Source organism: Drosophila bipectinata, chromosome 4 (assembly GCF_030179905.1).
Source record: "Drosophila bipectinata strain 14024-0381.07 chromosome 4, DbipHiC1v2, whole genome shotgun sequence".
Taxonomy (NCBI): Eukaryota; Metazoa; Arthropoda; class Insecta; order Diptera; family Drosophilidae; genus Drosophila; species Drosophila bipectinata.
In genome coordinates, this window is record NC_091740.1 from 9021328 (window position 1) to 9093416 (window position 72089).

At 39.6% G+C, this 72089-nt stretch overlaps 3 protein-coding genes and 1 long non-coding RNA gene across 9 annotated transcripts; 2 read left to right on the forward strand and 2 right to left on the reverse strand.

Moving 5' to 3' along the window:
* Window positions 1-10504: 10504 nt before the first annotated feature.
* pho (pleiohomeotic) lies at window positions 10505-33555 on the reverse strand. Of its 4 annotated transcripts, none has more exons than XM_043213542.2 (6): window positions 33062-33552; window positions 25411-25561; window positions 24665-25350; window positions 24314-24614; window positions 21556-21675; window positions 10505-10804 (listed from the first exon to the last, which is right to left on the reverse strand). In XM_043213542.2, the coding sequence occupies exons 1-6, from the start codon at window positions 33183-33185 to the stop codon at window positions 10666-10668; spliced, it is 1521 nt and encodes a 506-aa protein (XP_043069477.1). In that variant the 5' UTR covers window positions 33186-33552; the 3' UTR covers window positions 10505-10665. The 4 variants fall into 4 exon arrangements, with proteins under 4 accessions (XP_043069477.1, XP_043069476.2, XP_043069479.1 ...); XM_043213541.2 differs by having other exon boundaries at window positions 25411-25573; window positions 33062-33168; XM_043213544.2 differs by lacking the exon at window positions 21556-21675 and having other exon boundaries at window positions 25411-25573; window positions 33062-33554.
* LOC108125260 (uncharacterized) lies at window positions 33539-35675 on the forward strand. Of its 3 annotated transcripts, none has more exons than XM_070282309.1 (5): window positions 33539-33651; window positions 34678-34833; window positions 34886-35075; window positions 35132-35330; window positions 35391-35675. In XM_070282309.1, the coding sequence occupies exons 3-5, from the start codon at window positions 35041-35043 to the stop codon at window positions 35628-35630; spliced, it is 474 nt and encodes a 157-aa protein (XP_070138410.1). In that variant the 5' UTR covers window positions 33539-33651; window positions 34678-34833; window positions 34886-35040; the 3' UTR covers window positions 35631-35675. The 3 variants fall into 3 exon arrangements, with proteins under 3 accessions (XP_070138410.1, XP_043069519.1, XP_070138409.1); XM_043213584.2 differs by having other exon boundaries at window positions 33540-33676; XM_070282308.1 differs by having other exon boundaries at window positions 33545-33684.
* Window positions 35676-36225: 550 nt separating this feature from the next.
* LOC138926857 (uncharacterized) lies at window positions 36226-38759 on the forward strand. The gene is made up of 3 exons (XR_011443533.1): window positions 36226-37026; window positions 37908-38403; window positions 38490-38759. It is a non-coding gene; the product is annotated as an uncharacterized lncRNA (long non-coding RNA).
* Window positions 38760-39285: 526 nt separating this feature from the next.
* LOC138926895 (uncharacterized) lies at window positions 39286-40242 on the reverse strand. Its single transcript, XM_070282502.1, has 4 exons — window positions 40015-40242; window positions 39769-39932; window positions 39448-39718; window positions 39286-39372 (listed from the first exon to the last, which is right to left on the reverse strand). The coding sequence occupies exons 1-4, from the start codon at window positions 40156-40158 to the stop codon at window positions 39286-39288; spliced, it is 666 nt and encodes a 221-aa protein (XP_070138603.1). The 5' UTR covers window positions 40159-40242.
* Window positions 40243-72089: the final 31847 nt, after the last annotated feature.

The window sequence follows — 72089 nt, forward strand, 5'->3', positions numbered from 1 at the left end:
TTTCGATACTGGCTTCTTAAACGGCATAGTGAACGGCCGCCTGTATAGTGGCCGTCATTTGCTCTATGCTGAAAGCCATGCTCGCGGATGTGAAAGGGCTAGCGTTTGGTGTGGAAAATCCGGCCGGCCCTTCGGTGTCGGACTCAGAGTCACTGGGCAATGTCCTCGTATTCCTATACTGGTGGAAGGAATTGCTCATGTAGATCTGTAGTTATAAAATCGCCCAAAAGAAATAAGGGGTTATATACAGTTGTGATATATGAAAAAATCGATTTTTTTTTTATTGCATGTTCTTAAAGTATATTCTATTGGGAATACTCTAACAAAAATGCATAATGATCGGAGCATTAGAACCGAAGCTGTAGCTATTTATAGCGCACTATCTGCATATAAAACTTGAACAAACTTGAAACTTTAAACGCGATTATCTCAGAATCTTTTTTTTGGGAAATTACCTTTGCGGTGGACACGATTACTAAAAAACTACTAATCCAATCAACACCAAATTTTGACCACTTATTAATTATGATATTAGCTAGTCCGTGAACGAGGGATTTTCAATTTTTTTGAAAACTCCTTTTTAAAGCACAAAAAACGAAAAACTTATACCTTGAAAAAGTACATTTTTTGTTAAAAACGTCGCCATTTTTTTTAAGTCAAAATTTTTAAAAATCCCTCGTTCACGGACTAGACAATACAATATACTAACTAAACTTTTTTGAATTTTGGATTTCGGATGAACCGTTTTCCAGAAGTCATGTCCACCGCAAGACACCATCGAAAAAAGACGATTTGGGAATTCGGCTATAACATTTTTGTTATGTAATATTTTTTTATGAAAAAATTTAATTAGGTACCCAGAAACATGTACTAAACAACGTCGGTAAAACATTTTTCATAAATATTTTTTATGGTGTCAAAAAAAAATCGATAAAATTCGATATTCTTGCGCGGTACAACTGTACATAACCCCTTAATTCATGCTCGAATTGCATGCCCACAGAGGCAATTGGGCTGGTAAGGGGGCCGCAGGCAATGAGCTGCCGCTTTAGCTATATCTGCCGCTATTGCCTTGCCAAGTAGAGACAAGGTGAGGGGTGCGCGGGATCTGAGCCTCCGCTATGACCAACAAAGAAAAATAAAAAAAAACAAAGTGCCAAACACTGTATTCGCGGCCGTATCGTATTCCCGAAAATGGAGTTGGGAGACAAAACGGAGAAGAAAAATAAATAACCAAGACTGCGCAGCTATTACCAAGAATTCTTGTATAACACAAGAGACATAAAAATGCTGAATTAAATGCACACAATTATACGAATTATTTTGGATTGGAAATTAATTTTTGAGCTAGCGATTCTATTTCCAAAAAAGAAATGCCAAAAATTTTGGGAAGTAATTATCCCGAAAATGCTTTATAAAAAATTATACAAACAAAAAATAGCCACTTAAAGTTTAACGTTTAAAAATTTAACGATTTAAAATTTAAATTTAAGATTTTATCTGCCAGTGTAAGGTACAAAGTTTCACTACCTTTGTCTTTTTGTTTATTTAAAAGAATCTTATGCAGACGTAGAGAGACGTTTAGTAAATGAATTGAGTTTAACGGCTATGACGGAGTATTGAATAAATGCATTCTTTATTGAATGAAGCGCAGATGCAAACTGAAACTTAAAGCAAACAAAAATGTATTTCATAGCGGCCACGCAAATATGCAGTGTTCGCCGGCTATGTATGGGCATCCGGCCAGACGCTGTGTCAGCAGTTTAGCCAGCTCTTAAATAATCGAACATTGCCGTTGCGCGGTTAACTTTATTTAACTACTCCCGCTTCAAGAAAGAAGCCGTCTTCGGTCGACCCTATTTGGGCAATCGTCTCTTTTAGCTGGGCCGCAGTTCTTCGGGCCTGAGTGACTTGCCGATAGGTCAAGCCGATGCAAATCAAAGCGCAGCATTATGCTCCCGCTATGAATACCATCTAATATAATTAATGGTGGTTGATCTTCTTCCCGAATTCTTTAATGTATTCCAGGTTACGTTCACTCAATCGGTGAAGGTAAGGAAAACTGAGAACGTTACGTTCCATAGTGACGTTCAAGGAAGGCGATCTGGCCACTCCTGGAGCCCTTACTCCTGGAAATTTTTACTGTCAAATGTCACCGTCACATTCAGCAATGACGTTGTCATCCAGTCTGAGTATGGTGTCGTGATGCGACAACGGGAAAACGGATTTTATCGGATTGTAAGATCTTAACGGACGATACGGACAAAACATCCCTGATCGCGGTCTCGGTGGGCTCTTCCATCCACACACCTTCCAGGTCTGCATGATCTAAGATGATAGGGCTAACAACATAACCCTTGGCAAGTGCTACTGCCAGCATTAAGCCCTTCAGCTTCATTGCGATCATCCTATTTCGAGTTAAAAGCATCTCGAATAGGTGCCCTGTATCAACTTGAGACTTGTTAGCTGATGGTTTGGGAAATTTTATTAATTTGCCTATTGTTTGCATTTATTAATTGAAATTCCTTAAATTTAATTTTTTCAAAATCTTCCGCGTCCGGCGTTCCTGCCGTTACTTTCAACGCGGTCCCTAGGAAGTCTAAGCTTCTGGCAACTCTAAGATGGATGCTTAACGAATCGAGCTGGTCGCGTAGATGGGCAACATCAACAACCAAGAGTTTCTGCATGTGGGACTGAGGGAACATGTCGGTCATCTCATTAGTTTCTTCTATGACACGCCTATATTTCTAGAGATTCGCTGAGTGTTTTACAAACGCGAATTCCTCTCATACTAGAAACCGGACATCAACGATGGGAATGTACACTGCCGTGCACTTGAATAGGGACAAGAATTTTTTTATGTTTCGTTTTATGTTTCTATTAATCTATGCTTATATTTGGCTTTAGAATAGTCCGTGACGCGTGCCGATTTTGCGCCCAAAAGGAAAATAGAGATATGATTGTAAACCTGTAATTTGGATGTACTGTAAATTTTGTTCAAATTGAGTAGCCCACCAAAATAACAATGGTAGAAAAACATTATGCCAAGTGGCTAAGAAAAAGAACAATAAAAAATTAAAAATTATCAGGCGAGCGATAATATAGTCATACTCGGCCTACCTAAGGTTGTCTTTGTGGACCACCCTCCCCTTAATGAGGACTGTCCGCTTCATCGGGTTTTTCTTCACATAACGGTGAGAGTTTGTTTCCTAGGCGTCTGTTAGACTTCACAAGGAATTTTTCGCCAACCACGAACACTTTATTTTGTCGGGAGGCGTTCTCCCTGTTCCAGAGCTTGTCCTGGGCGTGTTTTATCTTATTCTATATTTCGTATTGTTGCTTATTCAATTGTGTCTGAACCACGTCGGCCGGCCTCTTGTCAATGACCGAATGGATAGACTTGTTATATTTGGCCGTAGCCAGTAGGATCAGCTCTACGGGATCGCTAATGCCTTTATCGATTTTAAGGCATCTAGAAAGAACTACCAGAACAACCAGAGTACTGTGGAAGGGTTCCAGTTGTCCGTTTCAGACACTGTGGAAGGGCGGCGCATTTGAGATGCTAACGCCGAAGTGGTTTTCCAGCATGGCCACGATGGAGTGCAAGTTCAATGATGGTTCGTTGTCGCAACATATGACCTTGGCCATCACCTTCGGAACTCCATACCGAGCGACAATCCTTTCTCTGATTGCCTTTTGCAGTGCATCGGTCGAAAACCGGTCCATCGTTACCAAAAACATTGTATTCCCGTGTTTAGATCTTGGCAATGGACCCACGAAGTCCGCACACACCGTTGCCCATGGCTCTTCCGGGACCTGTGTCAGCATTTGTCCGGTGCGTCATGGTTCTCTTTGAGGACCTGCTGCCTCGACTCCGTGGGCACGCACAACTTCCATGACGTCACTTCCTCGCTTCAAGTCGCCCTCTTCGACGTAGTCCGGGAATTTTTGCGGGACTCTTGGACTTCCAGATCCACGGTCTTCTTAACTGCTCCAACACCGGCTGGCGAGATAGCGCGTCGGCGACCACGTTCAGCTTACCCTTCCTGTAGCTGATGACGTAGTCATACTGCTGCAACTCGAACACCCACCTCGCTATTCTTCCAAGCGGGCTCTCGAGGTTGTTGAGTCACTTCAGTGCCATATGGTCCGTGATTACGTCGAACTGAAATCCTCCCAGGTAGGGCCTCATTTGCCTGATCGCCCATGTTATGGCTAGGCACTCCTTCTCCGTTGCCGAGTAATTTTTTTCAGCTCCAATCTGCGTTCGACTGGCGTATGCGATCACTCGTTCGCCCTCCTCGGTGTCCTGGGTCAGGACCGCTCCGACGCCGTAGTCGCTTGCGTCCGTTTGCAGCACGAACCTTTTCTCAAAGTCTGGACACGCCAGTACTGGGTCTTCCGCCAGCCGTGCCTTTAGGGTCTCGAACGCCTCCTGGTGCTTGGGGGTCCATTCCCATTTCGTCCCCTTTCGTAGCAGATCGTTCAAGGGCTTCGCGATTCCTGCGAAATCTGGGACGAACCGCAGATACCATGACGCCATCCCTATGAACTGTCGTACTCCCTTGACGTTTGTCGGGAGTTGCAGCTCTGTAATGGCAGCGACCTTCCCCGGATCCATGCCGATCCCTTGGCTCGTTATTCTATGTCCCATGTATAGCAGTTCCTGCTGAAAAAATGACATTTTTCCGTGTTTATCCGCAGGTTTGCTGCTTTCAACCTTCTGAACACTTCTCTTAGGTTCTTCCGCCATGTGTTCTTCCTTGGTACGTCCGATCACGATGATATCGTCCTGCTACGCAAAGGCATGTGGAGCCATATCCGGCCCTATGACCTGGTCAAGGGCCCTTTGAAATGTTGCGGAGGCTGAGTGCAACCCGAACGGCATCACCTTCCATTGGTACAGACCCTTCCCTGGAACGGTGAAGGCGGTGTACTTCCTTCCTCCAGAGGGATCTGCCAATACTCGTCCTTCAAGTCGAGGCTGCTGAAGAATCTGGCTTCCCTTAGTTGCTCCAATATGAAATTTATTTGTGGCATTGGGTACACATCTTTTACTGATTTTGCGTTGATTTGCCGGAAGTCCACGCACATTCTCCACTGACCCGTCTTTTTCTTCACCATTACAATGGGTGAGCTGTATGCGCTATTCGAGGGCTCAATGCATCCCTTTTCCAACAGCTCCTCCACTTTTGCGTTTATTTCTTCCTGTATTTTCGTGTTTTTGGGGTAATATCGCTGTTTTATGGGAATGTCGTCCTTCATGGTGATCCTGTGCTGAGTTATGTTCGAGCATCTTCTTTCTGGGTCGACCTGGTGAATAGACGACCTGGTGGTCGTCCCGTTGCCCTTTCTGGGTCCATTGGTCCCTCTGGTACCTTGCCGCTTCACTATGCTGCGGTTCTTCTCTCTGCCACCTCTCGTTTACGGGCGGCTGACTGTGGCTCCACCTTTGTTCTGTGGCCACTTGCCTGTTAAAGGCCTCTTCCTCCTGCGCTAATTCCTCAAACTCCTCTGCTAGGCCCATCACCTCCTCTAAAGACGCGCAGGCGTATGGTCTTATGAACATCTTCATCCTTGGCATGCAGTTTTCGACGAGCCTCTCGATTACTTCTTTCGTGGTTTTCCCTAATGGTTTCATTAGTGACTGAAGGTCCACCATGTACTCTTTGAAGGGCTCTCCGTGACGCTGCTTCCGTTGGCGAACTTGTCCGCCATCTTTTCGTCCGCCAACTTTTCGAAGTATCCTTTCGGCAGGAAAAAATTCTCGAAGCTTGCCTTGAACCTCGCCCATGTTGGCCATTCTTCGTCGTTCATGATGAACCATCTTTGGGCCCTGCCCTGCAGTAGTTCTGGCATGGCTCTGGGGATCGTGTTTATGTCAAATCCGTATGTCTTTGCGGACCACGTTACCCGGCCCAGAAACTCTAATGGGTCCCCTGTGCCGTCGAACCGACCAGTCTCGCACCTGTCTGGCCACTTTGGCGTAATCCACCGGGGCCGAAACATACTTTCTTGATTGCGGCTCTATGCTCCTTCCCATTCTTGGATCTGGTACCGCCGGGCTATAAACTTCTCAGTCTCGCTGGCTGCTCTCTGCCTGGGAGTTGATCTTTGTCCAAGCCTTTCCTCTAGGCCGTGCGTTAACGCCAGTACTTCCTCTTCCTTGGATTCGTCGACCCACCTCGCCACTGAGGATCTCATCGCTTCCACAGTCCCGTCTGCTGGTAGACCGAGCTCTCTACACACTTCGCTCAGCGCTTCCTTTCTCCTTGTGTAGATCCAATTCTTTTTTCCCATCTTTCTGCTATGTTATTTTCTAGGCTAAATGCAATCACGAAGTTTGGGCGCCAGGTGTAACGAACTGTCTTTTCTGCTTCCGCTCGCCACAATTTGCCGCGGCTAGCTCACAGAGTTTCGCGGATCCGTTCCACCGAATTTATAGATTCGACGTGATTGCCCAAGCCCAGAAAGTAATACAAATAGCTTGAAGTTTCCACACTCTTTATTTTGAGACCTTTTTACACTACAAAAGGCTTTCTTTCTCTTTTACTCGTTGCTCCTTCGGTTCCTGCTGGCTCCGTCGTCGGCGCCCTATACGAGTTGTCCAGGATACGCCGCCGCTACTCCGCCGCCGCCGTTACTCCGTCGCTGATGGTACTCCTGTCGCCGCGCTGCCAGCGATTCCGCTACCCTCTGCCCTTTGGCCTTGAGAAAACACCCCCTTGGGTCGACTACGACTGATCTGACGGTTGGCTGCGGTCGGTCGCCTCCGCTACACCGGGACACCGTGCATACGCTCCGGCACCAGGTTTGGAAGTTTCCGTGTGACGTCTCCGCTACACCGGGACACCGTGCATACGCTCCGGTGCCAGGTTTGGAAGCCGCCGTGCGCCTGATCGTATTGTCGCGCTCCCGCTACACCGGGACACCGTGCATACGCGCCGGCGGACCCGAGTTTGTAGTGGCGGGGCTGGTGACCAGGGTGTTCTCACTTGGTCTGTGACTTGGACGCGAGTTCTTGAGTCGGCCGATCCGAGTTTCGCAGGACCACGCCTGTTGGTTGCGATTCCAGGAGTCGCTTCACTTCCTTGCAAGGCTACCTGCCGTGTTCGGGAATGGCTCAACTCGACTCTGACGCCTCGGGCTTGTAGAGGAAACCGTCAAGCAACGGATCCTTGTCTCCCTTGTTCTGTACGTCTTGTGGTTACCGGGCGTGTGATCCCCAGTAGGCCTCCTTGTTTCGCAGGACCACGCCTGTTGGTTATGATTTCAGGAGTCGGTAAGGCATACGTCAGACTTATCCTTTCCTCACTTTCTTGCAAGGCTACCTGCCGTGTTCGGGAATGAACCAACTCGACTACACCACCCTGGGTTTCCAGAGGAAGGTCCAGCAATGGATCCTTTTCATATTGTCTTATTCGCTCTCCTTGCGCTTGGCTGTCGGACTCTCCAAAGGCGGTCCTTCAACTCAAACAAAACCGTTTCTTTTTAGAGCGCTCTATCACTTGAATGGCGGACTCTCCACAGGCGGTCCTCCAACTCAACGCTACAAGCTTCCTAAAAAGACTCCTCTCGAGCCGCTCCAATGGGCCTCCTTTTATACTGACTGGAGCGCCCGTTAATCCTCCTGGATTCTGCTCCTGCCGTTAATCCTGCTTCCAGAATCACGCCACTTTCCCATTGGCGGGTCGCTGTCCGTGGCCCCTCGTCTCCCCCGGCCAAGGATCTCTGCTGCTGGTACGTGGAGCACCGGTGGGCTTCCAGGTACCGTTGCACTCTTCGTCGCACCCCCCCCCCCCCCTATGCTCCTTGCCGCTCACCCCGCAACACTTTCTAAGGCATGCCTGCGCATCGTGCTGATTACCCCACTGGACTACTTTCCCAACGTTGCCCCGGGACCCGTTACGTTCCACGTCGATTCCTTCTTCCCCCGGGTGGCGCCGTTTACCCTTTCACCTGCCACCGTTACGTTCCACGTAGATTGCGTCCTCCCACGGGTAGCCCTTCGCCGGAACCCACGGTAACTGGCTTTCACCTTTCCCCCCAACCCCCCGTACTGATCCTGGCGACATTCCGTCGGGCTGCCCGGGTTCATGACCGGTGGTTGACCCCCTTTTTCCGCCTCCTCGGCCCCCCCTTGCCTCCGGCTATCTGTCTTAGCGTGTGGGGAGACTAAATCTCCTCATCAGCTCATCAATTTTGGAATGCGAATCATTTCCAATGACGCAGCTATCACATTGCCACATTAAGTTCGGAATGTTAATAAGTAGTTTTATAGCCTTCGAGGGCAAATCAACAAAAGCGGTGTTATAGGGACGCCGGCAGATCGACGCGCGCCGAACTGCCTCACACCCACGAAGTTGGGTAGCATTAACTTCTGCACTGCACTCGGTGCAAACGAGAGGCGACATGAGCGAAAAAGTAGACGTCCGAACTCAAAGAAAGCTAGATGAAGACTGACCAAAAGCTAGTTTGTACCAAAAACATTTTCGATTGTTCAGTTATATTGCAGCTGTAAGATATAGTCGGCCGATCGTTTTTTTTTGTAGAAATCGTGAAATTTTGTAGGTTGGATTAACTGACCAAATATAGAACCTGGACTAAGCCAGCTTTCTATCTTCAAAAATACGAAAGTTGGGTCATTTGCGATCGTTCAGTTATATGGCAGCTATAGGATATAGTCGGCCGATCCTCATAAAATTTGGAATGTAGTATTATTTTGCCAAAAGTAGCTCTCATGTAAAATTTGAACTCTAAAAACACCAAAGTTATACCATTTTCTATCAATCAGTTCTATGGAAGCTATAGGATATAGTCGGCTGATCCGGGCCGTTCCGACTTATATACTGCGTGCAAAGGAAAGAAGGGTGTTTGCAAAGTTTCAAAACGATAGCTTTAAAACTGAGAGACTAGTTCGCGTAGAAACAGACAGACTGACATGCTTATATCAACTCAGGAGGTGATCCTGATCAAGAATATATACACTTTATAGGGTCGGAGATGTCTCCTTCACTGCGTTGCACACTTTTGGACAAAATTATAATACCCTCTGCAAGGGTATAAAAATGGCTTTTTACCAAGACAATGCACCCTGCCACAAGTCGATGAAAACAACGGCCAAATTGAACGAATTGGGCTTTCATCTGCATCCCCACCTCCATACTCGCCAGATTTAGCCGCTAGTGAATACTGGTTTGTTGATGATCTTAAAAAAATTCTCCAACGAAAAATATTTGGCTCAAATGAGGAGGCCATCGCAGAAACTGAAAAGCGTTGGAAAAATTGTAAAGGCGTTGGAACGATTGTATCACTCTAAAAGGTGATTAAGTACATATTTTGTTTTGTTGTACGTATGTTACGTATATTTTTTTGTATTGTTAGTCTCGGGACTTATTGATCCATGTGTTACCGAGTCTAAAAATTGTTCTACAAAGACAAAATAGTTTAGTAACATGGATGCTATAGAATATAGTCATCCAATCCATATGCAATATACATATCACTGCTTTGCTTTTTTTTAGAAAAAAAATTAGAAAAGCCTAGCTAGCTAGCTTCTAGAAGAGCTAACTTTAAAAATAAATATTACAACACTACAACATGATTTCAGTACCTGATATAAAAGTATCAAAGTTACGGCATTTTCGATCAATCAGTTGTATGACAACTATATTTTGTATAGTTTACAGTAGAAAATTAGAAAATAGAAATAAAAATCAATATAATTTAGATCAATAGAATTTTCGATCAATAGAAAATTACAGTAGAATCCGGCTATGACGACTCCGCTTATAGAGGCCGTCGGGTTATTGCGACGAAAACTCGATGGTTTGGTTGGTCCACATACAAACTTATATGAAAGGAACTTCACTTAGAACTTTTCCGCTTTTAGCACAATCCGCTTATACCGAAAAAATTTTTCACAACCCAACTGGATATTGTGAAGTTCCGAAAAAAAATATGTACAGCGAAGTACATCACACGACGCTGTAAGAAATGTATGTATTTATAGGTGATAGGCACCCTTGCCTGTGTGCGTAGCAGCGACACAAAAAAAAAAGCTATCGCGTTAGTAACGCTGCTGCGAGATAGTCGAAGTTGAATTAAATTTATACAATTTTTTTTTTTGATTAAAAAATTAATTTGTTTTATTTTAGAAACCTATTACGAACATGGCAACCATAAAATAAACAACAAAATTATTTTTTTTTTTTATCCTTTTGGTTAAAGCGCTGTCCGGATATAACGACGTAAAATCGTTTGAAAGTCGCTATAACCGGATTGTACTGTAATTTTTCCTCTTCTTTTCCTTGAATACTTGTCAATTGTCGTTAAACTTATTTAACAATTTTATTAGGTTCCAAAGGTGTAATTTTTACACCCTAATATGAGATGACTAATATGAGTCGCTATTAGGTGACGATTTTTAATTATATTTACCGTTTAGTTTTTCATTTATTTGGACTTCATAAAATAACTTAGTTATAAATATATACTTGTACGATTTTAAATTTACATCTTAATTCGTTTCAGATTTATTAATTACAATAAAGTTTTTACATTTTTATCAGATTTTTGATAAAACTAAAACATATATTTTTTAATCGATAGCTTATCTGCTGGGGATCCCCAATTGATGTCACCATATTGGGAATCCCAATAAATTTAGTCCGCATATACAACATAAGGGACATGATTATTCATAATATTGTTATGTAACTCCATTTTAATAAAATTTTCTTCACTTGAGTCCATAGAAGAAGTGACATCTTGACGTGAACTGGCATTTGAAGTCGAATTCCTTCTAAAATATTATATAAAATAAAGTATTATAAAATAGCAAATTAAATAGGAATATCTACCATCGGGCGGAGCCGATGTTGATATACCCTTGCCGTTAATAATGACATTTAAGTGAGATCCAGTGAGACGAAAAGCAAGTTTTGAGTCCTATACTTCCTACTGCAAAACCATAAAATTTACGACATCCCTGATCGTTCAGTTATATGACAGCTTTTGGATATACTTCACCGATCCGTTTAATTAGACAGCAAGAAGCACAGCGTTGCTTATTAGAAATGTAAATGTTTTATATGTTACTGTACGCCTTTATTTGGTTATTTCAACGATTTTTTGTATTAGTGTATCGTTTTACTTTGGAAATGAAATAAAAAAATTATTTTTTACGTGAGAGTTTTATGTTTATTTTTTAAATAATGTCAGAATCCCTACATGTACTGAGCTTATTTGGGTTGCAGGGGTTGGTTCATGAATTTATTTGATGAAATTTCTTTTATTACTAAGAGATTGCGTCAGTATATTCCTTCGCTGTCCATTTTCCTCCCCGATACACCAAAGGCTGCCAGCATGACTTTTTTGCAGCTCCAACACGCCGTAGATTCGCGATGGTGTACGTTCCCGACACGTATTTAGTAGCGTCCCTGCCCTCAAGGGAACCAGCTCGGTCCACTTGTAGAACCCATCCATCATGCGTCAGCCTCTGACCTGCTGCCTTTAAATGGCTGGACTTGTACCGCTGGTAAACTTCGCATGTAAATATTTTTTTTGATTGCTCCATTGCACTATGGGGTTTTTGACCACTTTATGTGGCATTTAATCATTTTTTGAAAGTTCTCTGATATAAAAAAAATTAATGGGAATGTATTAAGAAAACATCAAACTATTATGCCTCATACTCAAAATGTTAATTCTTAACAGCATATGTTAGCATAACAGCTGCAAAGTCAGCTGTTGCATCCGAAAGCACGTGCGCTAAGTTTGCAATTTTCACATAGTGATCTGTGAAATTAGATTATTTGTTTAAAACTCCATTTAAAAAATAAAAAAGGAATGGACACTGATTTCACAGGTTTGTACTACATGTTAAATGTATTAACTGTTTAAATTGTGTGTGTCTATACTAGAGGTCTGCATGAATACAGTCAAAGCAGCATTTGACACTCTCACTCAAAGTTCTGACTGACTGAGTGAGACATTGAGTAAAACGGATTTGGCAAATGTGGTAAAGGCATGAGTAAAAAATTCCCTCTATCCGAACGGCGACGCAATAACCAAATGAGTTTTTTAACCGAGTACTCGGTTAGTTGTGCGTCGCATTTGTGACGTCAAATTTATTTTTTGTTTTTGTTTTTGTGTTGCTTTTCAATACAAGAAATAGAAAAATATAAAGGCATGGATTAATTATAATATATACATATATATGTCATTTATTTAATTTTTTATAACAGAATGCAAAAAAAAAAATAATTTTTTTAATTGTATCTGCATTGTTAGCAATAATACATGGCTTTTCAGAAATTAAATTTCTAGCATCTGAAAAGGCTCTTTGCAGGTAGCTCCTTGCTACCTGCTTGCCGAGCTGCTTGCAGGTACACAAAAAAATGTGCAACTAGTTTTAGCTTCTACTCTACCTTCCATGAATGACGAGAATGCCAAAATTTTATCCGAGTACTCGAAGCATTTAGTCTGCATTCACTCATTCTATCCATTCCACATTGGTTTGAATTTCACTCATTTCACATACAACGAAAACAACCCTTACCAATCCGCAATTCACTTTGTTGAAATGGTTTGGCACGCTCAATTGCGACTTAAACTTATTGTACTCAAATAACCGAAAATTTTGAGTGCAATCATGCAGACCTCTAGTCTATACTAACATTTTGTCATTTTATAAAGGCACCTTAAGCTGAATTTTGGGAAACAAATTTCAACATTGGGAAGAGTTTTGAAATAAAAGGAATAGAAAGTTTTCAATGCGTCCAAGTGTATGTTGTAACGTTGTCAATACTGAGCAAAGGCTGTAAGTCTTATTGTGCACTTTTCTCCACTATTGGTGCAATTTGAATTTTTCCTAGATAACCTCACTTTCTCCAAAGCCGATTTGGTCGCTGCTTGGAACAGAAAAGGGGCCGGGCTGAGCATCAAATGGCTGTACAATGTTTTTTTTTAACGCCATGCAAATAACAATGTGGATAATGCCGTTTTGAAAAAAAGCCACCTGTTTTTAATGGAAGTAATGGAAAATACGGTGCTTTCAGTCGGCTATTTTGGAAAAGAAGCGTCTGAGTCCGGAAACAAGCTGTATAAATCAGACAGGCGTCACCATTCAAGAAAACACTACCGATTACATTCCATCGCTGATGTGTTCAACAGAGCTATGGATACATCAGATCCAATTATTTCGTCCTTAATTTATCGAGATGCATACTAAACTAAAGAGTCTTTTACTTCCAATTGAGGTAATTGAGATGCTTTCGTACAAATACGAAAATAATGTTTTTCTCGAAGATGACGAATTTAACGATTCCAGCTTGTTTTTATACCCTTGCAGAGTGTATTATAATTTTGTCCAAAAGTGTGCAACGCAGTGAAGGAGACATCTCCGACCCAACAAAGTATATATATTCATGATCAGGATCACCTCCTGAGTTGATATGAGCATGTCCGTCTGTCCGTCGGTCCGTCTCTCAGTTTTAAAGCTATCTTCTTGAAACTTTGCACACACCCTTCTTTTCTTTGCACGCAGTATATAAGTCGGAACGGCCCGGATCGGCTATATCCTATAGCTGCCATATAACTGATTGATCGGAAATGGTATAACTTTAGTGTTTTTAGAGTTAGAGAGTTCAAATTTGACTTGAGAGCTATTTTTGGCAAAACATTACGACATGCCAAATTTCATAAGGATCGGCCGACTATATCCTATAGCTGCCATATAACTGAACGATCGCAAATGACCCAACTTTCGTGTTTTTGAAGATAGAAAGCTAAAACTTAGAACAGATTATATTTTTGGTCAGATAATCCGACCTACTCAATTTCATAAGGATCGGCCAACTATAGCTGCCATATAACTGAACGATCGAAAATGTTTTTTGGTAGAAATACCAACTTTGGTATTTTTGTAGATAGAAGTTTTGGACTTTTTTTTAGATTTTATATTATAATAAATTGGGTAGTATTATTTTATTCTCATAAGGATCGACCAACTATATCCGATGTTTGCGATATATATACGGTTTTAACTGCAAGGGTATATCAACTTCGGCTCCGCCCGAAGTTAGCTTTCCTTTCTTGTTTTTAGATAATATTGATATATTATAGAAAATGAAACAAATGAATAATAAGATTAATACTACCGTATGAAGGAATTTTTCATTTTCAACTTTTATATGCATTTTATGGAAGAACACTGAAATCCGGTATTTTAAACTGATAGTTCCCAGGAAAAGCGTTATCCAATTTGGTTCAAAATTGCTATATCGTATTAAAATAGCAACAAATATCAGCTTATTAAATTTCATTAATTTATCTTTACTTTTACCAAATCGTTCCTATGGGGGCTATAGGATATGGTTTCCTGATCCGAACGATTTCCATACTATATGTGCCTAGGATCAAATAATAACGATTGGTAAAGTTTCATGTCGATATCTCCAAAACTGACAGAGTTATTAATTAATGACACAAAAACAGGTAAAAAACCCCACAGTGCATTGAGGTGAAAATCTATCCTAGTTACTACTGCCCAGCACCAATAGCATGCAAGATTCATCGGCGTGTCTAGTACTACAGACTTACGGGAATACTGCAAAGTATTAGTTCGCGGGAAAGGGTTGCCTAACTTAAGGAATTCTCCCTTAAGCGACGTTAATTTTCAAGTCTTCTTAAGTCGTCCTATGTATAAGAAACTGGCTCATCAACTTCACATCTTCTCTGAACAACATATAAAATTAAGTAACTGCGCCATAGGTGGCAATGCCAGCTCTGGTCAATACCTCCTACAGTTATAGAGGGTGCGCTCTTCGTGTGGTTTTAAAGCCAGTTTTAGGGCACTCTTAGCTGCCATGAACTCCTCCGTTCTGGTTGTCAGTTCCTTTGTGCCTCTTGCTCTTTGAAAACGTCTTCTTGCATGGTTTCCTAAAATGATGTCCTAGTTCCACCAGTATACTGTAGATCAGTGGTCGCCACCCCAATACATTGATATGATTTGAACGCATTAGTTTTAGTAACGAATAGCAGAAAGTAGGCTGTGAGCATGACGTTTCACACATTTATACTGTGTGTGTGGCAGAGAAATATCCTATGCCCTCGGGATAGGGCCGTGCCGACCACTGCTGTAGATCCTCGTCTGCTGTATTTTCTCCTTGGTATGGCGCGGTCGCAGGCATTTACTATTGTTCCTTCGCTGCTCCTCCCGGGAAAGAAGATGATGGGGCCTAGTCAAACGTCTGAAGAGCTACCGAGATTGCTGATTTTCAGGTCATTCACCTTTTTTGAATTGGAAATTCGTTTCTTACATTTGACCTTTTGTACCTTCACCTCCGATGCGCTGCTTGAGTGGTCACTTAGTCACAGAACAACGCTTGGGCGCAAGCGTAAGAATGGGCGCCAGCGTACGTATTGAGCTAGCTCAGGGTAATCGGGGTCAACAATATATTTTGTAGAGTGTGACTGAGTGAGGTTCCAGCTCGATTATTGTCTACCTTTTGTCAATGGATTCCACTTCTGAACCCGGGTGTGCAGACTCAGATATAGTCTTTAGACTTTCGAATCCTCAAATAAGACTTCCGTCCGTTGGTCGCTTGTAATCTTTTTTAACTCTCTTCTACCTATGATAGCATATTCTCCATTCAGTTATCTGGCCCGCGCGGTGAAAAAGAAAGGAATAAGCGCAATGGAAGGTCACACTAATGCTCCGAAACGCTAGCAAGATTGCACTGACTTGTTTTGGGAAAAGCGTTATAGCATCAACAATTTTCATAATTTCGTATTGAAATTGGTTTCGTTTTATCCAGGATGAATGAGACAATCTATCTATCTATCCATATATATAACAAGAAAGGAAAGCTAACTTCGGGCGGAGCCGAAGTTTATATACCCTTGCAGTTAAAACCGGATATTTATCGCAAACATCGGATATAGTTGGCCGATCCTAATGGGAATAGGAATATATAATCCAATTTTTTACAATACAAAATCTAAAAAAAGACCCAAACTTCTATCTTCAAAAATACGAAAGTTGATATTTCTACCAAGTACCATTTCCGATCGTTCAGTTATATGGCAGCTATAGGATATAGTCGGCCGATCCTAATGAAATTTGGTAGGTCGGATCAACTGACCAAATATATAATCTGTACCAAGTTCCAGCTTTCTATCTTCAAAAACACCCAAAAAAAGTTGGGTCAAAGTTGGGTAATTTCCGATCGTTCAGTTATATGGCAGCTATAGGATATAGTCGGCCGATCCCGGTCGTTCCGACTTATATACTGCGTGCAAAGGAAAGAAGGGTGTGTGCAAAGTTTCAAGACGATAGCTTTAAAACTGAGAGACTAGTTCGCGTAGAAACAGACAGACAGACGGACAGACGGACATGCTCATATCAACTCAGGAGGTGATCCTGATCAAAAATATATATACTTTATAGGGTCGGAGATGTCTCCTTCACTGCGTTGCACACTTTTGACCAAAATTATAATACCCTCTGCAAGGGTATAAAAATGCTCTGTTAGTATCTACTTCCTTTATAGACTTAAAAAGTTCCGAACCGTTTAAGCCCAAATTTTGAAACAACATGCGTCGAGGTTCCAGCTCGGTTATTGCCTACTTTTGATGTTGATAGCTTATCTGCGTTTGCGAATATATCAGTTTTTTTCGCGTTTCCCCGTGCCTCTACAGGCAGCCAGCTAAGAAGAAAATGTCAAATGTCACAATCAAGAAGTCGAATTTGGGTCGTCATTCTCGCAATACAGAAGCAAAAAGACTGACGAAGAGCGGGCCTCCATCCGAGAGACTGAGCGGCTGAGAGCAATGCGGATGCACAACGCGGAATTAGCAGAAACGCGAGCAGCTAGGCTTGAGCGAACACGATTGAGAGCTAGGCAGTCGCGTTCTGCAGCAATCGATTTGATTCGGTCTTAAAATAATGAACGCAACAGGGCAAGGGTAGCAGAAGCGCGTTTACAGCTTGCAACAGATCAAAACCTGCAATACAATCGTCTTGCATTCCGATATAATCCAACTGTTGATTATAGCTCGAATCGCACTGTCGTTATTGGCCGGATGCATCAGGTCTGCACACACTGTCAGGCTCTCAAATTCAACAACGTACCAAAAGGATTGTGTTGCGCTTCAGGGAAAGTGAAATTGCCTCAACTTGAAGCACCACCAGTACCTCTGCACTCTGTATTTGCTGGATCTACTGCTGAATCGAAGCATTTCCTGTCGAACATTAGGAAATACAACTCTTGATTCAAAATGACGTCATTTGGTGCGGAAATTATAACTGCGCAATTCATGCCAACTTTTAAAATCAAAGGACAAATCTATCACAAAGCCGGTTCCCTGCTTCTGTTCTCATACAGCGAACACAAATTTCTTCAAATGTACTTCATTGGTGATAATGGAGCTGAAGTCGATGCACGTTATGGAATCAATACCTCGGTGAAGAAGCCCATTATTTCGCAGCTACAGAAGCTTTTTCAAGAACGGAACCATTTGGCGCGTTTGTTCAAAACAACAATCGATACGATGCCTTCGGATACCCACAAAATTGTCATTCATGCAGACAAAACGCCTGCTGACGACGAAACGATCGATTGGTGAACGTCGCAGAAACTCACCGTTGTTACGATGCTTTGCAGTATCCACTCATCTTCTGGGATGGTGCCGATGGATATCTCATCAATGTGAGGATGGTAGATCCAGTCAATGGTGTAGAAACGAAAAAAAAGTCCAGCGCGATGAACTTTTACTCATACCGATTAATGGTTCGGAGGACCGATGACAATCATATATTGAAATGTCGTCAATTGTTTCATCAGAACATTGTCGATATGTATGCAAAAATTGAAACAGAACGTTTGCTGTTCCTCCGAATGAATCAGACGAAACTTTGGTCCGAGGAATATTGGCGGGATACTGTGATGATTGACAGTAATACAACCAACTTTGGAAAGCTCACGATTTTGCCATCCTCATAAATAGGTGGTCCACGCCACATGCAGGAATATGCTCAAGATGCCATGGCATTGCTCGTTGCTACGGCCGTCCAGACTTATTTATCACGAGATAGCTTGGGACGAGATAGTGCAGCTGTTATTTCCTGGACAATCGTCTACGGATAGGCATGACATCACAGCCCGTGTTTTCAGACAAAAGCTCAAGTCAGTGATGGATTTCATTGTGAAACATGGACTTTTAAGATCTGTGCGGTGCTGGATGTATTCAATAGAATGGCAGAAGAGAGGATTGCCGCATGCGCATATACTGATCTGGCTGTATGATAAAATTACTCCAGACGAAATCGACGATGTGATATGCGCTGAGATTCCACGGGCCGAGGTTGATACGGATTTGCATCCAGTTGTCATCAAGAACATGATCCATGGCCCATGTGGTACCCTCAACCCAAGTTCACTATGCATGGTAGACGGGAAGTGTTCCAAGCGATATCCTCGTATATCTGTAAGTACGTGAATCAAGGCAGCGATATGGCAGTTTTTGGTGTTCAGGCAGAAAATGGTGACAGCAATGCAGTACGAGTTGTCGATAAAATGTCTCAATACCAGGCTGGAAGATACATAAGCAGCAACGAGGCTGCATGGCGAATTTTTTCGTTCCCCATTCATGAACGCTATCCAGCTGTAATTCACTTGGCAGTCCATTTGAAGAATGGTCAACGTGTCTATTTCACCGAACGAAATGTACAAGAAAGAGTCCTGAATCCGCTTGCGACAACTCTGACTGCCTTCTTCACCTTATGCCAGGAAGATGCTTTTGCTAGAACCTTGATGTATTCAGAAGTGCCCTCTTATTACACGTGGAACGCCACTAAAAAAGTGAAACTAAAAAAGACGCAAACGAGCAAGCCCGTCGAAGGACAACCTGGCATCTTCAAAGAGAAGAGAACAATCGGTAGACTCTATACAGTGCATCCTAATCAAGATGAATGTTTCTTCCTTCGCATGCTGTTGGTGAATGTGGCCGCTCCCAGGTCTTTCCAGTGTTTGAAAAATCTCAACGACATCACACATGCCACCTTCCGCAGTGCGTGCCACGCCCTAAATTTGTTGGAGAACGACCAACAGTGGGATATCTGCATTCATGATGCGTGCAACATCCGCACCAATTTCGCTCATTGTTTGCAATCATATTGACTGCTTGCTTCCCTTCATCTCCAACAGAGTTATGGGAAAGATATCGTTCGCATATGGCTGAGGATATTTTGCACAGAGTAAGTCTAGAAAATTCTGACATGACCATGGAATTGACAGAAGGAATTTACAATGAAACTTTGATAAGGATTAAAGATAAGTGCTTAGCTATTGCAAATAAAGTGCTAAGTCAATTGGGAATGCCAGCACCTGCCCGAACTACGACTGCAGCATTTTATGTGGATTTGCGCCTTGAGCAAAATTAAAACAGTCATGATCTCCAGTCATATGTCCAATCCAACATTACGAAATTAAACCATGAACAAAGAATGGTTTATGATCATGTCATGCAAAAGATAAATAGTGGGGCTGGGGCATTTTCTTTTTGGATGCTCCAGGAGGAATGGGGAAAACATTCCTTATTATATTGATCCTGGTTACGGTTCGAGCTAACAAGGACATAGCTTTAGCTCTTGCTTCATCTGGAATCGCTGCGACATTGTTACCTGGTGGGAGGACTGCTCATTCAGCGCTGAAGTTGCCATTGAACGTGCAAATCATCGAGACTCCTACGTGCAATATTTCCAGAGCATCAGGCATGGGAAAAGTATTGCAAAGATGTAAACTCAATGTTTGGGATGAATGCACGATGGCACATAAAAAATCGCTGGAGGCTTTCGATCGATCATTGTGGGATTTGCGTGGAGCTATCCAACCATTTGGGAATGCGTTAATATTGCTCGCAACGGATTTTAGACAAACGTTGCCTGTGATTTCCCGATCGACACTAGCTGACGAGATAAATGCTTGCCTGAAATATTCCTTATTGTGGAAACATATACGTACATTACAATTGAAGACGAATATGCTTGTCCAGTTACAGAACGATGACGTATTCTCACGACAGCTACTGGACATTGGGAACGGAAAGCTGCCAGTCAATGAGACGTCAAGAAAAATAGCATTCCCCGAGAATTTCTGTAATTTAGTTACATCGAAGGAGGGACTTATCCAAAAAGTGTTCCCCGATATCCGAATAAATTATAGGAATCACGATTGGCTCAGTGTACGAGCGATTCTCTCTGCCACGAACAAAGATGTCTACCAGCTCAATCATGTAATCCAATCCAGCATAGAAACTGACGAATATACAAATAAGTCGATAGAAACCGTTGTGGAGGCAGAGAAAGCAGTTAATTACCCTACGGAGTTTCTAAACTCACTTGATCTTCCTGGAATGCCACCACACATATTGAAATTAAAAATAGGTGTGCCGATTATCATTCTCCGGAATATGAATCAGCCGAAACTCTGCAACGCAATCAAGAAATTGATGAACAACGTTGTAGAAGCAACGATCATAAGTGGTCCTTTTAAAGGTGAAGATGTCCTCATTCCTAGGATCCCTATGTTCCCGACTGATACACCGTTCCAGTTCAAGAGATTGCAGTTTCCCATTCGTTTGGCGTTCGCAATGACCATAAATAAAGCTCGAGGTCAATCTCTGGAGTTGTGTGGTTTGGATTTGGATGAAGATTGTTTTTCACACGGACAATTATATGTTGCGTGTTCCCGTGTCGGAAAACTGAATAATCTTTATATTTACGCGGAGAATGGAGAAAAAAAAGAATATTGTATACTCACAAGTATTACAGAATTAAAATAATTTGAAAATTAATATTTTTTGTTTGACTTATTTCTTATGTGTGCATCCACAATATGCCACAGCAAAACGTGGCAGGGTACAGCTAGTATTTATATGAATATCAAAAACGATACGTTTTCCTGTAAGTTGTACCAAAAAACAAATCCGAAAAACACGACAAAAATGTAAAAATGTCAGTTTCCTGTGTAAAAATTTTTTTTTTTTTTATTTTAAATCGAAGATTTATTTTTTTTGCAAAAGCTAACAACATTTAACTATTGAAAAACGTCCCAAATTTTTTAATCGGTATAAAATTACGCGTTTAGGAATTTTTAAGAGCTCAAAAGTCCCGAAAAACGTTTTTTTCTAAATAAATCAAGATTTTGAAAGTGTTGCAAACATTTCAAACAAATATTGTTTTGTGCTATATTCGACCTGATAAACCATCCCTACGATGAGACTTTGAAAGTTCCTCCAATTTTTTTTTGGCGCACTGTGTTATGGAAAAAATAATTTTACAATTGTTATTAACAAAACCCAGTCACTGGGTCTCATATAAAAATATGCGCGCCAAAAATTAGAATTCCAAAATGAGTCTGACTTTAAATTTCAACGAAAATTCTAACGAGAAAACAAAAGTAAATATACGCTTATCATTTTTTTTTTTTGCTCCATTAAATTGTAACACCATCTGCAAGGGTATATAATGTGTAAACTTATAAAACTTACTTTGCTTTTGCATGAGTTAAAATGTGTGATTTTAAATTTGTGGATTGAGCAAATTTTTTGTTGCAGGCATCAAAGGGACAAACAAAAGGCCTGTCTCCAGTGTGAATTCGTACATGTGTTCTGAAATAAATATAAGGTAAATGGTAACTATCTAAAAGCCGGGACTGCAAATTAATATAATTATTTGTTTAACGCTAACTTCGGGAGGAACCAGTGTTGATATAGCTTTGCTGTATTTGACCCACAAAATTCGCAACCTTCTATATTTAATTAGAGAGAACGGCTATAGTCGAGTTTCCCGACTATATTATACCCGGTACTCTTCTCTTCCGCCCTAAAATAATTAACTTGTGCTCAACGAAATAGAAACTGAAGATGGGAAGCAGAAAGTCCAATCAAAAAAGTTGTCCGATTTGGCTACATTTTAATTTTTAGTTATATATTAGCACTAACCATACAGCATATAGACAACCCATTTCATGCAACGAAAATGGACGAACAAATTTCTTGCGACAGGCCCCAGAGAGGATTTCTTACGCTCTCTTACGCTCATCGTTCGTTCATCTTACGCTCTTATTCTCATAGAATGCTTTCTGTTTTTCAGTCGCTGAAAAGAGCACGACGAAGAAGGTTGGTCTGCGCTTGGATTGTTCTTTGTATGTATGAGTGTCACACATTCACATATACGGGGGCATGTGTGCGTGCGATTTCGTTTCGAAGCCAGCGCAGAAAATTTTGATTTTTCTAACTTTTCAGGCTGTCTACCCTAACAAAATTCGGGTATTCGTCATTTGGTGAAATGACGAAAGAAATAATATTATTTGTTATATTATATTTTTTAACATTTCAGCATAAATTTTAAATTTATTTAGGAATAAGATTAGGTGTTAGAAGTAAAATGTTTTGTATATATGTACATATTTTTACGAATAATTAAAAACAATACTGAGAACGGAGTAGGGTATATTTCAGTCGACATCACTTAAAACGCCGATTGCTTTAAAGTTTTTGTGGTTCTACATGAAAACTGTGCTTGCATACCCTACAGATGGATGACTTTTAGGGGAGTGAGCAGACGCAAATCTTTACTTTGACTTCTTTCAGTCTGTTTTTATGAATTTTTTTAAATTAAATTTTTGTTGAAGTAAAGTTATTTTCTTATTTTGTCCACTTTAACGTAATCAATGTAACCAATATTTTCCAAAAATTTTCTTTCCCACAATTTGTTGTTATCATTAATTAAAACAAGAAAGGAAAGCTAACTTTGGGCGGAACCGAAGTTGATATACCCTTTCAGTTAAAGCCGGATATATATCGCAAACATCGAATATAGTTGGCCGATTCTTATGAGAATATGATAATATAAACCAATTTATTATAATACAAAGTCTAAAAAAAGCCCCAAACTTCTATCTTCAAAAATACAAAAGTTGGTATTTTTACCAAATATCATTTTCCATCGTTCAGTTATATGGCAGCTAATAGATATAGTCGGCTGATCCTAATGAAATTTGGTAGGTCGGATTAACTGACCAAAAATATAATCTCTACCAAGTTCCAGCTTTCTATCTTCAAAAACACGAACGTTGGGTCATTTCCGATCGTTCAGTTATATGGCAGCTATAGGATATAGTCGGGCGATCCTTACGAAATTTAGCATGTCGTATTATTTTCCTAAAAATAGCTTTTATGTAAAATAACTCTCTAACTCTAAAAACACGGAAGTTATACTATTTCCGATCAATCAGTTATATGGCAGCTATAGGATATAGTCGGCCGATCCGGGCCGTTCCGTTTTATATACTGCGTGCAAAGGAAAGAAGGGTGTGTGCAAAGTTTCAAGACGATAGCTTTAAAACTGAGAGACTAGTTCGCGTAGAAACGGACAGACAGACGGACATGCATGATATACTTTATAGGGTCGGAGATGTTTCCTTCACTGCGTTGCACACTTTTGGACAAAATTATAATACCCTCTGCAAGGGTATAAAAAAGGGTGTGAAAAAGGAAGAAGAAATTTTTGCCTCCTAGATTTTGCCGGTACTCTGACGAGGAAAATGATGGCTATCAAATTAAATGGCGTTGCCGGATCAAAAAAAAGTAAACAGCTGATCTCGGGGTGTAAAAATAATTCATTTGATTTATTTTGACACCCAAAACATAGAGCGAAAATTGAAAGAATAAAATTTTCGGCCTGCGAGGATAAAGTCAAGCTATTTAGTGCGGTCAGGGCGAAGCCCATAATTTGGGATTTGACCCACAAGGGGTTTGTGATTGATTTTGATTTTGACCCATTTTTCTTTTTCTTAATCAGCTCCTTAGCGGCGAAATACATAAAGAAAACACCAAAATCCAATAGGTTTGAATTCATTTTTGCCTTTTTTGTTTATTTTTTACAAACAATAGCTGTTCAGTATTACCCTTTTCCTTAATTTTTTTTGGTCACACTAGCTCGGTAGCCAAATAAAGAGCGATTTCGCTAGCACACGTGTGACAGTGGATTTTCGCCGTCAGAGTACTAGGCTTAAGGATTGGAAAATTATAACTTAAAGATAGAATAAAACTGAACGATGGGAAATGACCTAATGAGCAAAATACGCCTATTTTGTAAATATTTTTGAATATGAATGAATTAATTATGAATTTTTCTATAATTCCTTGCATTAAATTCTCAATGACAAATTGTGCAATGTTTACCTAATTTCAAAAGTCTGAATGACTTTTGACTTTTTTTTAAAACATAAAAGTGGTACTTTACCTCAAATTAAAATCAAGTGAAAACCTTTTGCCACATCCCTCAAAGGTACATTGAAATGGCTTTTCTCCGGTGTGAACTAACTGATGCCTTTTTAATTTGGAACTTTCTACGAAAGCTTTTCCACATTCAGCACACACATGCACCCGAGGGCCATGGGTGTGTAAATGTTTTCGTACTGCCGAAGAATCTCTAAAATTTTTGTGACAACCTTTATGTGGGCAAGCTATTTTTTTATCATTCGGGTTGGATGGTAGAACTTGTGTTAGATTATAATTTAGATCAGCTGACGTTACTGGTGAACCTACAATAAGAAATGGTATTAAACGTTTCCCCCATACAAATTATTGTTACCTATATTTTCACTATATGGGGACGCTAAACTATTTGTTATTATCCTTTCCTGTATATCAAGTCCAAATGCCAAGGTTCTGATTGACGTACGCGCATCACATCCATTATCACTTTTTAAAATTATATGACTTTCCGACGAAATCGCTTCTTTATCTTCGCAAATATTTGCTGAATTGGTATTTATATTCGACTTCATATTATTGGTTTGACTTCCGCCTTTCTGTAGTTCTTTTTGTTGTTCTATTATTGGAAGCTCGTCAAATTTTGTCTGTAATTCTAATTTATGGGATTCAGGTAAAAAAACCTCTTTCTGCAAAAAGGATTGTACGTGAATACTGTCTTTTCGTTTTTGTACCATAGTTGCATCCAAATAAACATTATTTTCTTTCAATACTTCAGAATCGCAAATGTTTAGATCAGCCCCGGAATATTCATCGTCGGATGTTCCAGAGGCCCACATTGTTACACTAAACTCTCCCTCCATTGTTTTTATTTGAACCTGTTTTTGTTCCCAGCGTCTTGATTTTCCAGATAGAATTGAAATTGATGATTCAGAGGCTAATAAAGTTGAATTATCTTCAGGATTCATAGGTAACGGATTTACCTCAGCTTTACAATTTTTTTGTTTTTCCGAAGAGTTGGGTTTATAACCTTTAATATCCATTTCATATGCAACATTTTTTTTTCTAAAAAAGACGTCGCAATATTAGCACATATTTAAGCAAAGATGGTTCCAATCTACTTACGATTTGGATTTAAAACTTTCCGATGATTTTAGTAGTTGATTGGAATTCAAATTATAATTCATGTTAATACCAAAATTATTCTCAGATTGAATTAATAAATCCAAACTATTATTTCTGCAAGAACTTTCGATGGGGCTGGCAGTATTATCATCTGAAAAACGAACTATCTCATGAAATTATAAAAAAAGAGTAATATTATTTAAATAACTTTTTAATTAAAAACAAACAAAAATAGGAATGCTAATATGAAACGGATCTAAAGTTTATACACCCTTGCAGTTAAGAGCCAGATTAAATTTGTAGTGCATTTTATATTAATGGAAGATTTACCGTGCTAAGCAACCGTGCTAAGGTAAATGAGGGTTGGCATCACTGTTTTAGAGTACGAACTGTAAATAACGTTTTGGTCGAAAATGATAATCTTTACACAATGCTACTGTTTGGTTACTAGGTTTTATTTATTTTTTTTTTTTTTTTTTTTTTTTTTTTTTTTTTTTTTGTAATAGCAGGTTAATGTTTATTTAAAACTGTCCATTAGGGACAACTATTAAATGTTATCACGTAAACTTCACTTATAGATAATTTTAAATATTAATATGGTAGAAATAAATTAGAGTAGTAAGGGGAGGTCCAGCGGGTGTGTCCTTTTTAGTCTTCTGGGCTGCTCGCTGTTGTCCAGCAGGGAGCTGGCCAACCGGTTCGGGTGATTATGAAGCCTCTGCATGTAACGTGCGCTGCTTCTTTGTATCTCGCCCTTGACCCAAGGGAAATTGAGAACCTCATGGATGGTGCGATTGTCATGATAGACGTGGGCCCCAGTGGCGATTCTAAGGGCTCTATTTTCGAAAGCTTGCATAGTTTGGACATTCGTCTTGCTCGCAGTGCCCCAGAGCTGTATGCCGTACGTCCAGATTGGGCGTATTATTGCCTTGTAAATGAGGAGTTTAGTGGAAGTTCTCAGCTTCGATCTCCTACCCATAATCGTAAATATTACAAAAATTATGAAATAATGATCCTTACTGGCTTCAAAATAAGAACAAACATGTTTGTTTCCCCATATTCGGATTTGGTCCTTATGAGAATATGATAATATAACCCAATTTATTATAATACAAAAACCAAACCCAAAAATGTCCCAAACTTCTATCTTCAAAAACACAAAAGTTGGGTCATTTCCGATCGTTTAGTTATATGGCAGCTATAGGATATAGTGAAAATTATGAAATTTGGCATGTCGTAATGTTTTGCCAAAAATAGCTTTCCTGTAAAATTTGAACTCTCTAACTCTAAAAACACCAAAGTTATACCATTTCCGATCAATCAGTTATATGGCAGCTATAGGATATAGTCGGCCGATCCGGGCCGTTCCGACTTATATACTGCGTGCAAAGGAAAGAAGGATGTGTGCAAAGTTTCAAGACGATAGCTTCAAAATTGAGAGACTAGTTCGCGTAGAAACAGACAGACGGACAGACGGACACGCTCATATCAACTCAGGAGGTGATCCTGATCAAGAATATATATACTTTATAGGGTTGGAGATGTTTCCTTCACTGCGTTGCACACTTTTGGACAAAATTATAATACCCTCTGCAAGGGTATAAAAATTGGCATCACCTACATAGATTGAAAGGTTAATTTGCTTATATCTTAAAATGATGTTATTTAAGGGGTTATATACCTTCTTTGTCGAAGAAAAAGAGCAAAGTTTGGGTTTTTTTTCTAGGTATGTAGCAATTATTTAATTACAGGGATGTTTTAATTTTTTGATAGTACACTTTATTAAAAATGTTTGTGCAAAATTTGGTGAAAAAATATTAAATAGTTTTTAAGGGGTGGCTGTTTCCCTTAGAGGCTTTTTTTTAGAGCCTTGCGGTGACAGTTCCCCAGATCAAACAGGTTAACTTAAACCATAAAAGTAAAAAAATTTCATTAGTTTAGTGTATTTCCTTGTGCTTGAACGATCGATTTAAAATTTTTTTTTTTTTATTCTTACGGGAACGTTTTATGCTAAAAATGAACTTTTTGGTCTCTAGAAATTTCACTAAAAAATTCATTTCGGCGAAAAAAAAGTTTGTGCGTGAAAAGTCGATCGTTCAAGCACAGAAGAATTTCATTACGAACATTTAAAAAAAATTTGAAGTAAATCGGTTCAGTAGTATTCCGCCAATCCATGTCACCGCAAAGTCATTTTTCAAGAATCAAGAGATATTCGCGTTTAAAGTTTCAAGTTCAGTTCAAGGCCGCAACGAGGCGCGCGGTTAGGAGCGCTGTAACTTTTTTTCTACTGCTCCAATCCTGCTAAAAAAAATTTAGATTTTTGGAAAATAAAAAAGGTATATAACCCCTTAAGGGGGGACATCTGAGTAACAGGCCAAAAAAAAATCGGATTTTCTAGAATTTTTTTTGGCCAAATCAAAACAGCTAATCGAAAATTTGTAAATGAGGTTTTATTATATTATATTTAAAGTACACAATAAAATTTTTTTTTAATAAATCAAAAACAAAATGGCGGCCCTGCAGCCCTTATTCGTAGGGCCTATTTTTTTAAAGGGGGGGCCGAACACCTAACGTCCTTAATTTTTGATCTAGAACAAAAAATCAAGTTTGGTTAGTTTCTGTATCTCAACGGCTATCGACACACGTAGGATTTTTTCGATATATTGATTTTTTGCAAAATAGTGAGTGGTTGAACAAAATTTTCAATTTTCACGAACAAAAAACCTTACAAAATTGTTGATAAAAAAAAAAGTAAGCAAAATAAAAAAAATCCTACGTGTGTCGATAGACATAGGTATTCTGAGTATACTGTCAAAATTTTAGTTTAAATTTTAGGCAGATCGGTAGGTTAAGAGTTATGTGTCCGGCCAACTCAACAAAAACGGTTTCGAGAAAAACGCGTTTAAAGTTTTAAGTACTGTGGGATATACCTGTGAGGCATCGCCGCAGTATGGAAAATTTCGACACTTAGACACTTTTGCCGGACTCTATCTTTTGATATGTCATTTTTAAGACCCTAAAGAATTTTTTAAGCGAAAAAAAAAATTTCGATGTTTTCAAAATTCTACTCAGATGTCCCGCCTTAAGGAATATAAGGCAATCATGAACAACACCAAAGGGAGGGGCGATCCTTGTGGGATGCCATTGTGCAGAATTAAGATTAAGTTGTTTACTCATTCTTGGATTGAACGGTTGATCATGAATGCCTTCGGTAAGTTGAAGGTCTTTTGACCTACCCCCCACCGGGAAAGTTGATCCAGTACTGTATGCACCCCTATGCGATCACAAGACCTTTCGAAATTAATGGTAACATGATTTTTGGTGGAAAGGGCATCAGATGCATAATGATGGAGATGCAGAAGAGAATCAAGAGTGCTATGCTTTTGTTTAAAAGATGTTTGGTGGGGGCTGATAAGTTTATGATTTGAAATAAATTACATAAGTCTTTTGTCTAACATTTTTTCAAAAGTCTTGTTTAAACAGGGAAGGAGAGGAATAGGTCTTAAGGAAGATATTTCGTTGGTTGGTTTATTAGGTTTTAAAATTGGGATTATAATGGCGTGGGGGTAGGAGCCTTTACCAAGCACTTCATTGTACATTTCAAATAGGCGATACTTAGCTTCGGAGGGCAAATGTTTGAGCATTGGGCATGAAATCTGGTCTATACTGGGAGTTTTACCTTTAGCGTACTGAAGAGCATATTCAAGCTTGCAACGGGTAAAATTAGAGTCGAGATCAGTAGCAGATGCGGACAAATTGGTTAGTGTGTACTCCTGCGAGAGAATATCTTCTTTGCGGGTCTTGTATTGGTGAGAGAAGTTGTCGTCCACGGAATAGTCCAACCAAAAGTTCCCAAAAGCGTCACAAATGTCTGTAGTACTTAATTGTAGCACAATACATAATTGTTCTGAGGCTATATGATATGTTACCAATAAGTCGATTTAGATCGGACCAGGTCTAAGTAGAAGATATACGGCTAATATTTAATGTGAATCGTTCAAAGGATTCTCGTTTTGCTATTTTAGATTTGTATTTAAATAGGGCGTTGGTGAGTCGTTATAGCCTTGTCCGTCTGTCCGTATGAACACCAGTGAAAAAAGGTTTTTTTTTAAAAACTTTTGATGCCAAACTTTTGAGGCGACAAAATAAATTTCGATGAATAAATAGAAAATGTGAGTGTTATTAACCCAGTCCCGGTACTTTTTTGACACAGGATCACCTCCTGAGTTAATATGAGCATGTCCGTCGGTCCGTCTGTCTGTCTGTTTCTACGCGAACTAGTCTCTCAGTTTTAAAGCTATCGTCTTGAAACTTTGCACACACCCTTCTTTCCTTTGCACGCAGTATATAGAACGGAACGTCCCGGATCGACCGACTATATCCTATAGCTGCCATATAACTGATTGATAACCATATAACTGATAACTTTGGTGTTTTTAAAGTGAGAAAGTTCAAATTTTACATGAGAGCTACTTTTGGCAAAATAATACGACATACCAAATTTCATAAGGATCTGCTTACCATATCTTATAGCTGCCATATAACAGAGCGATCGAATATGACCCAACTTTCGTGTATTTGAAGATAGAAAGCTGAAACTTAATGAAGATTCTATTTTTGGTCAGTTGATCCAACCTACCAAATTTCATTAGGATCGGTCGACTATATCCTATAGCTGCCATATAACTGAACGATCGGAAATGGTATTTGGTAGAAAAATCAATTTTCGTATTTTTAAAGATAGAAGCTTAAAACTTTTTTTTAGATTTTTTATTTTAATTAATTGGTTTTATTATGATGTAATCAACTATACTAACTAAGGTTTGGCCAACTATATCCGATGTTTGCGATATATATCTGGTTTAAACTGCAAGGGTACATCAACTTCGGCTCCGCCCAAAGTTATCTTTCCTTTCTTGTTTTTTATTTAAAAACATCGATGTTTAGTTTAAAAACATCGAAAACATCGATGGTCCCAAACATCGATTGTTTTCCAGCTCTAAGAGACTGAGAAACAGAAAGCATTTAATGAGAATATGAGCGTAAGATCAACGAACGATGAGCGTAAGAATGAGAGTAAGAACTCGTTTTGGGGCCTGTCGCAAGAAATTTTTTCTTCCATTTTCGTTGTTTGAAATGGGTTGTCTATATGCTGTATGGTTAGTGCCGATATAAAATATAAGATATACTTTTTATACTTTATACACTGCCGCTCAACTGAATAGGTACACATAAATCCTCTTGAAATTCATGATTTGTTCATCACATATTGATCGCAGAGGGTATAATAATTTTGTCCAAAAGTGTGCAACGCAGTAAAGGAGACATCTCGGACCCTATAAAGTATATATATTCTTTATCACGATCACTTCCTGAGTTGATATAAGCATGTCCGTCTGTCTCTTTCTTAGCAAACTAGTCTCTCAGTTTTAAAGCTATCGACTTGAATCTTTGCACCCACCATTCTTTCCTTTGCACGCAGTATATAAGTCGGAGCGACTGGTATCGGCCGACTTTATCCTATTGGTGCCATATAACTGAACGATCGGAAACGACCCAACTTTCGTGATTTTGAAGAAAGAAAGCTGAAACTTAGAACAGATTAAATTTTTGGTCTGTTAACCCAAACTACTCAATTTTATAAGGATCGGCCGACTATATCCTATAGCTGCCATATAACTGAACGATCGGAAATGACCCAACTTTCGTGTTTTTGAAGATAGAAAGCTGGAACTTGTTACAGATTATATTTTTGGTCAGTTAATTCGACCTACCAAATTTCAAAACGACCGGCTGACTATATCTTATAGTCTTATACTTTTTTTTAGATTTTATATTATAATAAATTGGGTTATATTATCATATTCTCATAAGGATCGGCCAACTATATCCGATGTTTGCGATATATATCCGGATTTAACGGCAAGGGTATATCAACTTCGGCTCCGCCCGAAGTTAGCTTTCCTTTCTGGTTTTAAATACATTTTAACATTATAATTGTGTCAATCAGTGTTTGCTAGTAAAGAACCGTTTCCGATGTACCGTTACTTTTTATATTCTGTTTTGCTATTTCATCCGCTAATTTCTGTGAAATTTTGTGGTTCAACTGAATAGGTTCAGCTGAATGATTTTTAGTTTGCAATTCAACTTGGCGGATTAGTGACACATTTTAGATGCAAATTTTTAACTTCATATATTTTCTTTAAATTAATTGAAAAATGGGACGCGGAGAACAATTATCCGAGTATAAAAAGGCCAAATTGAAGCCTATCGTGAAAGGGGTCTAAGCCATCGCAAATCAAAATGTTGTGAGTATTCTTTTTGAGAAAACAATCAGAATAAGGCAAAAATATCAAAGGCGGAGTCAAACACGCCACCTCTGCGGCACACATGAGGCATATTGTGCGAGCTGCCTCCAGTTCACATCTCTCAGCACCCAAAATTAAGGAAATTTGCGGTTTTAAAGCCAGTTGGTCAACAATTAAAAGAGTGATTTCGTCGGCTGATCATCTAAAACGAATGATGCTTAAAACAAGAAATGAAAGCTAACTTCGGGCGGAGCCGAAGTTGATATACCCTTGCAGTTAAAACCGGATATATATCGCAGATATAGTCGGCCGATCCTTATGAAATTTGGCATGTCATATTATTTTGACAAAAGTAGATTTCATGTAAAATTTGAAATCTCTAACTCTAAAACAGTGGGGGGCCAAACTAACACACGTTTAAAATTTGAGTGTGTGCGTAGCAGAGAAAAACAATGAGAGCAGAGAATTCACTGAGCAAAAAAAAAAACGTATTTTTTTATTTCATTTTTCCTTATTGAAAAGTTTGAATAAGAACTAAAATAGTGTATTTTATGTTAAACACATCTTTTCTAGCAACATTTCTTAAACAGATGAAAAACTACGCTTCCGTATCTTCCCTATTTTCCATGAAGAAAACTTTTTCCAACCCAATTTCTGAACAAAAATTTTCTCAGTGGAAACATTTTGATTTTTAAGTTTCGGCTGTCAAATGGGTCAAAATGAGAGCAAATGAGAGAGCTTCTAAAAAAAATTGAGAATGCTCACACTGTCAGTGTGCCGGAAGTGCTGCGGCAGAATTTCCTACCCTATACACGCGTGCTATGTAAAATGAGAGTTTGCCCACCACTGCTCTAAAAACACCAAAGTTATACCATTTCCGATCAATCAGTTATATGGCAGCTATAGGATATAGTCGGCCGATCCGGGCCGTTCCGACTTATATACTGCGTGCAAAGGAAAGAAGAGTGTGTGCAAAGTTTCAAGACGATAGCTTTAAAACTGAGAGACTAGTTCGCGTAGAAACAGGCAGACGGACATGCTTATATCAAGAGGTGATCCTGGTCAAGATTATATATACTTTATAGGGTCGGAGATGTCTCCCTCATTGTGTTGCACACTTTTGGACAAAATTATAATACCCTCTGCAAGGGTATAAAAATTTGTTTTTAAACTTCGATAATCGATGTTTTTCTTCTAAAACATCGATGTTATTAATGTACATATATTCTACGTATGTATATATGCATATTTATGTCATTTATATTGTTTTTATGTACAGCATATGTGTATATTGTATGTATATGCATGCATACATACATACATAGAAGCCGCATAGAACTCACCCTTTGGTATTTCCGAAATATTTTTTTGTTTATGATCTTGAAAGTTCATATCATCCTCGTAGTGTTCATTTTGAACAAGAATTCCATAACGTTCGAAGGCCATGTTACTAGCGATTTTAGACATATACTTTTAAACTTTGCAGGTCATAAGATAGTAAATTTTCGTATGCACGCAGGCACGTGTTTTACGTGATTATTTTTATTAGTTTATTATCATTACATCAACCCAGCCTAAATTTTGTACACATACTTATGTTCAAATGTATGTTCGTAAGCGCGGAAATATGCACCGATTATTTATTAGGTTATTACTTTCATAAATTTAAGAAAAATATCTAATTTGTGCACATACTTTTTATTGTTATTATATTACAAAAAATAATTTTTACATTAATAAAACGGTTTATTAGACCACTTCCAACACCAAGACTATGTGGTAATATATTCTAGAAAAATATTTTTTTGTTTATCTTTTCAGAATGTTTTACTAATGTGACCAAACAATGAACATGAACTTAACAATACGGATGAGGACTGTCAATATATCGATGCGTAATAAGAGACTATGTGAAACGGTGGATTCTGGGACGGTTAGAAAGACGATCACACGTTCAAGTAACACAGTATATTTAATATTGCATAAATATTATTATTATTATTATTATAATTAGGTTATAATTAAAATTATAAGCTAATTTATGACTAAAGCCATAGCAGCAAGTCCTTCGGCTTACTTATAGTGATAGGAATAATGTGCTTATGTAGATACAAATTAGATATGTTTTTTGTAGAATAGAATATGTAGGTAGAATTTGCTTTTTAATAACGTACAGAGATTAAAATAAAAATTATATGAGGTTATATGTTCTTGGTTGCTTGAGATAATGGATGATTTTATCAAAGGATTTTAGTGTGGGGAAGGATATTGATAATATAAGATCGGCGTTTTGGAAAATATTGTTTCTAATGGATTTTTACACGTCGGTTAGAACGTGTTTTATTGTGTTGTTTATACTGATGCAGAACTGGCAATTTGGTACCGGATTACTGTCAAAAAGATGTGCGTGTGTGAGTCTGGAGTGACCTAGGCGGTTTCTGGTGAATTTTATTATATCGTTTCTGTTGTAGGTGTGTTTTTTGGCATTCAGGTCTATGAAGGTTTTATTTTTGTGTATTTCTTTATACCAAGTTGAAGTTTTTGAAAAGGAATCATGGACAATGTTTTTGGAAGTAAATTTTAGGTATCTACTGATGTCTCGAAAGTTATGGTTTGATGTCATATGGAGGGGTTTAGAACAAGCCGCTTTTGCAGACGTATCTGCGAATTTATTACCTGTAATTTAGACATGTCCAGGTATCCAAATTAACTTTATTTTTGGGTTAAGCATAGTACTGAGTTGACGAAAATCCGCTGTCCAACGAGTGACAGCTGTCAAACTCCATATAAAAAAAAACGGTGTAAAAAAGAAAAGAAGAAGAAATTTTTGCCTTCTAGATTTTGCGGGTACTGAGTTGACGAAAATTTTTGTTATCGATTTTTATCGTGTTGCCGGATCAAAAAAAATAAACAGCTGCTCTCGGGGAGTTAAAATAAATATTTCAAATTATTTTTATAGGTGCGACATGGAGGGTCAATTGACCAAACAAAAAAAAAATTGGGCCCGAAAAATCCATAATCCCCATAATATGGGATTTGACCCACAAGGGGCATTTCAATGCCATTGGTTTAAATAATGCCTGGGAGGCTTTTGCCGCGGAATTACAGAAAGACGGTAAGTAATTAATATTTAATGCAATTGTTACTAAAATCGAAGTCTTTTATAGTGAAAGATTGCAAAGCCTCATGGAAATCGTTGCGGGCCAGCATGCGCTACCACCAGAAGATCTCCAAGGAAAAAAAAGTAAGTGGAAGTGCTGGAGGGAATGTTGTTCCCGGTCCGAAGGCGAATGACGACTATGATTAGGATTTTGCGTCAGAAATGACTTTTTTGCCGGACCTCTCGGACAAAAGGCGGTAAGTTTGGGTCAAGCTTCCAAATTTGTAATAATTTTAAATTCATAAATACACAGAACGATGACGCTACCAAAACCATTAGAGACGTCAATGTCTTCCGAAATTTTCGAGGACACAGATCTAATGTTTGCTGAGTACCTCGACGACAGTCTACCAAGCATCTCATTCGACCAGAGCACGTTGGAGGACCAAGAGCTACAGCTGCAGAAGGGACTAGAGGACATGGAGAAGGAGAGTTCCAGTTCATATTCCTATGTGAGTAGGGAATTCGACTAATTTGAAATTATAATAATTAATTGTAACTATTTTTGATAGAAGCCATCAACTAAGAAGCGCAAGGCTGCGGCGGATGAAAGCTGTGCCCTAACACAGAAATTTACGGAGTACGTTGACTTGCAGAAGTCCATAGTATCGCAGACCAAAAACGTTCCACTGGTGGTCACCTACTGGGGCGAAATAATGAAAGATCTGCCGGAAGAAATGCAAGATGAAGCGGAACTGCATATAACCAAATTTTTGTTGGATTTGAAACAAAAAGCAAAATACCATGAATAAGTTTTTCAATGTATTATCTTATATTATCTTATAAAATCTATATATATAAAAATCAATTGCTGTTCGTTAGTCTCGCTAAAACTCGAGAATGGCTGAACGGATTTATCTTATCTTGGTCTTGAATTATTCGTGGAGGTCTAGGGAAGGTTTAAAAGGTGAGAAAAATTCGAATAATTTCCGGGAAAATCCTCAAAACAGTATTTTTCTATTTCCCATACAAACGTTTTCTAAATAAAATGGAGAGTCAATTTGTAATTTATTACCGCTGTATAAAGTTCAAATTTGCATGCGCGCTGGAGGATCTAATATCGCGTTCCGAAACTCAACAAAAGTGAAAGTGAATCGCGAACGCGACAAAATTGCATAGTCTCACAGCTTCATATAGCTTCGAGAAAATTAATTTTAGCTAACTTCAGTTGTTAATCTGTCCGATTATTTTTTTAATAAGACTATATAGAAATCGAAAGATAAATCTTAAGTTTTGTCACAAACGTTAAATTATAAATCTTAAGTTAAATTTCTGAACGCAATCATATTTGATATTAGATTTGACAACCAACTAATATGTCAATCCATCCTGTCTGTCGCTTTTCAGTCAGAGCACGGAAAAAAGTATTACGATATTATATTGTGTTACGAGTTACGATATCTATGAGTGCATCCTTCTATCTTTGTGGCTACGTGCGCGAGAACTTTCTTTACTTTGGTGATCCTTTGTGATAGTGACATTCCAAGTAATGTGCTCTTTTTTGTGATAGTGACACTTTACTGCTAAATAAGCGGGAAATTTTCTCAATTACAATTTACGATGCCGAGGAGAAGACGACCTAACGTAGGTCGTCGTAGTCAATCAAATGTGCGAAGAGCTACCTCACGTGCTAACCGCACTGATGACCAGAGACAGAGAGATCAAGAAAATAGTCGTATTGCTATGTCAGAATTGCGTTCTTTAGTGAGTGACAATGTAGGAGATAGGCTTAGAATGCAACGAGTTCGTGCACATCAAACACAACAACAGCAAGCTAGACATAATGAAATTGAGCGAATCCGCAGACGCAGTGCTCCTGTGATTTTTGAACGAGCTGCATTCCACTATGATCCGGCAATTGATTATTGTGCCGACAAATCAGTAACAGTTGGGGAAATGAAAACAATTTGTAAATATTGTAAGGCGTTAAAATACACTGGTGAATCTACTGAATTATGTTGTGCTGAAGGCAAAGTAAAATTGCCACAATTGGTCCCACCACCAGATCCTTTACGCTCTTTAGTTTCTGGGATTGGAAATGATTCTAAGCACTTTTTGACCAACATTCAGAAATATAACAACTGTTTCCAGATGACATCATTTGGTGCTACACATATTATACAAGACAATTTCATGCCCACTTTCAAGGTATTATATAAGAATATTTTTATACCCTTGCAGAGGGTATTATAATTTTGTCCAAAAGTGTGCAACGCAGTGAAGGAGACATCTCCGACCCTATAAAGTATATATATTCTTGATCAGGATCACCTCCTGAGTTGATATGAGCATGTCCGTCTGTCCGTCTGTCTGTTTCTACGCAAACTAGTCTCTCAGTTTTAAAGCTATCGACTTGAAACTTTGCAAACATCCTTCTTTCCTTTGCACGCAGTATATAAGTCGAAACGGCCCGGATCGGCCGACTATATCATATAGCGGCCATATAACTGATTGATCGGAAATGGTATAACTTTGGTGTTTTTAGAGTTAGAGAGTTCAAATTTGACATGAGAGCTATTTTTGGCAAAATAATACGACATGCCAAATTTCGTAAGGATCGGCCGACTATATCCTATAGCTGCCATATAACTGAACGATCGGAAATGACCCAACTTTCGTGTTTTTGAAGATAGAAAGCTGGAACTTGGTACAGATTATATTTTTGGTCAGTTAATCCGACCTACCAAATTTCATTAGGATCGGCCGACTATATCCTATAGCTGCCATATAACTGAACGATCGGAAATGGTATTTGGTAGAAATATCAACTTTCGTATTTTTGAAGATAGAAGTTTGGGACTTTTTTTAGATTTTGTATTGTAATAAATTGCATTATATATTCCTATTCCCATAAGGATCGGCCAACTATATCCGATGTTTGCGATATATATCCGGTTTTAACTGCAAGGGTATGTAAACTTCGGCTCCGCCCGAAGTTAGCATTCCTTTCTTGTTTTATATTATTAAAGTTTGTACTAAAATAAATATATATCGGAAATAATTAATAGACAAATTTTTAAAAATTACAGATACAAGGACAAATTTATCACTTACTGGGAACTCTGTTACCACTACCTGATGCAGATCATCAATTTTTACAAATTTATTTTATGGGCAATTCAGATGCGGAAATTAATAATCGTTGTGCTCACAATCCAACAGTGAAGAGAACCATTGTCCAACAATTACAAATGTTTCTTCATCAGAATAACAATTTAGTAAACATGTTCAAAATAGCATTGGATCGGATGCCATCTGATAGCCATAACATTATTATTCGAGCTGACAAAACACCTGCCGGTGAACACACAAGGAGGTTCAATTCACCTACCATTGATGAAGTGGCTGTTGTCATTGTGGGAGAAAATTTACAATCTAGAGATATTGTGCTTCATCGTCGGAATAGTGATTTAAAACGTGTATCTGAAACACACAGGAGTTATGATGCACTACAATATCCTTTGATCTTCTGGCAGGGGGAAGATGGATACCATTTTAATATCAAAATGGTAAATCAAGTAACAGGTAAATGAATTGAACAAGATTAAATAATATTTTTAAATTCAATTCATCGAAGTAACAATTTAAACATTTATCATTTTTGATTGCAGGTGCTGAAACCAACAAAAAAGTTAGTGCTATGAATTTCTATTCATACAGACTCATGATCCGTCAAGGTGAAGTAAATCATATTTTGATGTGTCAACGACTTTTTCATCAGTTTGCAGTTGATATGTATGTCAAAATTGAGACTGAACGATTGACATACATCCGTTTGAACCAACGACGGCTACGGTCAGAGGAATACATTCATCTCCGCGATGCTATAAATGCTGATGGCAATGTGAATAATGTAGGAAGAATGACAATTTTGCCAGCTACTCGATGAGGCAGTACGAAGTCTGCCGGGTCAGCTAGTATCTTAATAAATTTCTGAATTTCTTTTTCTTAATTCTTTAAAATGCCTGCATAATCGTCTTGCCATTGCACAGAACCCATATCCGAATTAACATAATTTTTTATATTATTTAGCACAAATTTCGGACATTCGCGAGGCCGCCCACGGTGTGTATCTGAATCGGTAGTCTCCACAGAAATTACAGGATCACAGACTAACTCGTAGTTATCCCGGTTGGTTCGCATACAATAATTATGCAGCACACAAGCTGCACAAATAATTTTTTGGGCTTTCTCAGGATGGCATAGTAAAGTGCGTTGCACAGCAGCCCACCTCGCACTTAAAATTCCAAAAGCATTTTCAATGCACCGTCGGGCTCGGCTCAAACGGTAATTAAAAATTCTCTCCTCTTTAGTAAGCTTGCGGGAGCCGTATGGCTTCATGATCCGCTTGTGTAGCGGAAAAGCATGGTGTGGAGCATGGTGTCTTCAGGAAACTCCATGCCACCCTCAAGTAGCTCCCTTCCAATCCAAGACTTTGAGAATGCCTTCATGTCTCCTTCGCTTCCATATGCACCAACGTCTATAAACGTAAATCTGCAGGATGCGTCGCTTATAGCTAATAGTATTATTGAATGAAAGCCTTGAAAATCCACAGTTTATTTGTCTCACCTTATAATTATAAAAAACACTACCACAATTAGGTGGAGCTTTTATGGCAACATGCTTGCCATCTATAGCCCCAATACAATTAGGAAATTGCCATAGTCTTTGAAACTCCTGAGCTCTTATTGTCATTGCTTTTACATCCCATGCCTCGATTTCACCAGACAACGCCACCCATATAGCATCGCAAACTTGTGGAATAATAACACCCACATGTTGCTTACTTATGCGGTAGCATGAGGCCACATGACGTTGAAAGGTTCCGCAAGCGAGGTACCTAGAATATGAAATGTTAAATTATGAATACACCGAATCTACCATTCTTACTCAAGGGTAATGGCCAATTTTGCTTCCAGTGGTATTGCATCCAGACGGAAGTTTCTGTTCTGTACCAAATGCGGCCTTACTAAGGTGAACAATTCCTCAAAGTTGCTGACCGACATATGAAAGTTTTCAAAGAATAATTTTGGCGTCTTTACCATATTTTCGAACTGCAAATTATATCAAAGACATGTTTTAATATTAATATTTTTTAAAAACTTGTTTATAGCATAATTAAAATCGAGTACTTACATCCCTTGCAAATCTTTCGTTTAAATTTTTTTGAAGCAAGTAATTGTTTGTTTTGGCGCGACGACCAATTTTCTTTTTCCTAATCACCTCCTTAGCGGCGAGATACATTAACAAAACACCAACATCCAATTGATTTAAATTCATTTTGATGATTGGTTTTTTGTTTACAAACAACAGCTGTTCAGTATTACCTTATTTCTTCATTCTTTTGGTCACACTACCTCGGCAGCCGAATAAAGTGCAAAATCGCTATCAGAATTTCAACAGCGGACTTTCGTCAACTCAATACTATGCTTTATTGTAAAGAGTGTTACGGATATATTTAGCGTAGATGCATTGGGTGTTGGGGTTGGAGATATTTTTCAAAGAAGAAAGTGAGTCAGAGTAGATGGCTATTTTTTTTAAAGAGTTTTTGTGTAGGGTTATGGCTTGGAAAATTGCTATTAACTCAGCTGAGTAGACTGATGTATAGTGTGGTAGAAAACTGCTATTTATACATTTGTTAATTGAGGTGATGCTGAATCTGGTTGTGTTCTCTGTTTTAGAAGCGTCTGTATAAATAAATTCGAAGTCCTTTAGAGTATTTTTAATTTCAGAGAATAGCTTTTGATATATTACTGGGCTGGTGTTGTGCTTATTGTAAGTAGTTAGAGTAAGATTTATTGAATTTTCATTTAGTTGCCAATTAGGGGCGGTCTTATTGTTGATGAATTTTTGTGGAGTAGAGGGTAAACTATGATCTGTAGAGAAACGCACTATTCTTCCTAAGGCAGATTGAAGTTTGTATTTAAAGAATAATTTGGATCTTTTTATTTGTTTAACCAGAGTCAAGATAGGTGAGCAATTTAGTTTGTTGCTAGAGGGAGTTTTAATTATATTAAGTCTATTCTATATTGAAGGAATAAGGGATTTTATGTGCGAGTTCCAGTTGTATTTTTTATTAATTGTGAGTCTGAGAATTTTTAGGGTGTCAACATCTGATATATTGAATCCTGATGTAGTGGGTTTGCACCTACAGTTATATTTCCTACATATGTGTATGAGCTTGCATTTCTCTACTGAGAGGCTAGCACCTGAGTTGTTACACCAGTTTCAAATGTCAGTAAGTATGTTGCTAAAGTTAATATCGAGGTTTTTAGGTTTACCAAGAGGGCGAATGATGTTGAAATCGTCAGCGTAGGAGCAGAACGATATTTCTTTGTGACTTTGGATTATTTCGCATAGTTTATTGTAAGCGATTGTAAAAATAACGACGGATAGTGGTGATCCCTGAGGGATTCCATTATGGAGGTCTGGAGAAAGCATTCCCTATTTTCACTTTTATTTTCCGGTTTGTCATGAAGTTTTTGATGTAACCTATAATTTTGGGGCCAACGTGCCAGGAAACGAGTTGATTTAAAATTGTATGAATTCCAATTTTGTCAAAAGCTTTTTAAAAGTCGAGAGATAGTATTGAGATCTGGGCCGTAGCTAGAGCCTCGGGGGCCCTGGGGCAACAAGTAAATTTGGGGCCCTATACGGAAGTCTTTTGTCCCGGCGGGGCCCCTTCCCTTCGGGGCCCTGGGTCACCGCCCCACCTGCCCCATGCTAGCTACGGCCCTGATTGAGATATGGTTTTTTCTCTGTAAAGATTTAGTGATCAGATGATCTACTAAGAGTAGAGCTTCAGATACCGATTTACCTTTAATGAACCCATACTGATTTTTATCCAATAGTTTGTTGCTAGTTGAAAGCCACCAAAGCCTATTGGCAATCATTTTATCGAGAACTTTAGCAAAGCAAGAGTTTAGTGAAATGGGACGGTACGAATTCATAGATGTTTTGTATGAGTTTGGTTTAGCAATTGGGATAACAATACTTAGTTTATAGTTTTGCGGTATGCCACTCTGAAAGATATTATTATAAAATTGTAGTAGTCTATATTTTACAACACTGGAGGAGTTTTTAATCATGTCGTATGTAATCCTGTCACTCCCTGGAGTTTTGCCTTTTAGTTTGTTAAGCGCCGCGTGGAGTTCTAAAATTGAGCATTCTTCTTCAATAAGTGTTGAATTTTTGTCTATTGGATGAGTTAAAGGATAAATATTGTTTAGTGTGCAGTTTTTATTTGCAAGAAAGCTACTTTCGAAGTTACAGTCATGGGTGGGTGCTGAAGTGAGTGGCAGAGCTATCGTTCAGAACTACTAGACCGGAAGTATCTTGTTATGCCACGCATTGAAATCACCTAAGATAAGGTTGTTGGTATTGGTGGGCAGTTCATTCAACAAGTTGTTAAAACTAAAGTTTACTTGAGGTGGTATATATGCTGAGGTGATTGTGAATGATTGTCGACTAGTTATTTTGGTAGAAAAAATATCAAAAATAGGACTTGTAGAAGTATTATGGAAGTGTATTGATTTGTGTATTAGGAGATAGACTCCACCATATCTTGAGGAGTGGCTGTTATAGTGAATTGGGATATAATTAATTGAGGTGGGGATATAAGTGGATATTTGTATGTGGATTTCTTGTAATGCTACTATTTTTGGATGATATTTTTTATAAGAATTTGTAATTCTCTATAGTTATTCATGTAACCTTTTATGTTCCATTGTAATACCTTAAGTGTCATTTTTATATCTAGATTTAGCGACTATTTAGATTTAACGATTAGTCTTTATTTAATTCAGCAATATTTTTAAACTTAGATCTTGTTATAATAGTGTTAGATTTTTCTTTAGATTAGATTTCGTTTGGTTCTTTTGCTTATGTTTCTTGGGAGAACATTTACTTTACTAATTGTCCTATCCTTACTGATATGTTCGTCGCTTGAGTCTGTTACCATATTTTCATCTTCCTTGTCGCCATATTCTATAATGGGTCTGCCGGTGTCTTTTACTGTCGGTGGGATATGGGAGGGTGATGCTGATGTCGAAGGGGTATTCTGTGATAATCGATGAGGAATTGGTATGTTGTTTTGCGTTGAGCTTGCTACCGATGCATAAAGGGATCCGTCATGCTGGTTTCTCTTCCTGTAGATGGACCAGGCCGATTTGGTGTCTATTTTTTGGAGGATTTTGATGGCTTGCACTTCTTTATGGGTAAGAAAAACTGGGCAGTTTCTGTCTCTGGGATGGTGTTTATTGTTCGGCATATTTTTTTCGCTGCAGTCGATATGTCAATATGGGCAGGTTGGCTGCATAAAAGCAGGTCTCTGTATTTTTGCAGAATTTTTGGAGGTGACCTAGACGTAAGCAGTTGTTACATCGGATTGGGGCTGGTATATAAGGGCAAACTTGAACTCTTTCGTATCCTATAAATATGTAATCCGTAAGGTCTAATTTCAAATGTTAGTGTTATTAGTCCAGTTTCGGTTGGTTCTCCTATAAGGGTCTTCATAATTTTCCTGACTGCGGTCACTTTTTGGCTTTTTAGGTTTTCGAGGATCTCTTCTTCTTCAATACCTCGCAGGTCGTTGGAGTATATTATACCCTTTGATTAGTTTCGCGTTCGGTGTTCTGAGACTGATACGGGTATGTGGAGTATGTTCGTGAGTTTGAAAAGTTTTTCAGCTTGATTAATGTCTTTTGTTTGTAAGAGAAGGTTTCCGTCGCGTAACTTCTTACAGCTGACAACTACACCCCCGCATGTTATATAAATGACTTTTTTAATATGAAAGGGGATCCTGCAAAGGATGTCTCATCGGTTCTTGATATTATGAGGAATTGGTGAAGGTTTTTCCTTCCAAATGTCTGGTGGAACACGCTATTCGCTATAAGCTTTTCACAACAGGTGCACTAACTGATAAGCGGTCTATTTATAGAACTGTGTGTATGTTTGTTTTAGTGTTTGTCACTTATACTTGACTAGCTTTCTAGTTCGCTTTGGGGGAGAAACACGAGTGATCGGTTCGACTGCCAAACGTAAACTGATTGCATAAGTAAAATAAGTTATAACTGTATACATTTAAATTGCATTAGTTATTTATATGCGCACAGAATCTTTAAATAGAATTATCAAATCTTCTATAATTTTTTTCAATAAAAAATGGATTTGGTATTATAATCTAAACTCTGCTGATGAAAAATTCAATATAGGTAAACAAAACAACACAGTTGAACAAATTTTTACATAGCACGTGTCTGTTTCATATATTTTAGATTCATTGCACTTGCCAAATAGGAATTTTTGTTTAATGGTATTAAAGGATTCTCGGAAGCTGGACCCACGGTAGCTGCACCCGTGGGAGGATCGTAGCATCCAGATCACGCGCTGACCTTTCGACGATTTTGGATCTGCAAAAATAAGTCTTTTATTTACATTCTTGTCTTTCTTGGTAATAAAGAAAACTAAAATACATATCTGAATAAAGTGGTGACATCGCCCTTTGTTTGTGATTAATCAAGCATCTCGGCGATGTGGTCCATAAATGTAATTAGGTATATGGTTGTCCGTCCGGGAGAAGAAAAGGTTAAAACCGGTAAAAAAAAAAAAAAAAAAAAAAAAAAGGCTGCCCAGGCTGCCGAAACGATCAGCATCCAGGAAAGGCTGCGAGGAACGGGGATATCAACAGACCTTGTATGCGTCATCGCTGGAGATGGATTCGGAATGGTCCGCGGCATACGTGCCCCGGCAAAAAATCTAGCCGAGTCGCTGGGACAACCTCGGTTGGTGGTCCCACGCCCCAACTCATTTGCATCAAGATATAAAGAAAAGATAATTAGTACAAAGAACATTAATTAAACATTGGCAATCATAAATATGCAGTTGCCAACAATAAAATGGTCAGAGAGAAATTCAAGAACAGTTCCAGAAGCGTGTTACTAGGAGTGCAGGCAGAGGATTGTTTAATTAAACTAAACTGATCCAAGAATCAACAATATACGGCAAAGGAGTAGGCAGCGTAGGATATGCCATTGCATATTCTGGCCAAATTTACAGCATCCCAAACCTGCTTTGCCCTTCCTTGAAGGAAAAGCTATATCTGGGCGTATGTGGAATGTAAAATCAGAGTTTCACAGCTAATTGGAAGCATTGGAACCCGGGAAGAATAGGCTGTGTCTAGACCCACGTAAGCTGAACGCATTGACGGTGAAGGACGCGAACGCGCAGCAGAATACAGAGTCCATTCTTATCCAGGTCGAAAAGACGATCTTTATGAGTAGCATCAGTTAAAGCAGTGGAGGGCAAACTCTCATTTTCCATGGCACGCGTGCACAGGTTCGGAAATTCTGCCGAACCGCTGCCGGCACACTGACAGCGTGAGCAATCTCAAATTTTTTTTTAACTTTTCTAAGAAAAGTTTTCTAAGAAATTGGATTTGTGCGTTTTTCCCACCACTGATTTAAAGCATGCATTTTGCCAGGTGGAACTAGAAAAGAAATGAGAAATGTCGTCCGTATACCTTATTAATAACACTCCGGGACCGAGTGTTCGTCTAGAGGTAGGAGGATGTTTAAAGGAGTGAAATTTTACGATCCAATGGCCAATCTACAAGTCAAAAGCCAGCCAAATCGGATAATTTATTGAGTTATAGACTTTTTAGTCTGCATTCCTACTGAATCGGTAGTATGGCCGTAGGTTTTGTTGTTGTTGTATTGCTCAAGCGCAAAAGTATGCAACAAAAATCGGATGAGCACGTAAATGAGAATCAATACGGTTAAAGTTTAAACTCCAAGGATTAATTAAATTGTGGGTGGAAAAGATGAGTTGTAATATGCACATATATGCACTATTAATATCATATATATATATCGACCACCCACTGTACCAAAAGTACTTAAAGGGTACACACTGTAACACTTTTTCGCAGTGTTTATGTTATCCAGGGTCTCGGTCATAAACCTAAGTGCACCGAAATATGAATCGCCCGCTGTGCCTTTGCTGTACGCCGAAAGTGCATATGTCCGCACATACGTAACACGAGTGGACCTTATGCATGTCCACATACCTCCGCCTAAGCGAACATAACATAAATATATATTCATATATAAATATTTAAGGTCGCCGTCCTGTCACGGTCGCCATGTAATGTTTTCTTGAAGGCTCCCCAGGTTTGTGGTCGTGTTCCCAGTTTTATTGATTATATCGGTTGGTTTGAAGGTTTAGCATATCTTTATTTTATTTAAGGTTTGAGTTGTACTCGGAGCAGCTGTTGTTGCCGCTCCGAGCTCATGGGAGTTTCTTGTTTTACAAATTTACTTATGAGTTAAAGGAAGTCTAAGTCTCGTAGCTGCGCTGCCCAAAGCGGCAGCGGAGAGACGGTTATGTATTCTTAAATATTTATCTATATATATAATCGCATGCGCGTTGGAGGATCTAATATCGCGTTCCGAAACTCAACAAAAGTGAAAGTGAATCGCGAACGCGACAAAATTGCATAGTCTCACAGCTTCATATAGCTTCGAGAAAATTAATTTTAGCTAACTTCAGTTGTTAATCTGTCCGATTATTTTTTTAATAAGACTATATAGAAATCGAAAGATAAATCTTAAGTTTTGTCACAAACGTTAAATTATAAATCTTAAGTTAAATTTCTGAACGCAATCATAATATTTGACATTAGATTTGACGCAGTGGCGCAGTTACGTGAATCACAATCGAAAGATGCACAAGAAAATGTCAAATGAAAATGTCAAAATGTCAGCAGCTAGGCTTGAGCGAACACGATTGAGAGTTAGGCAAACGCGTTCTGCAGCAATCGATTTGATTCGGATGTTTAATTTATAATGCCGCGACCAAGACGATCGAATCTTTCCCGACAAAGCCGTAATGCAAGAAGAATACAAAATACTGCAAATGAAAGGACTGAAGAAGAACAAGAAATTGCACGTGAACAGCGCCGCAATAGTATGGCTCGACTTCGTGCTTCTCAATCACGAGAGCAAAGTGAAGCAGCCCGTGAAACAGCTCGGTTGGCAATGCAGAATCGTCGAGCGAACAACAGAAGTCAACAAATAGATAATTTGCGACGCAGAACAAGATATTTAGCTGATTTGAATTGAGCTGCGTTTCGATACAATTGCAGCAATGATTACAGCTTGCATCCTAGCGTTTGCATTGGGCAAATGGACGTTGTTTGCGAGTATTGTGGTGCATTAAAGTTTTCCGGAGAAACGCCTGGATTATGCTGCGTTAATGGTAAAGTGAAATTGCCAGTGTTGACTCCACCACATTTCTTGCAAATACTCGAAAATACAATAGTGGTTTCCAAATGACGCCATTTGGGGCAGACATTATCGAAGAAGGAGGTTTTAATCCGACATTTAAGGTATTTATTTTTGTACTTACATAGAATGTAGTTAAAGAATCTGGTTTTTATTTTGTAGATACAAAGACAGATTCACCATCGAATTGGATCATTACTACCTTTCGAAGATACACAGAATAAATTTTTACAAATATATTTCATGGGCAACATGGAAGAAAAACTTGATCGACGCCTAGGGATCAATGCAGGAATGAAGCGAGCAATTCTTCAAGACTTGCAGTGTCTGCTTCATGAACATCATGCGTTGGTCAGGTTGTTTTAGAGTTGTCATTGAACATTTAAAATAATCCAGATGCAGTGTGCAACATAAAAACAATCGTCTATGGCCATAGTGCCCATATTTTGGATGAATGCACTATAGGTCGTAAAATTGGAATGGGGAATTGGATTGGTCATTTAGGGATATAAGAAACAATGATAAACTACGGCCCTTTACGGCCCTTTGTTACTCCTTTTAAGGTGTTCACGGTTAACGGACGCTGATGAATTCAATGCTTGCTTAAAATCATCGCGACTGTGGCGTAATGTTGAACAAGAACTGACCAAGAATAAGCGCGATCAAATGCGTCAGGATCCACCCTTTCTCTAAACAACTGTTAGATATTGGCGAGGGGAACTTTGTGGTACATAAAAATACTGGATCTACTTGAAATACTGAAAAATATTTATTAACCAAAATAAATGAAGAAAAAACAGCTAGCCCTTATAGAAAACAAAAAAGGGCAAAACAACGTTTGCCGGGGTTGCTAGTATATGAATATATATTTATGTTATGTTCGCTTAGGCGGAGGTATGTGGACATGCATAAGGTCCACTCGTGTTACGTATGTGCGGACATATGCACTTTCGGCGTACAGCAAAGGCACAGCGGGCGATTCATATTTCGGTGCACTTAGGTTTATGACCGAGACCCTGGATAACATAAACACTGCGACAAAGTGTTACAGTGTGTACCCTTTAAGTACTTTTGGTACAGTGGGTGGTCGATATATATATATGATATTAATAGTGCATATATGTGCATTTTAAAGAGTACCGGGTATAATATAGTTGGTGTTGTAGGGGGGCGATGCTGCCGTCTATATAGAAATCGAAAGATAAATCTTAAGTTTTGTCACAAACGTTAAATTATAAATCTTAAGTTAAATTTCTGAACGCAATCATAATATTTGACATTAGATTTGACAACCAACTAATATGTCAATCCATCCTGTCTGTCGCTTTTCAGTCAGAGCACGGAAAAAAGTATTACGATATTATATTGTGTTACGAGTTACGATATCTATGAGTGCATCCTTCTATCTTTGTGGCTACGTGCGCGAGAACTTTCTTTACTTTGGTGATCCTTTGTGATAGTGACATTCCAAGTAATGTGCTCTTTTTTGTGATAGTGACACTTTACTGCTAAATAAGCGGGAAATTTTCTCAATTACAATTTACGATGCCGAGGAGAAGACGACCTAACGTAGGTCGTCGTAGTCAATCAAATGTGCGAAGAGCTACCTCACGTGCTAACCGCACTGATGACCAGAGACAGAGAGATCAAGAAAATAGTCGTATTGCTATGTCAGAATTGCGTTCTTTAGTGAGTGACAATGTAGGAGATAGGCTTAGAATGCAACGAGTTCGTGCACATCAAACACAACAACAGCAAGCTAGACATAATGAAATTGAGCGAATCCGCAGACGCAGTGCTCCTGTGATTCTTGAACGAGCTGCATTCCACTATGATCCGGCAATTGATTATTGTGCCGACAAATCAGTAACAATTGGGGAAATGAAAATAATTTGTAAATATTGTAAGGCGTTAAAATACACTGGTGAATCTACTGGATTATGTTGTGCTGAAGGCAAAGTAAAATTGCCACAATTGGTCCCACCACCAGATCCTTTACGCTCTTTAGTTTCTGGGATTGGAAATGATTCTAAGCACTTTTTGACCAACATTCAGAAATATAACAACTGTTTCCAGATGACATCATTTGGTGCTACACATATTATACAAGACAATTTCATGCCCACTTTCAAGGTATTATATAAGAATATTTTTATACCCTTGCAGAGGGTATTATAATTTTGTCCAAAAGTGTGCAACGCAGTGAAGGAGACATCTCCGACCCTATAAAGTATATATATTCTTGATCAGGATCACCTCCTGAGTTGATATGAGCATGTCCGTCTGTCCGTCTGTCCGTCTGTCTGTCTGTCTGTCCGTTTCTACGCGAACTAGTCTCTCAGTTTTGAAGCTATCGTCTTGAAACTTTGCACACACCCTTCTTTTCCTTGCACGCAGTATATAAGTCGGAACGGCCCGGATCGGCCGACTATATCCTATAGCTGCCATATAACTGATTGATCGGAAATGGTATAACTTTGGTGTTTTTAGAGTTAGAGAGTTCAAATTTGACATAAGAGCTATTTTTGGCAAATTATTGTGACATGCCAAATTTCATAAGGATCGGCCGACTATATCTTATAGCTGCCATATAACTGAACGATCGGAAATGACCTAACTTTCGTGTTTTTGAAGATAGAAAGCTGAAACTTAATACAGATTCTATTATTGGCCAGTTGATCCGACCTACCAAATTTCATTAGGATCGGTCGACTATATCCTATAGCTGCCATATAACTGAACGATCGGAAATGGTACTTGGTAGAAATATCAACTTTCGTATTTTTGAAGATAGAAGTTTGGGACTTATTTTAGATTTTGTATTTTAGTAAATTGGTTTTATTATGATGTAATCATAAGGATCTGCCAACTATATCCGATGTTTGCGATATATATCCGGTTTTAACTGCAAGGGTATATAAACTTCGGCTCCGCCCGAAGTTAGCTTTCCTTTCTTGTTTTATATTATTAGAGTTTGTACTAAAATAAATATATATCGGAAATAATTATTAGACAAATTTTTAAAAATTACAGATACAAGGACAAATTTATCACTTACTGGGAACTCTGTTACCACTACCTGATGCAGATCATCAATTTTTACAAATTTATTTTATGGGCAATTCAGATGCTTATATCTATATATATAAAAATGCTCTGATAAAAAAGATACGAAATCTACTTCCTTTATAGACTTGAAAAGTTCTGAACCGTTTAAGCCCACATTTTTACACAACTATAAAGCTCAAGGCCAATCTCTGGAGTTGTGTGGTCTAGATTTGGATGCAGATTGTTTTTCACGCGGACAATTATATGTTGCGTCCGGAAAACCAGATAATCTTTATATTTACAGAATTAAATGAATTTGAAAATTATTATTTTTTGTTTGACTTATTTTTTATGCGTGCAACCACAATATGCCACAGCGAAACGTGGCAGGGTACAGCTAGTCTGAAATAAAAATTGTTAAGAGATTATTATTAAGATACTAGGAATGGTTCAGCTAGAAAAATTACACACTAAGAAATCAAAGAAAAGGTTTTGGAGATCCTACCCAAATAATATATGCATCACATTTGACTAAATTTTCAGGAAAAAATTGAGCTACTAAAATAATGGTATGGTTTATCATTATTTTCGATTTTTGATCGGTTTTTTGAAAAACTTCACAAAAGGAATCAATATAAATAAATTCAGTTTCACCCTGAACTCCGACCAGTAAAGACGTGCGAATCTTTAAAACCCCAGGCCACTGCCTATCTACTTTTCTAACTCGGTACAACAAACACTAAGAACATTAGTTACAAACAAACCCCGTTAGGGCCCGAGCCCTTATCTACTTTTCTAACTTGGTACAATAAACACTAAGAACATAAGTTACAAACAAATCCCGTTAGGGCCCAAGCCCTCGAGACACCACAATGTCACTACCACCCGACCGACCCCCGCCAACGTCCCCAAGTAAACCCAAATACATAATTATCTCCAGAAAAGACAAGAACACCTTCGAAAAAATTAACCCACTCCTGATCACAAAAGTGGTTGACTTTCAATGCAATGGTGCATTCGATACAGTCGAAGTTTGCCACAAAACAAAATCTTGAGCCCTACTGGTGAAAACCAAAAATTCTTTTCAAGCCCAGAAACTAATTAAAATGGAAACTTTCCACAACTTCCAATTCGTGCGGAAGAACAGAGATCTTTAAACACTTCCAAAGGAGTCATCTACTCCAACGATTTGCAGTACTTAGACGAAAACGAAATTTTCGAAGAACTTAAATTCCAAAAAGTAGTTGCTGTCCGCAAAATCGAAAAAAAAAAATTAACTCAGACAACAACAAGGCACAAACAGGTCTAATTATACTCACGTTCGGCACAGTAACATTACCAAAAAAATTATGGATAGGCTACGAGAGCGTACAAGTCCGACCATACATCCCAACGACATCCCATCCAAACGACTAACTCCAACATACACATCTATTCCTACACCACAATCATCAACATCATCTACACCGCAACCATCAAATTCAACATCTAAATCAACATCTTCATCCTCATTAACCTCAACAACAACAGCCTACTCTATGAGACAATGCACCACCTACGACGACCTACTCGAGGAACCCATGGACACGACCTCATCAAAATATACAACGCGATCTAAACTCTCCGATGACCTAAAACTTAAAATATTCTCAGTTAAATTAAATAAAATAGGTACCCCCTTAAAATCCAAAGAGAAACTCAACACCAAGACTAAGCCCGACAAGAAAACTAAGAAAAAAAATAAAGATAACACCAGCACAGACGAAGACTTAGAACTATAAATTTCACCCCACTCCTTATTCAAAAATCACCATGCTCAAAACAATTCAGTGGAACATGAACGGACACATAAACAATTATAGCCAATTACAAATCCTCACAAAAAACAGCACCAAGATTATATCTATTCAAGAAACACACCTACACTGCACTCAAAATATACCTATACCGATTAACTATACGCTATATCACGCTATATCTACGCTATATATAGAAACACTTCCACCAACAGTTTTGAGGGTGTCGGTCTCCTCATCCACAACTCACTGCAACAACAAAATCAACCAATTAACACCTTCTACTTTGACTCAATAGCAGTATCAAATCAGTCCAAAACTAAATTCACTATTCATACATACCACCCAACATAAACTACACAATACAAAACCTAAGAAGCATATCCGACAATTTACGACCTCCCCTACTTATTACTGACGACTTTAATAGCTGCTACAGAAGCTGGGGCTCACCAACCAACAATAAAAGAGGAAAAACCTTATTTGAATACATAAATCAATCTTCGCTTACAACTCTAAATAATGGCTCAGCCACCCACTTCACCACTCACCACACATTCACGCACATAGATCTCTTGATTGCATCTCCACCTCTTAATCTGAGCTCCTAATGGTATACGGATACCTCTCTATCAGGCAGCGACCATTATCCAATCCATATCAAACTGTTTGACGAACATAGAGTAAACAACCCCATTGAAAGACCAAGATTTAATCTAAACAAGAAAGGAAACCTAACTTCGGGCGGAGCCGAAGTTTATATACCCCTGCAGTTAAAATCGGATATATATCGCAAACATCGGATATAGTTTGCCGATCCTAATGGGAATATGAATATGTAATCCAATTTATAATTTATTTATTTATTTATTACTAGCGACCCCGGCACACGTTGTTTTGCCCTTTTTTGTTTTCTATAAGGGCTAGCTGTTTTTTCTTCATTTATTTTGGTTAATAAATGTTTTTCAGTATTTCAAGTACATCCAGTAATTTCACGTACAGCAAAATTCCCCTCGCCAATATCTAACAGTTGTTTAGAGAAAGGATGAATCCTGAAGCATTTGATCGCGCATATTCTTGGTCAGTTCTTTTTCAACATTACGCCACAGTTGCGATGATTTTAAGCAAGCATTGAATTCATCAGCGTACGTTAACCGTGAACACCTGAAAGGAGTAACAAAGGGCCGTAAAATAGTTTATCATTGTTCCTTATATCCCTAATTGACCAATCCAATTCCCCAAGCGAATTTTTACGTCCTATAGTGCATTCATCCAAAATATGGGCGCTATGCCCATAGACGATTGTTTTAATGTTGCACACTGCATCTGGATTATTTTGAATGTTCAATGACAGCTTAAGTGCTGAATGAGCTGTTATGCCTCCATCTAATAAGGTTGCTGCAACGCCAGAAGATGCAATGGCCAATGCGTTGCCATTTTTTTTTAATCGTAACTCGACAGGAAGAAGCGTAATAAGGAATGTTCACTTTGGAACTTTCACTTTGAATGTTCACAATAATCACTTTGGAATAAGCAGAATTTTCAACATCAGGCTCTTACTGGAATGCTAGTCGAAGAAATTGCCCAGATGTGAATCCTCGATAAACTTGTTGCCGTTGTTAGTTAATTCTTCTTCTAACTATTAATCTGTGCGCTTCTCTTCTTTGAAAAGTGGCCTTTGTTGATTATGTTCATCTCGTGCATCTTTCGATTGTGATTCACGTAACTGCGCCATGCTTACACGCGCCTTTTCATTACCTTTATAAATTTGTTCTCCTGATCTCGTATTCTTCTATCTCGCGCAGCTCTAGAATTGACTGTTTGATGACTAAAATTGGCCCAATTGCATATCACCGCTTTCGTTTGCAGTATTTTGTATTCTTCTTGCATTATGGCTTTGTCGGGAAAGATTCGATCGTCTTGGTCGCGGCATTATAAATTAAACATCCGAATCAAATCGATTGCTGTAGAACGCGACTGCCTAACTCTCAATCGTGTTCGCTCAAGCCTAGCTGCTGACATTTTGACATTTGACATTTTCATTTGACATTTTCTTGTGCATCTTTCGATTGTGATTCACGTAACTGCGCCATGCTTACACGCGCCTTTTCATTACCTTTATACATCTAGATAAATGTATAAATACATAATATCGTACATAAAAATATGATACGTCACGCTCACAGCCTACTTACTTTTATTCATTACTATAAGTGGAGTATAGTTCGGTGGAGTATAATTCGCGCTGTCGAACTCTCTAAGCTACCTCCCTACCAATTTTCACTCAAATCTGTTCTTCCGTTCTTGATTTATAAGTGGTGTAACATATAACACGACTTTCTTTTATATATATAGAAGAAGAAGAAGATAGATAGATTAATATATGTAAGTTATCCAACCCATAAATCCAGGCCACTTATGGCTTTTCAAACTCTGCATTTGCCTACGGCTTTCTCCTTGCCTCTGAGGTCCGACCTCGGTTCCCCATAAACAAATCAAAATCAAAAGTAAACATCAGCTTCCCTCCGAAGCCCAATCAACGCTTAATCGCGATCAGCTTAATCGAATTTCACAATGTGGTTGTCAAATCTAATGTCAAATATTATGATTGCGTTCAGAAATTTAACTTAAGATTTATAATTTAACGTTTGTGACAAAACTTAAGATTTATCTTTCGATTTCTATATAGTCTTATTAAAAAAATAATCGGACAGATTAACAACTGAAGTTAGCTAAAATTAATTTTCTCGAAGCTATATGAAGCTGTGAGACTATGCAATTTTGTCGCGTTCGCGATTCACTTTCACTTTTGTTGAGTTTCGGAACGCGATATTAGATCCTCCAACGCGCATGCGAATTTGAACTTTATACAGCGGTAATAAATTACAAATTGAATCTCCATTTTATTTAGAAAACGTTTGTATGGGAAATAGAAAAATACTGTTTTGAGGATTTTCCCGGCAATTATTCGAATTTTTCTCACCTTTTAAACCTTCCCTAGACCTCCACGAATAATTCAAGACCAAGATAAGATAAATCCGTTCAGCCATTCTCGAGTTTTAGCGAGACTAACGAACAGCAATTGATTTTTATATATATAGATTATTAACAATGATCTGTTATTTCTATATTATTATAACTAAAAGTAAGGATAAATTAAGTTAAAAGATATTCCATAATTTTGGATTTGATTACATCTAGGGATAGTTCAGGGGATAATAAAGGGGACAATGAGCTATAATTTTTACAAATAACGCGAAATGGATCGTGTTCCGCATAATTAGACCTAGAAATCGGTAACCAAAGGGGTCGGAAGGATCTAGTTACTCTATTAGGCACAGAAAACATTAATTTTTCAAGAAGTACTTGTGAGTCAACCTGTCCAAGAATAAGCACATGAAGTAGCATAACCCCAGCACAAGTACGGCGCTCTTTTAAAGGAGGTAGGTTTAGTAGTTTTAACCAGCAATTATACGACGGGAGGGAAGAGGCAGTATCCCAGTTTAAGCTTTTTAACGCAAATAGCAGAAACTGCTTTTGGACAGATTCAATCCTCCTTTGGTGAACAAAGTATTGTGGACTCCAAACGCTAGAACAGTATTCCAAGATAGGATGAACCAGCGATACGTATAGTGTTTTTGTTGTGAAAGGATCATCAAATTCTTAAGACCAACGTTTGATAAAAGCTAGCACACCTCTGGTCTTATTAACTGTTAGTGATATGTGTTCGTTGAAGGACAACTTATTGTCAAAAATGACTCCAAGATCGTTAATTAGGGAAACAAAATCTATGACGTTATTCCCAAGAGAGTACGAAACGATGTGAGGCACACTGCGATTGAACGTCATAACCTTACACTTAGAGCAGTTAAGCAAAAGGAGATTGTTTGAGCACCACAAGAAGAGTTCGTTAAGGTCTAGCTGCAGGTGCCTATGAAGGAAATGGTCTGAGAAAGAAAGACATAACTTGACATCATCAGCATACATAAATGTAGTAGCAAAGTTTACAACACTAGGTAAATCGTTGACAAAAAGAAAAAAGAGAAGAGGTCCTTAGTGACTACCTTGTGGGACACCAGATGAAACGTTTATAATCTGCGATGAACTGTTTTTAAACAAAACACGCTGCGTGCGGTTCGATAGATAAGAGGTCAACCACTGTACTATATGTGGAGAAAACCCATTAAGACACAGCTTATGAAGGAGGAGATGGTGGTTCACAGAGTCAAACGCTTTACTAAAGTCAGTGTATACCACGTCAGTTTGCATGCGGCTCAGAAATCTTCTGTGGATAAACGAAGTGAATTCAGTGACAAAACCATGCTGTGAAGTGGAAATAATGATTTTACAAAAATGTTGCAGTTGGAAAGTAACCAGTTTATCAAGCAGTTTGGGAATCGCAGATAGCCTAGCAATCCCCCGGTAGTTCTCAATAAGTGCTTTAGAGCCTTTCTTGTGAAGCGGAATAATAAAAGATTCGTTCCATCTCTTGGGAAAACATGCCAGCTCCAAGGATAGGTTGAATAAGGTAGTGAGAGGATAGCAAAGGATATCAGAACAGTACATTAGAACACATCTAGGAACATTGTCAGGACCAGCAGAGAATGATATATCTATTGTTGAAAGAGCTTCAAACAGATCATGAATTCGAAATTTTGAAAAGTAAATGTTGTTTATATGTGGTAATTTATAAGCATAAGAAGAATTGTGGTTATATGAATCGGACGAATAGGTGGTTTGAAAAAAAAACGCAAAGAGATTAGCAATACCTTGCTCAGAAGAATGTGAAATATTTTTATATGATAGGGAAGGAGGAAAAAGATTTGATTTGCGTTTCATATTGACAAAAGAATAGAAGGAGCTTAGATCATTACGAAAGTTTACCTTACAATTCCTGATATACTGCTTATAGAGTTGATCGTTGAGAATAATAAAATGGTTGCGAACATAAAGAAAGTTTGACTGGTGGTAAGAAACTATTTGTAAGCTCTGGATTTCCTGTTCTTAAGACGAGAAAGGTGTTTATTATACCAAGGTGGTTTTGTAGACAATGATACTGGGACTTCCGGAACAAATTTGTTCAAGGCATTATGAATTATTTCGTAAAACGAATCCGTAGCTGCTTCAATTGTGTTTATAGATGAAAGAACATTCCAATCGATTTCAGCTAAATGATTCCGAAGGGCCATAAAATCAGTCTTTCTGAAGCATTTGAAACAAGGTTTAGCATTAAAGCAAGCATCATTGTAAGGCACATCAATTAACACCGCTGTAAGCACCGAAGCGATAGCGGCGGGGACCGAATGACTGTCACAGAGGATGACACATTGGAAAAGATAAGGTCCAGAAATCTGCCATGAGTGTTATGAATTGGATTAATTTGGAGCAGGGCAAGATCGGTTAAGCCATCGATAAAGTCATTATGACAACTAGAAAGCAAGGAATTGTCTACCTCAGACGGGATCCAGGAAATGATGGGAAGGTTGAAATCTCCCATGATTAGGATTAAATCACGGTACTTGACCAACGAAAAAACAGACCTAATGGCATCAAGATGGTGAAAGTACACAAGTACAAGAATTTCATAATCAGAGACAGAGGAGTTAAGCCAAGTTTCAGTAAGCACGATAGCATCAAAATCAAAAGAAGCACTCTTTGTAAAAAATTGGCTCAGCTTACCCAGAATACTTCTAACGTTTTGAAAGCAGCAGGAAAATACTATGTTAATCAGTTTTTTGAAGAAGTTTCTGCAGGGCTAGGATTCTGAGCGTCTTTTGCTAGGAATTCATGAATGATACTGTGCTCAGGCCAAGCTACAGGATCAAGTGCTTTTTCAAGGTAGGAATCAGGTAGAACTATTTTAAAAGAAGAAAAAGAACGCTTATGCTTAAAGTTAAACTTAAAAACAGCTATTTCATTAGGAGCTACCTTAAGATGGTTTAACAGGTGACTCCTGACATCATCAACAGTAGCATCCGGCATAAGCCGAGAGACAAAAATGGCCTTACGAGGAGCAACCGCCCTCAGCGTAAGTCCAGGAGATCTTACTTCAGGCGCCACACCAACCAGAGGCCTTGGAGACATCACAGCTAGAGCAGAGGGTAGGTTGTCCAACGATGTCCAACGATGGAGGCTCCCAGATAAGAGGTGGCTCGAGATTTGTACTTGGTTCGCTGATCGCTTCTTGCAAGGGATAAATATTAGAGTGCCCTGAAGAAAGGCTCATCGAGTCCCTTGGTATTGGAACAGCATAAGTAGGTAGACAAGTAGGCGACGGTAAAATGTTTGTAGGGGTATTCAGTAATTTAGCAGTCAGCAGGTTGTTGTTCAGAATTTTTCGTCTGGGGGATTCGCTTAACAACTTTAGCCCAAGAAATTGAGTTTCAAGAGCGAGGAATTGCTCATTAAGGGCCGAGAATTGCTTGCGAACATCTAGGAAACCATTTCTCGTCTCGACTCAATTTCTCTACAAGCGATGCAAGACCATGTCAGGCCAATTTTCTTGTTGATAAGGTCACTTATCCGTCCATTGTGTCCTCCTCCAGTACATTTAATATGTGAGCAGTTATTGCAGAGCCAACAAGACAGGTATGAGTCACCCGTGATGGTTCCACCAAAGTCACATTTTTTTGCTGTGCAAGTAAGACTCATTTTTGACTTCTTTTTTGTCGAAATGCAGACCACTGTAATAGCGTGTAAAGAATTCAGGCTCTCTGAAGCACTCAGTAGTCGAGAGTGGACGATCAGATCGGATGTAAGAGATGACGTTACAAAAGAGATGTGCAACGAAGGTTCGGCGTCGTGAAGAACAACAAACTCCACAGTAACTATGATGTAACGGGTTACGTCCGGAGAGTACAGCTCGGAGAGACTTATGTTGGAGAATATAGTTAAAGCGCAACAGAGATAACTTTAACCGATTAAATGTATAAAGTGGAAATAAATAGTTCAATGAACTTATTTAGTCGAATTTATTTTTAGGGTTTAATCGTTATATTTCAACTTGTCACAGAAGGAGAAAGCTTGAGTTCAAGATCAAAAATAATTGCAAACTGGCAAGAGCGATCGAATAAACACGTCCGGGTACGGCAAGTGAATATACAGAACTGGAACTTATTAGAATACAAAATCTAAAAAAAATTCGCAAACTTCTATCTTCAAACATACAAAAGTTGGTATTTCTACCAAAAACCATTTCCGATCGTTCAGTTATATGGCAGCTATAAGATATACTCGGCCGATCGTTATGAAATTTAGTAGATCGAATTAACTGATCAAAAATATAATCTGTACCAAGTTCCAGCTTTCTATCTTCAAAAATACAAAAGTTGGGTCATTTCCGATCGTTCAGTTATATGGCAGCTATAGGATATAGTCGCCCGATCCTTACAAAATTATGTCGTATTATTTTGCCAAAAATAGCTCCTATGTAAAATTTGACTCTCTAACTCTAAAAATACCAAAGTTATACCATTTCCGATAAATTAGTTATATGGCAGCTATAAGTTATAGTCGGGCGATCCCGGTCGTTCCGACTTATATACTGCGTGCAAAGGAAAGAAGGGTGTGTGCAAAATTTCACGTCGATAGCTTTAAAAATGAGAGACTAGTTAGCGTAGAAACGGACAGACGGACAGACGGACATGCTCATATAAACTCAGGAGGTGATCCTGATCAAGAATATATATACTTTATAGGGTCGGAGATGTCTCCTTCACTGCGTTGCACACTTTTGACCAAAATTTATTATAATTTTCTGCAAGGTTATAAAAAGGCAAACTGGCCAATTTTCCAGGAAATCACAGATAAACTATCCGCCGGAAAACCCCTCAGCGCTAATATCAACAATGAAACCGCCAATATAACCAAGATAATAATCCAATCTGCCAACGAATCCATTCCCCAATCACACCCTTCTAACAAAAAGAGGAATGTACCATGGTGGGACCAAACTCTCCAAAAACTACAAAATGAAAAACAAATTGCTTGGAAAAATCTAAACAGATACATTGACATTACAAACATACTAATTTACAAAAAAGCCAACGCTAAACTCAAATGGGGAAAAAAATTATGAAAAAAATATTATAGATCTTATAGCTTATAGAACTACAGGCTGCACTCATCCAACTCAAGGGAAAAACTCCTGACAGAAACCGCATAAGCTATCCAATGCTGAAGTACTCACCCAATAATCTAAAAATTAGACTTCTTAACCTCTTTAACAACATCCTCCGATCAAATATCCCACAGCAATTTAAAGTAAGCAGTGTAATTTCAATACTCAAATCAAATAATGACAAAACCAACATTAACTCATACTGGTGACATCTCGCTTAACCCCTGCATTGCAGCTAAAATATAATAAAAGATAATAGCAAAACGGCTATGGTGGCTAGCTACAAATGGCAAGCTTCTTGATAACCGTCAAATGGGATTTAGAAAGCGAAAATCGGTTTCTGACCCTCTAGCACTGCTAGATTATCAGATAACTACGGCCCTTTCCAGCAAAAACCATACTTCGATCATCTCATTAGATTTCGCCAAAGCATTTGACAGAATAGGCAGCCACAGCATCGTCGCCGAACTTCACACCTGGAAACCTCCCGTCGACGCTACACAATACAATATACCAATTTAAAAATCTTAATATTAACGTATCACCGGTAACATGCAAAATGGAGACTCCTCACTGGATACACAAAGAAAACACAACACCCAACATCTACCAGCTAAAATTCAATGAACTAAAAAACACACCACCAAATAGACAATTCCTCTACACAGATGGATCGAAATCTGAGGACGGCGTTTCATTCAGCGTCACAAGAGAAAACGAGGTCATCGAACACCACATACTACCACAGTACTCCTCCGTATACACGGCCGAAATATCGGCAATACTAAAAGCATGCAATTACGCTAGCAAAACTTCGAGGGAAATTTGCAATATGCACGGATTCCCTCTCAGCCTTAAAATGGGATCCGGAACACCAAAAGACAAAATTTCTACACCACCTCCATTAGGGAAATATTAAACAAATTAAAAAAAATAATAAAATCCTGCTATTATGGATCCCTGGGCAATGTGGGATCATAGAAAATGAAATCGCAGATACAACGGCAAAAAAAGCACACAATTTCCCACTACTCATTCAAAACAACCACAACCAATCCGAAATCCTTAAATACATTAAACGAAACCCCAAACCATTAAAACTCAATACCCAATAACTCCTCAACCCACTACAAACAAATAAACCACGACAGCGAACCAACGAAAAAAATCTCTCGAGCAGACTCAATTAAATTCGCAAGATTAAGACAAGGTCATACCAACATAACCCACAGCCACTTAATCAATAAAACACCACCACCAATCTGCCCAAACTGCAACACAATCTTGACCCTACAACACATATTCGTCGACTGCCCTGGCCTCAGCAAGGGAGATCCAAATTTCTAAAACAAACAATAGCTGAAATTACCTCATACAAAAATATACAAAATACAATACAGTTCCTAAAAAACACGAATATTTACCACTGTAAATATTGACCACATTGACATTACAAACATACTAATTTACAAAAAAGCCAACGCTAAACTTTGCTGTTCGTTAGTCTCGCTAAAACTCGAGAATGGCTGAACGGATTTATCTTATCTTGGTCTTGAATTATTCGTGGAGGTCTAGGGAAGGTTTAAAAGGTGAGAAAAATTCGAATAATTGCCGGGAAAATCCTCAAAACAGTATTTTTCTATTTCCCATACAAACGTTTTCTAAATAAAATGGAGATTCAATTTGTAATTTATTACCGCTGTATAAAGTTCAAATTCGCATGCGCGTTGGAGGATCTAATATCGCGTTCCGAAACTCAACAAAAGTGAAAGTGAATCGCGAACGCGACAAAATTGCATAGTCTCACAGCTTCATATAGCTTCGAGAAAATTAATTTTAGCTAACTTCAGTTGTTAATCTGTCCGATTATTTTTTTAATAAGACTATATAGAAATCGAAAGATAAATCTTAAGTTTTGTCACAAACGTTAAATTATAAATCTTAAGTTAAATTTCTGAACGCAATCATAATATTTGACATTAGATTTGACAACCACATTGTGAAATTCGATTAAGCTGATCGCGATTAAGCGTTGATTGGGCTTCGGAGGGAAGCTGATGTTTACTTTTGATTTTGATTTGTTTATGGGGAACCGAGGTCGGACCTCAGAGGCAAGGAGAAAGCCGTAGGCAAATGCAGAGTTTGAAAAGCCATAAGTGGCCTGGAATAATGGGTTGGATAACTTACATATATTAATCTATCTATCTTCTTCTTCTTCTATATATATAAAAGAAAGTCGTGTTATATGTTACACCACTTATAAATCAAGAACGGAAGAACAGATTTGAGTGAAAATTGGTAGGGAGGTAGCTTAGAGAGTTCGACAGCGCGAATTATACTCCACCGAACTATACTCCACTTATAGTAATGAATAAAAGTAAGTAGGCTGTGAGCGTGACGTATCATATTTTTATGTACGATATTATGTATTTATACATTTATCTAGATGTATAAAGGTAATGAAAAGGCGCGTGTAAGCATGGCGCAGTTACGTGAATCACAATCGAAAGATGCACAAGAAAATGTCAAATGAAAATGTCAAATGTCAAAATGTCAGCAGCTAGGCTTGAGCGAACACGATTGAGAGTTAGGCAGTCGCGTTCTACAGCAATCGATTTGATTCGGATGTTTAATTTATAATGCCGCGACCAAGACGATCGAATCTTTCCCGACAAAGCCATAATGCAAGAAGAATACAAAATACTGCAAACGAAAGCGGTGATATGCAATTGGGCCAATTTTAGTCATCAAACAGTCAATTCTAGAGCTGCGCGAGATAGAAGAATACGAGATCAGGAGAACAAATTTATAAAGGTAATGAAAAGGCGCGTGTAAGCATGGCGCAGTTACGTGAATCACAATCGAAAGATGCACGAGATGAACATAATCAACAAAGGCCACTTTTCAAAGAAGAGAAGCGCACAGATTAATAGTTAGAAGAAGAATTAACTAACAACGGCAACAAGTTTATCGAGGATTCACATCTGGGCAATTTCTTCGACTAGCATTCCAGTAAGAGCCTGATGTTGAAAATTCTGCTTATTCCAAAGTGATTATTGTGAACATTCAAAGTGAAAGTTCCAAAGTGAACATTCCTTATTACGCTTCTTCCTGTCGAGTTACGATTAAAAAAAAATGGCAACGCATTGGCCATTGCATCTTCTGGCGTTGCAGCAACCTTATTAGATGGAGGCATAACAGCTCATTCAGCACTTAAGCTGTCATTGAACATTCAAAATAATCCAGATGCAGTGTGCAACATTAAAACAATCGTCTATGGGCATAGCGCCCATATTTTGGATGAATGCACTATAGGACGTAAAAATTCGCTTGGGGAATTGGATTGGTCAATTAGGGATATAAGGAACAATGATAAACTATTTTACGGCCCTTTGTTACTCCTTTCAGGTGTTCACGGTTAACGTACGCTGATGAATTCAATGCTTGCTTAAAATCATCGCAACTGTGGCGTAATGTTGAAAAAGAACTGACCAAGAATATGCGCGATCAAATGCTTCAGGATTCATCCTTTCTCTAAACAACTGTTAGATATTGGCGAGGGGAATTTTGCTGTACGTGAAATTACTGGATGTACTTGAAATACTGAAAAACATTTATTAACCAAAATAAATGAAGAAAAAACAGCTAGCCCTTATAGAAAACAAAAAAGGGCAAAACAACGTGTGCCGGGGTCGCTAGTCATACATAAAATTACCAACATTACTATCATAAAATACATAGATATTAACAAAATAAAAATCTTAAATGTACATAACATACCGTTAAGGAAACTAATTTTTAATAATGTAAATAAGTAGCTTAAAGCCTTTAGTTGCTATAGCTGTAAAATATATTTTTCGCGCAATTTAAATTGCGCCAAAAAATGAATTTTTTGGGTTTTTGAAAACTCTCAGTGTGTGACCACTCAATAAATGCCGTCTCTGTAAGTTTGTATTCAAAAACACCTTGGAGAAAAAAACAATTTAAATGCCTTTATATTAGTTATACATACGGAGCGGAGCGGGGGGTCGATGTCGGTGGTCTGATACCGCGATAATGCGCCGGACAGATAAGACTACAGCAATAAGAGATGCGCAAGCCGACCAGAGATGAGTCATCGACTGAAACCGCTACCGCTATAACTAAATATACACAATACTACCAATCCCGGCAAACGTTGTTTTGCCCATTTTTGTTTTCTAGAAGAGCTAGTTGATTTTTGTTTTTTACAAAATCTAAAAAAAATTCCCAAACTTCTATCTTCAAACATACAAAAGTTGGTATTTCTACCAAAAACCATTTCCGATCGTTTAGTTATATGGCAGCTATAAGATATAGTCGGCCGATCGTTATGAAATTTAGTAGGTCGGATTAACTGACCAAAAATATAATCTGTACCAAGTTCCAGCTTTCTATCTTCAAAAACACAAAAGTTGGGTCATTTTCGATCGTTCAGTTATATGGCAGCTATAGGATATAGTCGCCCGATCCTTACAAAATTATGTCGTATTATTTTGCCAAAAATAGCTCCTATGTAAAATTTGACTTTCTAACTCTAAAAATACCAAAGTTATACCATTTCCGATAAATCAGTTATATGGCAGCTATAAGTTATAGTCGGGCGATCCCGGTCGTTCCGACTTATATACTGCGTGCAAAGGAAAGAAGGGTGTGTGCAAAATTTCACGTCGATAGCTTTAAAAATGAGAGACTAGTTTGCGTAGAAACGGACAGACGGACAGACGGACATGCTCATATAAACTCAGGAGGTGATCCTGATCAAGAATATATATACTTTATAGGGTCGGAGATGTCTCCTTCACTGCGTTGCACACTTTTGACCAAAATTTATTATAATTTTCTGCAAGGTTATAAAAAGGCAAACTGGCCAATTTTCCAGGAAATCACAGATAAACTATCCGCCGGAAAACCCCTCAGCGCTAATATTAACAATGAAACCGCCAATATAACCAAGATAATAATCCAATCTGCCAACGAATCCATTCCCCAATCACACCCTTCTAACAAAAAGAGGAATGTACCATGGTGGAACCAAACTCTCCAAAAACTACAAAATGAAAAACAAATTGCTTGGAAAAATCTAAACAGATACATTGACATTACAAACATACTAATTTACAAAAAAGCCAACGCTAAACTCAAATGGGGAAAAAAATTATAAAAAAAATCTTATAGATCATCCAACTCAAGGGAAAAACTCCTGGCAGAAACCGCATAAGCTATCCAATGCTGAAGTACTTACCCAATAATCTAAAAATTAGACTTCTTAACCTCTTTAACAACATCCTCCGATCAAATATCCCACAGCAATTTAAAGTAAGCAGTGTAATTTCAATACTCAAATCAAATAATGACAAAACCAACATTAACTCATACTGGTGACATCTCGCTTAACCCCTGCATTGCAAAGGTTCTCGATAAGATAATAGCAAAACGGCTATGGTGGCTAGCTACAAATGGCAAGCTTCTTGATAACCGTCAAATGGGATTTAGAAAGCGAAAATCAGTTTCTGACCCTCTAGCACTGCTAGATTATCAGATAACTACGGCCCTTTCCAGCAAAAACCATACTTCGATCATCTCATTAGATTTCGCCAAAGCATTTGACAGAATAGGCAGCCACAGCATCGTCGCCGAACTTCACACCTGGAAACCTCCCGTCGACGCTACACAATACAATATACCAATTTAAAAATCTTAATATTAACGTATCACCGGTAACATGCAAAATGGAGACTCCTCACTGGATACACAAAGACTACACAAAGAAAACACAAAACCCAACATCTACCAGCTAAAATTCAATGAACTAAAAAACACACCACCAAATAGACAATTCCTCTACACAGATGGATCGAAATCTGAGGACGGCGTTTCATTCAGCGTCACAAGAGAAAACGAGGTCATCGAACACCACATACTACCACAGTACTCCTCCGTATACACGGCCGAAATATCGGCAATACTAAAAGCATGCAATTACGCTAGCAAAACTTCGAGGGAAATTTGCAATATGCACGGATTCCCTCTCAGCCTTAAAATGGGATCCGGAACACCAAAAGACAAAATTTCTACACCACCTCCATTAGGGAAATATTAAACAAATTAAAAAAAATAATAAAATCCTGCTATTATGGATCCCTGGGCAATGTGGGATCATAGAAAATGAAATCGCAGATACAACGGCAAAAAAAGCACACAATTTCCCACTACTCATTCAAAACAACCACAACCAATCCGAAATCCTTAAATACATTAAACGAAACCCCAAACCATTAAAACTCAATACCCAATAACTCCTCAACCCACTACAAACAAATAAACCACGACAGCGAACCAACGAAAAAAATCTCTCGAGCAGACTCAATTAAATTCGCAAGATTAAGACAAGGTCATACCAACATAACCCACAGCCACTTAATCAATAAAACACCACCACCAATCTGCCCAAACTGCAACACAATCTTGACCATACAACACATATTCGTCGACTGCCCTGGCCTCAGCAAGGGAGATCCAAATTTCTAAAACAAACAATAGCTGAAATTACCTCATACAAAAATATACAAAATACAATACAGTTCCTAAAAAACACGAATATTTACCACTGTATATAAGCATAAGCAATCATACATAAAATTACCAACATTACTATCATAAAATACATAGATATTAACAAAATAAAAATCTCAAATGTACATAACATACCGTTAAGGAAACTAATTTTTAATAATGTAAATAAGTAGCTTAAAGCCTTTAGTTGCTATAGCTGTAAAATATATTTTTCGCGCAATTTAAATTGCGCCAAAAAATGAATTTTTTGGGTTTTTGAAAACTCTCAGTGTGTGACCACTCAATAAATGCCGTCTCTGTAAGTTTGTATTCAAAAACACCTTGGAGACAAAAACAATTTAAATGCCTTTATATTACAGATAAGACTACAGCAATAAGAGATGCGCAAGCCGACCAGAGATGAGTCATAGACTGAAACCGCTACCGCTATAACTAAATATACACAATACTACCAATCCCGGCAAACGTTGTTTTGCCCATTTTTGTTTTCTAGAAGAGCTAGTTGATTTTTGTTTTTTATTTATTTTGGTTAATAAATATTTTCCAGTATTTCCAGTACATCCAGTATTTTTACGTACAGCAACTTTCACGTACAGCAAGCATTAATTTAATAAGAGTACATTGAACGTGGAATAGCGGGAAGAGTTTGAAATCACATGAAAGGAGTAACAAAGAGATAAACGAAATAGTTTATCATTGTTTTTTAAATCCCTAAATGTCCAAACCAATACCTCAAGCGAATGTTTACGTGCCATAGTGCATTCATTCCAAATAATAATTTTACATTGTTTCAGCACTATGCCAGTAGGGAGTAAATAGGCAATCGGCTGATTTCTTGCGTCATATCCGTTTTTTTTTTTTTATATTCGTATTTATTTGCTCTTTACAAACTATCTTATAGACCTACTGTACATTTTCTTTTCCCTGACTGGGCTGCAAGAGCTAGGACCTTAGTTGTGCGGTACGGCCGTGAAGCAATGCTTCGCACAACTCTTACGCCCTACTCCTTCCGCCCGTTACGTGCCCTCTCCAGGGCTCTCAGCTCCGTCATAGTCTTGGCCACATATACGGCTATGGCTTCCCACTTCCCCGGCGTCTGCAGCATTAGAGGCACCATGCTGCTGGGTGTGAAGGGCTTTTCCAGGATCTCCTCCATGGTTAGGCGATCCTCCACAAATCTCCTGCATTCGAAGAGGACGTGGAGAGGGTCCTCTGTGACTCCACTGCCGCACGACGGGCAAAAGTCCTCGCTTTCGTGGCCAAAGCGCTTTAAGTAGCTTCGGAAGCACCCATGGCCGCTAAGGGCCTACGTGAGGTAGAAATCTACCTGTCCATGCTTTCTACCGGTCCACTTTCCCACGTCCGGAATGAGCCGAAACGTCCAGCGTCCCTTGGCTGATTCCTCCCATCGCCGTTGCCAGTTTGTCAGACTTGTGGCTCTCACTTCCCTTTTCCTGACCGACACTGAAGAAAGGCTGTCCTGAGCCATGTTGGCCAGCTCCTTCCTTTCTCGGACCATCTCTTGGATGGGTATCAGCCCTGCGATCACTAGGGCCGCGTCGTCCGATACCGTCCTAAAGGTGCAGGATGTCCGTAACGCGCAGAGGCGGTGGTCTGCCTCGATACCCCGCGCTTATGACCTTACTCCCATCGCCTCGGCCCACACTGGGGCAGCGTAGAGGATTTGGGAGCTCACCACGCTAGTGATGAGCTTTCGCCTTTCCTGCCTCGGGCCTCTGATGTTGAGGAGCATCCGCGAGAGGGCTCTCGTCGTCTCGCTCGCCCTCCTGTGGGCGTACGCGAGGTGCTCCCGGAACGAGAGCCTCGTATCCAGCCAGACCCCTAGGTATTTTATGGCTCTCCTCGAGGTTACGGCCACTCCTCCTACAAGTACTGTCGCAGTCTCGACCTTCTTCCGGCTCGAAATTAGCACTGCTTCCGTCTTATGTGGGGCGAGGAGAAGAACGGCGCTAGACATCCATGCCTCCACTTTCGCCACCGCGGAGTTTGTTAGGGTTTCCACCCCACGAACTGTCTTCGCCACCACCACTAGGGCTATATCGTCGGCGAATCCTACGATGGTAGTACCCTCCTCCATAGGTAATCGGAGTACTCCATCGTACATAGTGTTCCACAAGAGCGGCCCCAGTACCGAGCCCTGGGGCACTCTCGCGGAGATCACTCGTTCCTTCTGCCCTTCCCGCGTGTCGTACAGGAGTACTCTATCGCTCAGGTAGCTGTCCACCATCCTTAGCAGATATGCTGGGATCCTCAGCTCCTTCAGGGCTTGGAGAGCCCGCGGCCAGTTCGCCGTGTTGAAGGCGTTCTTCACGTCCAGGGTGGTAACCAGGCTGTATTGCTTGGCACCCCCATTCCATCTGGTGCCTTGAATGGCGCTTGCTGCCAGGTTCTTTACCCTCATAATGGCCTCCACCGTTGACTTCCCTTTCCGGAACCCGTACTGCTCCTCTGCCAGTCCATCTTCCCTGCTTATCGCCGCCTGGAGTCTCGTGGCCAGGATCTTCTCCAGTACCTTGCCTACCGTGTCTAGAAGGCAGATTGGTCGGTAAGATGCGGCCTCTCCGGGTGGCTTACCTGGCTTCATTAGCAGAAGGAGCCTCTGCTTCTTCCACACCTTCGGGAAGGATCCTTCATACAGGCACTGATTGTAAATGGCTGCTACCTTTTCTGGTATTTGGGCCAGAACCACGTTTAGCGCTTGGCACCGCGTCCGGACCGGGAGCTTTCTTAGAGGCTAGGTTCCGAGCGGCCACTAGCACCTCCTCTGCTGTGACTGCATCCACCGACTCGTCTTCCAAATTCTCAATAGCCGGGCGGATTCCCTCCGCTCTACTGCTTGGGAACAGGACGTCAATTATCGGCCTCAGTGCTACCGGGTCGGAGGGGGGCTGGCTCCCCGCCTTGACCTTTTTTGACACCATTCTGTACGCCTGTCCCCATGGGTCGTGTTCCGCTTCATCGCATAGCTTGAAAAACAACTCTCGCTTGCTGTCCCGTATGGCTGTTTTCAGCGCTTTCCTAGCTGCCTTGAACTTAAGGTGCCTTTGCTCCTGCGCGTCGGTGCCTCGAGCTCGCTGCAGGGATCGTCTAGACCTTAGGCACTCTTTGCGGAGAGACGAGACTTAGCTTGTCCACCACGGGGCCGGCTTGTGATGCCGAGCAAAGTTCGTGCGCTCCATCATGCTTGCCTTGCAGGCCGCATCAAGGACAGTAGCAAGCGCCTCCGCCGATTCGTTGACTGTCTCGTGGAGATCAAGCTCCGCCGTTCGCATATGGGTTTCCAATTGTTGGACGTCTAGTGTATCCTGCCGAAACGCCTTGCCGCAGGGGGAAATGCTCGAGATCGCCTGGCTGGTTCCAAGCGAGCAAAGTATGGCCTGGCCGTGTAGATGTCGGCGATTTCCCACTTTGATGTCCGTGCCAGACTACTGCTGACGAAGGTCAGGTCGATGATGGAACCGGCGCCTGCTCTGTTGTAGGTTTCCTGGTTGCCCTCATTGAGAAGGGCGAGGTCCAGGGGTGCTAGGATCTCCAGCAAGGCTCTGCCTCTAGCATTCGTGGTGGTACTCCCCCACTCCTGTGCCCACGCGTTGAAATCACCTGCTATTAGCACTGCGTGTTTGCCTCTGGCATCTACCGCAAGCTCCTCTAGAGCCTTGCAGTAAGCATCGAGTGAGAGGCTTGGGGCTAGGTAGCAGCCCTGATTGTTGGTCGCCCACTCCTCGCCTGGCCCGACGCTGTACGGCTCAATGAGTATAGCTATGTCAGCATTCACCTCGCCTACGGTGAGTCGCAGAAGGTCCAGCGCCGCTCTGCAGTGATTCAGGTTGAGCTGGATCACTTGCATCCTGTCTTATCTTTTACTGCTCCATTGCAAAGCGGGCACCGTCGACTTTCTGCTAGGTGTTTTGCCTCCTTCTCGCCTTTTGATGCGCAAACGAAGCAGGTGCTCTCGTTGGGGCAATTGGCGATCTTATGCCCGCTTTTGCCACAGCGGATGCAGCATCCGCTCCTATCCGTGGAGCTTCGACACTGGCTCGCAATGTGGCCAACTCCCAGGCATCGGTAGCACCTCGGTTGACTCTGCCTCTCCCGAATCCGACACACAGTCCATCCGATCCTCATCCTCCCTTTGCTCGCAACTGCGGTCGCAATTTTGCTGGGTAGACCGATGATAGCGGTCTGCGTGTCCCAGGATTTCGCACGAAGGCTCCTTAACCTGACCGCCTTCCCATCCACTTCGAACTGCTCGGTCAGTGCAAGCCGAATGTCCACTTCCGTCGCTAGCGGATCGAGGTCCCTGATCTCTAGGTACGTCATTTTGCTGTCCTCAGACAGTGCCCGCACTTCGGCAGCCCCTTGTAGTACCTTTTCGAGGTTCTCCCTCATGGCGTCCGTGCTATCCACACGGTTTTTTGCCAGCTCGAGCAGAAGGTTCCCCGTAGCGGTGCGGCGCACCTTGTGAACATTTTGGCTGAATTCCTTCAGCTGGCCGTCCTGCCGTCTGGTGACCAAGGCAAGCACCTCGCTGTACTTCATTCCCTTGGCTTCCACGACTAGCGCGTCGGGTCGGGTGGACGTCCTTGGCTTCCTCCGTGACGCTGTTTCCCATCCTGGTCCTGACGCTGCGGTCTGTGCGGCCATGCTCTGGCCCCCTACTCCCGCGGTCCTGGCGTCGGGGTGGCTTGAAGTCCGCTGGGTGGGCCCTTCTCTTGCTCGGATTTTAGGGGCCTTTGCCGAGGCCGGGGGCGCGCCTCTTGGTGGTGGAGCCGCGCTATCCTGGCTAAGCCGTCGCCACGGGTCGGTCTGGGCTGCCGCTTCCTTACGCCGGGTTGGGGTGGGTTTGCGTTCTCTGGTCTGTCTTCGCAATATCTGCCTGACCGCACCTCGTACTGACGACCTCCGCCGCTACCGCCGTTGTCCCTACATCGCTGGGGTTGGAGAGGATCCCGCTAAGGCCTTCCTGTAGCTTCTTCATCCTGCAGAACATCCTCTTCATTTTGAGGTGGATGCTCCTCACCTGTTTCTCGTGCGTTTGCTGGATTATGTCCTCCAATATCGCCTCTAACTCCGCCAGCATGCTGGAGCAAGGCTGCTCTGTTGTCGCCCTCGTCCTCTTGGCTGGAGTCGATCTCTGGGGCTCTGATGGACTGGATTGTTCCCTCGTCCTTTTTGGGGTCTCCTTGTCTTCACCCGCGGGAACACCGCCTGTTGGCATCGCTGTGCTCCGCGTTGCCTGCAGAATGGGTGACCGCAGGATCTTGGAGCTGCTCAGAAACGCTGAGGATTGCTCCGCACTTTGTTGGCTTGTCGCTTTTACTGCCGGGGCGGCCAAGCTAGCCACCGCCTCGT

What these genes read in the sequence shown, in the direction of transcription:
- pho (XM_043213542.2), bottom strand. Translation starts at nt 33,185, where the DNA reads ATGTCTAAAATCGCTAGTAACATGGCCTTCGAACGTTATGGAATTCTT. An exon ending in GAAAGTTTTAAATCCAAATC is followed by an intron (nt 25,351 to 25,410) that starts GTAAGTAGATTG and finishes CGTCTTTTTTAG; the next exon opens with AAAAAAAAATGTTGCATATG. An exon ending in TCACTTGATTTTAATTTGAG is followed by an intron (nt 21,676 to 24,313) that starts GTAAAGTACCAC and finishes TATTTATTTCAG; the next exon opens with AACACATGTACGAATTCACA.
- LOC138926895 (XM_070282502.1), bottom strand. Translation starts at nt 40,158, where the DNA reads ATGAATTTAAATCAATTGGATGTTGGTGTTTTGTTAATGTATCTCGCC. An exon ending in ACGAAAGATTTGCAAGGGAT is followed by an intron (nt 39,933 to 40,014) that starts GTAAGTACTCGA and finishes TATAATTTGCAG; the next exon opens with TTCGAAAATATGGTAAAGAC. An exon ending in GTGTTTTTTATAATTATAAG is followed by an intron (nt 39,373 to 39,447) that starts GTGAGACAAATA and finishes CGCATCCTGCAG; the next exon opens with ATTTACGTTTATAGACGTTG.
- LOC108125260 (XM_070282309.1), top strand. Translation starts at nt 35,041, where the DNA reads ATGACTTTTTTGCCGGACCTCTCGGACAAAAGGCG. An exon ending in GACCTCTCGGACAAAAGGCG is followed by an intron (nt 35,076 to 35,131) that starts GTAAGTTTGGGT and finishes ATAAATACACAG; the next exon opens with AACGATGACGCTACCAAAAC. An exon ending in GTTCCAGTTCATATTCCTAT is followed by an intron (nt 35,331 to 35,390) that starts GTGAGTAGGGAA and finishes TATTTTTGATAG; the next exon opens with AAGCCATCAACTAAGAAGCG.